We start from the raw sequence: 72,089 nt of genomic DNA, 5'->3' as shown, positions 1-72,089 counted from the left end.
AGATCTGTGCATTTATGGTCTGAAGGAGGCAGCACAGATATATTTAAGACAAAACTCCTCTGTGTTAATGGGGTTCATTGATGCATCTAAGGCATTTGACAGGGTCAACAATTTGAAGCTTTTATATAAATTGAGTCAAAGAGGTGTCCATAAAAGCATTGTAAGAATCTTGGCATATTGGTATTCAAATCAGAAGATGCAGGTTAAATGGGGCAATACCATCTCAGCCTCCTTTGGTGTCAGTAATGGGGTGCGCCAGGGGGGTCTACTATCTCCTGCCCTGTTTAACCTGTACATGGATGAGTTGTCCAATCAACTAAACCACTGTAGAACTGGATGTGTGATTGGTAAGAGTCTGGTGAATCATTTCATGTACGCTGATGATGCGGCCATACTTTCCCCGAGCAGTGCTGGTTTTCAGCAGCTGCTGAATGTTTGTTCTGACTATGGACTAAAGTATGATGTGAAATATAACGCAAAAAAGAGTGTTGTACTAATTTGTCGGACCAAAGGGGACAAAGAACTGTGCTTCCCTGATTTCTACTTGTCTGAACAAAAGTTAAATGTCGGTTCTAAAGTTAAATATCTGGGTCACTTCATCAGAGATCAGCTCTGTGATGATGATGATGATGATGATATATATCGACAGTATGTATGCCAAAGCTAATATTTTGGCTCGGAAATTTCACATGTGTTCAGACAATGTAAAATCCAACTCTTCAGAAATGACTGTCCACCTCTGTACACTGCTCCATTGTGGTGTAAATATGAGAGAGCAGGTCTACAGAAGCTTAAAGTTGCTTACAATGATGCATTAAGGGTTCTACTCAAGAAGCCCAGGTCCAGCAGTGCCAGTTTTTTGTTCTCTCACGCTCGTGTCAGTACCTTTCAGGCACTAATAAGAAATTTGATGTATAGATTTATCCGTCGCTTAAATAACTCTGAAAACAGCCTTGTCCTGATGCTGGTGAATCCTAGTTTTTAATACAGGTCATTACCAGTCTTCTCTGTGGAAACACTGGTATAAGTGTCTTTTATAACTGTTGTTGTTGTTGTTTTTGATGTTTCTTTTTATGGACCTTGAGTCTGACAAATAAAGATGATGATGATGATGATGATTTGAATGAGTTGTTGCTGCTGTAGTGGAAATTTTATTATCAAAGATCACACACTAAGTGAGCATCAAAGTATTTTTATTAAGAGCTGATCAGCAGTGAGATTCACACAGTCAAACACTAATAATAAGGTCAAATTGTCCTGCATTCATGAGGATCCTGGTTCATCATGAAAATGCTTTTTTGTTTTTAGAAAACATAAATTGTTTTGGAGATTTCTTATTAATGCTTTGAACTCCAAAACGATATGGACTTAAACCCAATTTGAATTTCTTTTAATAATGTGTCCATCATCAGCCAAATTTGCTCGAGCAGCTTTTTCTCTTTTATTCTTTTTACAAATCTTTTTTTTCATTTATGTATTTATGGGAGAATCACTGTAGAATATCCATGGATATCACACCAATATGAAATACATTTTATTTTCTTCTGGTATCTCTGTATTAATTTTATAGTGCACATTCCTGTGTTACTGCAGAGATGGTGATGACCTAAAAATATTTTATTTGCATAAACATTTGTCGTTTAGTGTTTCAGGTTTTCTTTATTTTATTTAAACTAATTTGCATATAGTTACATCTGCTAACAGTTAAAACAGGAGCTCCTTTAATTTAATTTTCATTTATTCATCAGCATTTTCTTTAGGTTTTAGGAATTTTTCCTCTAAACAATTTATTTAGTGATTCATCCATTTTCAGATTTCCGTTTGCTTGACTGAAATAAATCAGGTCTTCAGTTTGAACCCTTCAAAGCTGTTTCAGATTCAACTCTTGTTCGATATAAATTGTAGAAACAGTACCAGGATTATTAAAAGTTTAATTTGAGCCAATTGTGAGCAAATTTAAAATAATCAGGACCCAGAGACACATGAACAGTTTCAGTGCAAATCACACACACACACTTAATGTTGTCAGGAAACCAGGAGACGTGCAGCCTGCATCACCACACAGAACCACGGAAAACTGCCGTTCAGTATTTACATGATGCACATAAGGACCAGAGTACGTCGGCATTTAAACCTCTGACAAAAAAGGTTTTACTTTCTCTAACTAAAAATGAGAGAAATACCATCTTATCAGATCCTGGAGCAGCAATTAGACGGGGTGATCAGGAGAAAATATAAGGGCATGTGTCAGTTAGTCACCAGAATAATGTTCTGAGGGGATCAAATAGAATATTATTTCCCATCTTGTCTTGATTTATTTATTCATTTTTCATCAAAGGTGTTTCAATCAGTGTTGAGGAAAGGCTGTTGCACCAGCTCAATAACATATAAAAGCATATTTCTAAACTGTGGAAACAACACAGGGTTAGTAAACACATCATGTGGATCAGTAGCAAGCAGATACTTCATTAAAGTGAGCGTGTGTGTGTGTGTGTGTTCATGTGTGTCTCTTGTTACATTTGTGAACAAGTCTTATGTGTATGAAATGGTCTATAAGCTTTCTTCTGTTTACTCTTTAGCATCTTCTTTCCATAAAAGATGTGGATGTGTTTAACTTCAGTGTATTAACAGAGTTTTGCATGAAATCATTAATTATTTTATATGATATCAGAACAGTCTTACCATCATCTTGTTGACTGGTCACATGACTGCTTCCATCTCCGAGTCAGCTCTGCTGTGGATCAGTCAGATGGCAAACCGCCTTTTTGATCTTATGGTCGATGACCCTCTTTCACCACACGGATGTTCTGCTCTGGTCAGTAGAACTGGATGGTTTTAGAACCTTAGAAGCTTCAGTCTTGTCCTCTGAATAAAACGTAGGATCAGGAGCGTTGTGGAGGATGGTGTTCTTCCATCCAAAGCAGATGTTCACAAGTCCATCAAACATCTGGTTTCTTTTCTTGAATCATATAGAGCATCAGGTGGGGCAGGTAAGAGTGGGTCTCAGTCTCAGTTCGTAGGAGCTGGTGGTGATAGATTTTCATTCTTTTTTTTTATATTATTAGTGGGTCTCTGCTGACTATTCTTACGGAGGAGCTGAGTCGAATCAGAGCTGCAGTCTGTGAGGAGTTTCAGGTGTTTGAGCTCAAACAGAGACAGGAGAGATAGGGGGAGAAAAAAAGAAGTAGGGTTAATAGTTATACCACAAAGTGTGTGTGTCTCTCTGAGGAAAGCTGCATATGTTTTCTCTCATGGAGTTTGATAGTGTAAAATAAATCTTCAGATGTATGTGTATGAGCAAAAAGCATTCTTCATTGCAAGCATTCTGGGGCGCAGCAAACATCACCTCAGACAGATCAGATTATTTGACATTATGGATCTTTAGTATGCATTAATTTAGCATTTCCTTCTAATTTAGTGTTTAGTGTTACAAGTACCTATTTTATTTCCTCACAAGATTTATCATATCCTACTTAAACTGTTCAACAGAGCTTCGTTATTAATAATAATAATGGATTAGATTTATATAGCGCTTTTCAAGGCACCCAAAGCGCTTTACATTGTGATTCCATTATTCATCCACTCCTCACTCATACCTGGTGATGGTAAGCTATGTGTGTAGCCACAGCTGCCCTGGGGCAAGCTGACGGAAACGTGGCTGCCAGTCTGCGCCTACGGCCTCTCCGAACATCACCCACCATTCATCCACACATTCATACACCAGCGATGCCAACACTGGAGGCAAGGAGGGTTAAGTGTCTTGCCCAAGGACACAACGACAGATGACTGCGGGAGCGGGAATCGAACCGCCGACCTTCCGATCATTGGACGACCTGCTCTACCGCCCGAGCCACTGCCGCCCCTACCATTACCAGTGTCCTCGCTGTCCGCTGCTTCTCCAGTCACACACACGCACACACTTACACTATCTGTTTAGTCTTTTTCCTTTTCTTTTTTTTTTATACAGTGCACCTGTTTTACTTATTTATGTATTTATTTTATTACTTATATTTATTTACTTAGTTATTATATTTCTTGGCCTCTTTTTTTTTCTCCTTCTTTTTCATATCTTTTAAAACTGGGGAGCCCCAGGCTTCATCACCCTCCTTTTTCACAGATGTTTCCCATTTTATCAGTGTCTCCTGTTGGTTTTCTTCGGTTTCGAGTTGTCCACACTCACCACAGTGTGGTAATGGACCCTGTTTAGTCTCTCACTGGGTTTTAAGCCAGGTCTTGAGAATCTAAACTACTGAGGGTAATGAAGGAGGGTCTTAAAATGAAAACTTCTCACCGTGTGTGTTTTGGGTGCTGCTCCACACGCAGACTTTGTTTCTGGATGTCTGTGGTGTCTGAGCGGAGACCCTCTGCCCTCCCCTCCTGGGTTAAGGCTGGGTTAAGTGCTAACAGTGGTGTGGTAAGGAAGAGAAGCTAATTGCCTAATTTTTTGCAGAGTACAAGTTGTTCTACTCAGTAAATACTTTTTAATACAGAGTGCAAGATTACATGTCTCATCTAAATATCACACAAGCATATAAGTTATATGTATAAATTTCCATTACACGGCCATACACGCCACCTAGAACCTTGAGGTCAGCTGACCAGTTCCTGCTTGCTGTCCCTAAAACTCGGCTGAAAGCCAGAGGTGAAAGAGCCTTCTCCAGACTGTGGAACAGCAGTTGAAGTTTAGACTGAAATTTTCCAAATGCTAGAAAAATTGGAGTTTACCTTGGCTTGATATTATGACTTTATTTCATTATGTTTATTTATTTGTGTTTTATGTAGTTATTGACTAAGGTTGGTATTGTTAAGTACTTTGGCCAACTGAAGTTGTTTTAATGTGTTATATAAATAAATCTGAATTGAACTGAATAAACAGTCCTCTTCATCATCCTCTTCACAATCAAGATTAATCACCATTCGCATCTATGCCTGAAATATGCCCGTTTTTACTGTATTCTATCAACAGAAATAGCAAACCAATGCTTACTTAGGGTTTTCCTCACTTTTTTTATTAGATCATCACTTTAGTTGTAATAATCAGTTGAATATTACATATTACATAATACATATTCATATTACATCAAATCAAGGCCCTAAAAACGATTTATACCAACCTTTTCCTAGTCAGTGCCCCTGCCTGGCCCCCATCTTAACTTTTCTTGTCCTGCCCCTGAAGTATAAATCCTTTCTACCACCTCTCCCCTGAGTTACATCGGGGAGAAACGGTACTAACGACAGAAAAACCAATCAGCTGATCACTGACAGCTGTCATGATTCACAACAGGAGAGTGTTGTGAGTGAGAGTGAGAGATGAGGAGACGACTGCCACACTGTGCAGAGTGCAAAGTTTTTTTTTTTTAAAATGTGGGTGTTGAGCCCTCTCACCAGTAAAGTTTGGGTGTTAAAACATCCTCATCTCCCATCAGTTTGATGCCCTCAAATCCATGCATTGAGCCAGTCGACTCAGTTTGTCCACATTGCCTCTAGACCACCTCCATGTCTCGCCGTCTTTAATGACGGATGCTGCACATACATTAAAAATCTTAATGTAATTATTTACATAAATTAGTTACAGCCATTAACGGATTAGTTTTGACAGCCTTAAATAAACATATAAATGTAGCATCCATCCCATATAACTGTTAAATAAATGTTATGATAATATGGCTGGGGCCCTTAAAAGGAGCTTATGTTTTATTTTTTTGTGATACCTGTGTGTTTCACCTGTTTAAATCAAAACAAGTCGGTGCCTCCATTTATTAAGGTATAACTAGTAAATGTAAAAACTCTGGCTAAACCAGGCAATTTAGGAATAAAGACACGTTATTAGAATGGAAACATAAATTTTAGTAAAATATAATAAACATCAGGTGCTTTTCACACTCCCAACAAAGGATAAAAGTAAAAAAATTAAATCACAGCTCTTTGTGTTCATATAGTCTGATACAAAGATAAAATAAAATAACCCATAAAATAACACCGGCCTCTTGGCCTGTTTCAAATCAGTCAAATTAACCAAAATAGTTTCAGGTTTAAAGTGAAGCTTGGGAACATTGTGGTCTGAAATCCTTTCGTTTGCAAGCAAGCAAAAAATAACATAGGTGCACACAGTTTTGTTACACACAACCTCTTTTATTGGTCAGTTGATCATATGAGTACTTGTGTTAACAGCCAATCAGCTGAGCTCCGGACATAAAGTGCACACCTGGTTAGCTGGTCATGTGACTTCCAGCTGTAACGGAGATTCCTGTTGCTACCTGAATTGATCTGCACACCTGAGTCGCTGTGGTGTGTGTGCCTCTTTCTGCGTGCTGATCACGTGTGCCTGTGCTGTGTGTTTGTAGTGCTGTGTGGTAGTGTGCATGAGAACATGGAAGTGTGCTTGAGGTGGCCCTTAGCTGGATTCCCTCACCTTGTTTCAGCCCACCCGTCTCCCGGTAAGCTTCAGCTCTATTTTTATTGTTTTTATTAACAATTTGATTATTTTAATTTAAAAGGATCCTTGTCTCATGCCTCATTAGTAAAACGAACCTGAATGCCTTACGTAAAGTTAATGTTGATCTGTGGGTGAATGTCCCAGAGCGGTGTTGTCTGAATTTTATTTTAAATGAAGTTTACATACAGTACTCCCCCTGTCTCACCACAGGTGTGAAAAGGGATGCTGAATGGATGTTACAGATAGACATGTGTTGTCACAGACCTCCATGTGGCGTATGCTGTCAGCCAGAACCCAGACCCTCTATGCTCCACACAAAGTCCAAGGAAAGTCTCCCGAGCGTCTCAATTTGCGAGCATGTAAACACTCTTAGTCAATAAGCTGTCTAAAAGTCTTGTATATTTAATCATATATTTGATCAGAGCTCATTGCAAAGTCAGGGTGGCTTACAGAAAGGCTTAACAAAAAATACAATTACACATTCTGTCATCTGCTAAAATTGCTAACAAGCTAATCAGCTAACCGCTTTTAGCATACACAAAGTTTACCACTTGTTTTGAAACAGTTTAGAGCAAAACCCAAAGAAGCATTTATCTCCTGCCAAAGTTACAATGTCCTACAACAAACGGCAAACTCAGCGTCCACTGTGATCAGGATCGAACGTTGTCAGCCGGTCCTTATTCACATGTCACATGTCTGCTTAACATGTTGTCCACCTACGATGCACACAACAGTGCTATCTACTCCCGCCCCTCTCCCCTTCTGCATTGGTTTGACAGCTCAATGATAATATTTTATCATATCTGGTACATATATGCGAGACAGATTTATGGAGAAATGTGTTCCAGTCGTGACGCTTTTCCAAATGCTGCTGAGCATTAATGCTCTGTGTGAGTTGATGGCAAATCAAATGGACTCTTACTGTACTATGTAGATGATGTCGGCTGCAGCACTAGAGCACATGGAGTCAGCATTTTGATGGTGGAAGGTAAAGAGAGGAGAGAAGAGCAAAAGAGATGACACACTAAAAACTCAGGTACTCTGCAAGACACTGAATATCTGTGCCAGCTAATCGGGGAACATTTAAACCTCTGCTGTCTCCTGCAGTACGATCACAAGGAGCTATCGATCCAGCTGATGTTTTGTGTGTTGTGCCATCCTGTGGTGCCACCTTTATTGTGAGTCCTAATTACCTTGTATCTGTCAACACCTCAGGAGGGGGAGGGCAGGGGGGCGGGGGTCTTCCTTTGCCCTCGTGTCTTGGGACACGCTCGGGGCTGCGAGGGGTGGAGGTTCGGTGCTGGCCTGGAGTCTTGTGCTGCATGCTGCTGGGCGCCATTTGCCATGGGGGCTGCCCTCGGTGCCACATCGGGGGGCTGCTGAGACCTCAGGGAGAATGTATGTGGTTGTATGAGTGTGTGTATGTGGAGAGGGTCGGGTCTGGGGCCCACCTTCCCCAAGCCTCTTTGGGCTGCCCCTGGTGATGGAGGTTGGCGGGGGGTGAATGGGTAAGGGTTGGGGCAAAGAGAGTTTTTTTTGGGAGAGTACGTGGGGTGCCTAGCCTTGGTGTTGGGTTGGTGTGGCCGGTGGTAGTTATGCCTGCGGTGGTCGTTATGCCTGCGGTGGTCGGCCCCGTCAGGTTGTTAGGCGGGGCTCTGCTGGGGGGAATGGTTGGCCCTTGGGCCTGTGGGGTGCCTGCCCATTGTGCAGCCTGCGCCGGGGTGCCTGGCGCCCGCTGGGCCTGCTCACCGTCACCCTGTCCTGCCCGGTGCCCCTGCCCCGTCGTGCCTGGGGGCCCCTCTGCTCTGGTCTGAGTGGGCCGCATGTATATAACATGTCTCCCTTGATATTTTCTTTTTTGCAAACACCAAGTTAAAAAGGGAAAATCCATGTGTATATTTAACAGAGGGACTCACAGGGATTGGGTTCACTGTGACTCTGTTTTCTGCTTGTAAATATGTGTGGTAAACCGCTGGAATCTCCAAAAGTCATGTCATTTAATGTGCGCAGTGACACTCGGCTGTGCTAAGGAGCAAGTATAACAAATTAAGAAACACATGCAGATGAAAATACTGTTGCATATTAATTTGGCAAATGTTTTACTTTTTGTGGCTTCCTGCCTTCTGCAGCTGAAATAGTTTCCATAGGGTTGTTGAGTTCATGTGGTTTCCCCTAATAAAGCAGCAGACTGGTATGCACTGAATGAGACTGACAATTTGAATGTTCAGCGATAGCAGAGAAATTAATACAGTACACTAAATTGTCTAAGAAATATTAAATCTCTTGTATATTTAAATATAACTGTCAGTTGTTTCAACACTGAAATGCAACCCAGATCTGTCAGCTCCAAAGATTAGCATTTATTAAGTTACTCTACATTCCATCCAAAATATTTATAAATAGTTTATTTATTGTTTATAAATAGTACAGTTGAGACTGATCCAATCCAATGTCGCTATTGGGTCTGAAATTGACGATTCATGGATAGGATAGGCTGAGTTTACCAATCCACCTCACCAATCCAAAGAATGATGCTCCTTCCAAAATATTTTAGGAATCAGTCCATAAATGTATGCATTATATATACATATATACATATATATATACATATATATATATATATACATATATATATATATACATATGTGTGTGTGTGTGTGTGTGTAGGACTATAGGATGTTATTATCGTGCTAATACATTAATTAATTAATGCCGTTAATTTTTTTATTGCGCATTGACGCAGTTTTCTTTTTTTTTTTTCTTTTTTGCTTGCTCACTGGCTCTGAAGCCAGACAAACCACATGCAGAGGCTTGCTGTCTAAGCCTCTTCCTCCATGTCTTGTCCTACTGCAGCGCTGCATCTGATGTAAACAGGAGAGAGAGAAAGCGGGTTTATTATAATGAAAAGAAGTTTTCTTTTTGGCAATTAAGAAAGAAGAAAAAGAACAGACATTTCTCTTTTTGTCCGTCACAATGGGCAGAAAATTGTGATGTTTGGATATGAAACTGCTCCCAAAAGACAATGAGAAACAGTTTATTTTTTATTTTTATTTTTTACCTTAATGCAGTTTTATCCAGGTGGTGAAGTGTCTTATTCTCAGCATTTCTTAAGTAGAATGAATTAAAATAGCATAGATGAGGATTATACTTGGGGTGCCTTTGCTATAGCAAACTCAGCAAACTTACTGTAAGTTGGGGGAGCACACAGACCTTTTAGGGTATAGTATTACATGTTGTAGTATTACATGTTCCCTATACTGCTCTCAGGATTGGTTCCAGATGTGTTTAGGAATGTTCTTTGTTCGAAAGGCCTGTATAAGCGCCTCAAATGTATGTTCAGTGGACCTCTCAGAGATGCAGATCTGTTTAAGATGTCACTTTTTGTAATAAAAACATCTTTTTTTTATACATCAAGCTGGCATCCAGAGCTCATTATGTGCCTCAAAGTATTTTGTCACATCACTTGCTTCAAGTAGTTCACCACAAATGGCATCATGAACCAGAAAGCGGGTCGCCACACAATGGAACCACCTCATCACAGAAACAACAAAAATGGCCGACTTCAGTCTCAGCACGCACCAGCAGGTCCAGAAAGGGTGAGAATGTCTCTGTGTGGATCTGTCTGGGAGGCTTTGAGGTGGAAATGCACTTCCGAAAGATTTCTGTGTGTGTGGGATGTTTGAAGCAGTGTGTGAGAGAATACTGGGAAGTAATAGCTCTGTTTAAATTAAGGTTTATGTGTTGGAGACATATAAACAAGGGCGGAATGAGAGTGAATACGTTTTTTGGAGAATTTAGAGAAATAAAGGCAGAGAAAAGAAAAAAGGGAAAACAGCTCAGATAACTTGAAGCAGAGAAAACTTTAAGGTAGGAAAAGAAGACAGCCTAATTAGTAACAGATAGCGGACTAGGTCAACCATGCAGATGTTGATAAGAGAAAGGGCCCATATCATGTGTAATTAGTTACTCGGTGAAAATTAGCTCTTGTTTAGATAATAAGTGGAGAAAGTTTAAAGATGACTGGGGTACCCGCAGTGATTGACATTTACTAACTGGTAGGAAGAGAAAAAGAGAAAAAAGAGAATGAAGAAAGAAGGATAAGAGAAGAGGTATTAGCATGCTATTAGGACTGTATGAATGTTTATTGAAGTGTGTTTTACACTGTGTGAGATGATCATCCTCTGTGTGTCTCTGTCTGTGTGTGCGGCAGTGTATGTGTCTGCAGGCCTGTGTCTGTGTGTGCCTCTATGTGAGTGTGTATGAGGAGTTGAGTGAAAACAGATGTGTGTGTGTGCCTTCAGAGAGAGAGAGCTTTGTGTGTAGAGTATGTGCGTGTCATGTGACAATGTGATTTAGTGAGAATTAAAATGAAAAAAACTGATGCATCTTTATAGTTAAAAGAAACAGGAGCTTTTCTGAAGACTTTGTTAAGACATAGTAGAACTTATAGTAGTTTTCTTAAGTTTAAGTGAGTAGTATTGAGGGAGTATTGAGGAGCTACTGTAGGATTATAAATGAATGAATATAAGTTTTCTTTTAGAGTGCATTTAGGTGTGTTAGAGAAGCAGTTATTGGGGAGATATTTCGTAGAATAAGTGAATAACTGAATGAATATATGAATTAGAAATATATATATATATATATATATATATATATATATATATATATATATATATATATATATATATATATATATATATATGTGTGTGTGTGTGTGTGTGTGTATACATATATATATATATATATATATATATATATATATATATATATGTGTGTGTGTGTGTGTGTGTGTGTATACATATATATATATATATATAGTAAACGTTTTAAGCTGCCACCACCTTTTTTATCCAGTCAATAACGCGCATCGGGAGTGAAGAGAGCGGAGAAGTGGTGTAAAAAGTATGAACAAGGTCTTGTAACAAAGTCGTTTCTCAGCAAAACCGCTGCCTTCCTTTCCTTGTGTTTCACCCCGTTAACAAGGGTAGAGGAGGGAGTTCACCCCGAAGAGAAGGCTGCTTCAGCCCTGGAGAAGAAGGATCCCCCTGTGTCTTCCGACACAGTAATGAATGAATTGCACGTCAGGTGGTGGGCGTGGCCAGGGTGCAGCAGCATTGTTGACTGACAGATTGGCTCACAATAGGCAGAAATGTCGTGTTTTTAATCTCGGACAATCAACGAAATCTCACAAACGTCTCTTCATGTTTTCGTCATCAGGGAGCCATTTTAGCTCGTCACCGTCTCGTTATCATCATGAAAAAAAGGTTTGTCAACGAAATAAATTTGTCATCGTCATCGTTGACGAAAACAACACTGGGTATAACCCGTACTGGCATGCACACTGCTACGATAGGCCATCATCACATATGGTAATAAAGTGTCCCTGTTGGATTGATTTTCCTTTACCAACAGTGACAGCATGCACAGTAGCGTGCAATTAAATCGCTCAACAAGGCCATCTGACTGGGGGTGATATGGGGACATCCTTGTTTTATGAATGTTTACCAGCTGACACAATTCCTTAACCTGTTAAGGCCTGACCCATGAAAAAATGGTAAGAAAAGTCCAATTTTTTAAACATGAGGTTTTTATTTTGGCCCTGTGACAAAATGTAACAAAAAAGAAATTTTTTGGGGGGATATCTACCATTTATTACCATGTGATATATTAAAAATATTGTCATATGGTTTTCTGCTTCTGGGTATCTATTAGGAGACAGAAGACAAGTATCAGATTGTGTTCAACAGGATTTTGAGCAAAGTTTTTACCATAAATTAAAGCAAAATGTCTCAGAAACTGTATGTAACACGTCGGGCTCTTATGGGTTAACCAGGTGGAAACTGTCCTCCCCAAATTCCTCAAATTCAGAAACTTTGACAAGAGACTTTAATATATGGACCAAGTGTACTCTAACATTCCAGGAGCATGCAAGGCTGCAGCAGCTCCTCACCTCGGGATGTCAGATCATATTTCTGTGGAGTTGGTCCCTGCCTACAGACCTTTGATCTGCAGAACCAAACCCACCACCAGAACCATTCAGGTTTGGACTGAGGAGGCTTCCTCAGCCTTACAGGACTGCTTTGAGCACACAGACTGGGAAGTGTTCAAAGAGGATGCTGATCTGGAGCAATACACATCAACTGTACTGTCCTATGTTCACTTCTGCACTGTCCTACCCACAAAGACAATTACGGGATGCAGCCTACAGAGCAGAAGACACACTGGACCCAGTGACCCCACTCTGCCTGACACCTTGAACAACTCCTTTGCACGCTTCGACACTCCAAGAAGCAGAAGTACAGCTCACCCTCCACAGCCAGAGGAGCAGCATCAGCCTTTTACCATTCAGCTGCAATAAATGCCCTGACTGACCTGCATCCTCCCACCACCTATGTTAGGATGCTGTTTGTGGACTTCACCTCAGCCTTTAACATCGTTCTCACAGATGTGCCTGAAGCTCCACAACCTGGGTCTGTAATCTCTCTGCACCTTGATCAGTATCTTCCTCACCAACAGGTCCCAGGCAATGAAACTAGGGAAGTCAACATCTTTACCAGTTGATCCTCAACAATTGAAAAGGCCACAGGGTTGTGTGCTCAGCCCTGCCATCTTCACCCTCTTCACACTCCTCTGCCATCCACCCCACCAACATGGTTGTGAAGTTTGCGGATGATACCACCGTGGTGGGTCTCATAATCAACAACGATGAGACCCACTACAGAGAACAGGTCCAGAATCTCACAAAATGTGTTCCAAGAACAATCTGGATCTCAACATCAACAAGACAAGAGGAGTCATAGTAGATTACCGGAAGTCCGGGAGCACGCTTCTTTCTGCATACATGGAGAGAGACAGTGGAGCATGTGGACAGCAGTAGGTTCCTGTGCATTCACGTGTCCTCTGATCTCTCTTGGAAGGTGAACACTTCACACCTGGTGAAGAAGGTCCAATAACTCAGGAAGTTGAAGCAGATGGGATTCTCAGCTACTCATGAACTTTTACAGAGCCACCATTAAGAGCATCCTGTGTCTCAGTGTGACGGTGTGGTATGGCAAGGACAAGAAGAACTTTGCCTGGATGGTAAGGACAGCTCAGAGGATTCTGGGCCGCTGTCTACCTGATTTGGACTCCATCTACACCTACTGAGTCCAGAAGAGTGCTGGATGCATTGCAGCCAACCCCACCCAGTGGTACAAGAACATTAAGGCTATGTCCACACGGCGCCGAAGCCAGTTCATGTGTGAAAATGGTGACGAAAACTAGGAGAAAGGCTTCACCATCCCTACGAAACCACTGTATTAGATATTACAAGGCTCTGGGGGGGGCGCTATGATGATTAAAAAGTAACACTCCAAAGCTAGAACAAGATGTAGTGCATGCACAGATAATGACATATTACTGTGTTGTAAAAGCAGTGCATTTTTGTGCAACAGCTGTACACAAGCCAGGACTGTTTGGAGCAGCACCACAACACAGTTGGTGACAGTTGCTTTTTTCCCTTTCCTGATCCTCTTCTTCTCTGGTTTGTTTCTTTCATTTCTCCTCCCTAATGTGCGAAAATAGCAACGTCCATTGCAAATGTTGCCATGCATTGCCTACATATCATTCAGCCCCTTCCTCACACTTCTGCATGTCTTGATGTTGCTGTGGTTGTAAAGCCAATTCCTCCACTAGCAGGAAATGCTAAGTTCAGAGTTCACATCAACATCAGTTTCAGACATCGTTTGGCAGTGGTGATACATCGCTATAAAGTTGTTTTTTACAGCTGCTCAACATGCCCTAAACACTTGCATCATTTCTTCACAAGTTTGCACAATTTCTACAGTTTTTGTCCTCCTCTTCATTCTTCTGCTGCTGTTCTTTTTCCTTTCCTGATCCTCTTCTTCTTCTCTGGATTGCTTCTTTTGCTGGTTGCATGTCAGCTACTCTGCTCAGCCCTGCACCTGCCATTTCCAGTGGTGTTGCACCGTCTTCTGCGTCAAGCGATGGAAAGCTAAGCTCCCTAAAAACTGATGAAATTACACACATAACCGACGCAGAAGACGGACAAAATTGTCAGTTAGCATAAATGCATAAATTTTTTTCCTTTCTTTTACATCATTTTCCACAAATATCTACATTCCTTAGCAGAAAGTCTGTCTATCCTCTTTTTTTTTTATAAAGGTTTTATGTTTTTATTTATTTTAAAACCTAAAAACAGAAATAAAAATGTGTTTTTCTTCAAAAATAACAAACTTCCTATGGTGGCTCTTCATTAAAAATATATATTAACTTGCCTTTTTGAAAAGTCTGGTAACATTTGCGTCTCTAAAGTAGTTTTATTTGGCTGGCTGAGGGAAAAATGTCTCTTTGGATTGGAAAGGCTGCAGACCCCTGCACTAAACACACAAACAGGTTTAGCAGCAATTTTCAGATAAAATATTTCTTCATATATAAAATCAAATATTTATGAGAAAGAAGGAGGAAATGCTCAGGATTTACTAACTAAAAGGTAAAAAGTCAGCAGGATGAATTTAAAGCTGTGAAGCTGCTTCCTTCTAAACACAGAAAGAACAATATGTGATGAATATCAGCATCAGGTGAACAGACAGAAAGCAGGATGAGAATCTCACAGCTTCTAGATGGTGAGGAGAGAGAAATATTCACAATATGCACAATAACTTCCATCCATGCACCTTCACTGCTTCATTATCCAGATTTCTGGCCTATAATTTCTCTAAACTTTAATTTTCAGCCTCCGCTACCGGAGTTAAGGGGTTAATCTTGTTTCCGAGTGTAGCACCTCTGTCCTGCCTCTTGGTGGAGATACTCACATCGCTCTAGGTCCTATAGGAGTTACACCTAATATATACTCACAAAGGAGCGGGTGTTGGTTAGAACAGTTAGCACTTTAATGCTTTTAACAGTAACCAAAAAAAATACATAAATGTTTAACAGCTCTGTTAAACTTTAACATAAACAAAATAAGTCGCCACAAAGTAAAAGAAAAATAATTAAATCAGTCCCTTGAAATTGAGCTCAATTTGCTGATGGTTTCAGTCTGTGCATATACCTGTGTACACAACCTTTACCAATGTCCACCATAGTTGCTACCCAGGTAGATAAATAGTGTATGCGTCTTATCTGGACTCAAATGAATGTTGAGACGATCCAAGATCTTCTGGGCAGGTCACACGGCTGGCCACACCGCATCTCCGACTGCCCTCAGAATCGCTGGGCTGGGCTCGCCATCCATATTATCTAATCACTCTGACAGTTCAGACCATCCGAAGCAAATAAAAAAACAACCTGCACAGGAATTGCAGGACTAAGATTATCTGGTTCTGTCACAAATTTTACATGAGACCTCATTAACTTCTCTCTTAGTCTAAGCATGAAATGTATAACCAAATATGATAATACATCCAATGAAATTAATCATTATTTATCATAACAATTTTTAAAGTGCAATGAACTATTCATGAATTACTGTAAACAACAGTATTTCCTTCCAGACACACATTTTATGTATTCCTTTTAACTTGAATGCAGCTATCATTTAACTGTTGATTTATTATTCAGCCAAAATGAATTGCTAATGAAAGTGCAACATCATAAAATACAAAATCAACCATACATTACTGAAATAACATTACGTATATATACAAATTGTTCTGCTGACATTAAATTAAATGCACCCTTAAATGATTTAGCGCAAGCTTGTTCATCTTCAGGGTGACAAAACGTGTCACTTAATCAACCAAAAGTCAGCTAATAACGTTAGCATCTCGCGCTTAGCATTAGCATAATGCTAGCGGACTTTTTAACTCATTAAACATAGATTTTAATGTACAAGTAGAACAGAAAACTATTGAAAACACATCCAAAAACTATATTTGACCTTACTGAGCAGGTTTCATGAAGTCAATGGCAGATAAAATTACTTTTTTACTCCACTATTGCTAGCGAACTGGTTCTCAGTTTAACATTTAACTCACCGGAGTTTCCAACGACAACATAACAAGGGGAATACTTCTCAGCTCACGACCTGACGTTGTCCACCCTGTCTCTTGTCCACCACGGTTAGTCTTTTGTCTGTCTGTAATCCGCCACTGTCCTTTCTCTGTTTTGCCACAGCCAAATTACGTCTGTGACTCCGACCTCGTGACCGTCTCAATTCGTCTTGCAGTTTTTCCGATCTTTTCATGACAGGAAGTGACGTCACGCAGACACGGACCTCTATCAAACTACATAAATGGGTCTAGTAGCCTGATTTTCTATGCAGGTTACACGAGTATAAGGTCAGGTCTGTAGATGTAACTCTAAACATGTGCGGTATCCACAGAAAGTCCAAAATCTCAGCTACCAGCTCAGTAAAACCATTTCTATCACCAACAAACACAGTTAAGACAACAAATAATTTAAAGAGCAGCTACACAAAGTCCAAAGAATATTTAAACACAAATGATGTCTCTCCGTGTCCACCCCACGGCACGAACACGAACAAACGGCTCCTCTACTGAAAGCTCACATCTCACAGATTCCACAGCTGGAAGTTTCATGTCGCTATGACCAAGATTCACCGAACCAGAGGCAGAAGAAGACTTGATTTATGCTGCACGTGTGTAAAAGTCAGAAAACATGTCTTACCTTTGCTGTCTTGCATAAATTAAAACCGCATTTATTTTCAATAATAATAATAAAAAAGTTTCCCGTCCAAAAATTACGATGTTCTGTCCATCTTCATGTATTTTGACAAAGAAAAACGTCGGTTCTTTTTTTCTTCTTCCTGTTCCAGACAGAAAACATCTCTTTATTTTAATAAACCCGCTCTCTCCCAATCACGTCAGACGCACCGCTGCAGCAGGAAGGGAGACATGGACGCCATGTTTCTGTCATCAAAGCCAGCGACCAGAAAAAAACAAACAAAAAAAAAAGTTAACGGGCGATTAAAAAAATTAACGGCGTTAATTAAGCGTTGCGTTAATTAAGCGTTGCGTTAATTAAGCGTTGCGTTAACGCGCGATTAACGTGTTAACGTGCCCAGCACTAATATATATATATATATATATATATATGTATGTATAATTTACTTATTTTTTTCTTGTCACTTGTTAAATGGGTTATCGTTAACTCGTTATAAAACAAAAAAAAATCTGATGATGTTTTGGGTCCCATTCATGCCAAAAATATTTCTAAAGGGCTCACAAACTTTTAGACCCTGCTGTATGAACAGGGACAGTTATGTGTTTATGTTTGTGTTGCAGACTGATTAAAGTGGATGAACTTAAACTTTTCTTTCAGAGGATCAGACATTCAAAGAGCTCAGAAAACTTATAGAGATTTAAAACCCCTCTCTCCCTTCGCTTTACTTTGTTTCTATGTCCCCCCTTCTCACACACAGACACACACACACACCACCTCCCTCCCTCTCTAATCATTGTGTTGTGGTACTAACACTTTCTCCTCCCTCTCTTCCCCTTTCTTGGCTATATATAAGTGTGGTTGTCTAGTTTGTATTTCAGTGTGACAGAGAGAATGCATTCAGGCCTGTCGGACATTTGTCAGAGTTGGTCACCATGACCCCTGCTGTAACCCCCAAAGAAGAAACTCCAACATGTGCAGGTGAGCATTTAAAGTTTGATACCACCTCTTTTTTTTTAACCAGAAGACTGGTAAAGCATGATTTTTTTTCATCAGACTGAAAGATTACGTCTGACTTCTCTGCAGTTCTGGCTTGTTTAGAGAGATAAAGTATATTTTTAAATCCTGAGCAAAGCGGCAACCTTGTTTTACAACATGGTTCGAGTGTTTTGGGTGATGCAAGAAGGGAGCGAAGGGGAGGTTGCCCTGTAATGCAAGGAATGCTAGTTCTCCCGACACAAAACCCACAAAGTGGAGAATAGTGTTGTCATTTAGAATCAAACACACAGCAGCAGTTATTTGAAGTCTCTCAGTGGCATTTGACTTCAGCAGGCAAAAGCTGTAACACAGACACAAAGTTCCATTTAGATGCCGTCTCAGCCATTTAGTGAAAGCTCTGACTCATGAGTTGAAGTAAACCTGACAACATGGAAGGTCTAGTTTTTTCTTTCTTTTCTTTTTTTTTTTTTTAAGAATGGCAGAGGACAGCAAGACTGAAGTTCCTTCAACATGTTGATTTTTCCCGCTGCCATCCACAAACAGACACACGGTCTAAATGTTTGGGGTTAAAGATCAAATGCTTGACTTGGGAGTCTTAATTAGCTAAAAGGATTGTGCATCATGTTCTACAGCAAAATGAGAAAAGGTGAGAGAAGGTCTTCATAGAAGTAGGTGTTGTGTCTGGTGCCAGAGAATAACAAGAAAAAAATCCATTTAAAACCAGCATGTGCTCTTGTAATGATATGAAATATTGACATATTAATCTTTATGTAGACTTGCCTGAGAAAAGTTAATCAGATATTAGGACAGACTGGGACAATGGTTTCAGATTTATTTTGTTAAACCCACAAGTTACAGAAAATCGAGCAAGAAGGTTCCATTTTTAAACCCATATTTTGTTGGGATTCTGTGTAATTTGATTGTAATCTCATAAGCTCATATTTTATTCCCAGTAGGACATAAACAAGATATCAGATGTTGAAAATGAGACATATTATCATTTCATTGAGCTCATTTTAAATTAAATGGTAGCAACTCATCTTTAAAAAGTTGATGCAGGACCAGCTAAAGGCTGGAAAAGTAATTGGTACATTTACAGCCAGTATGTAAGGAGCATTTCATAGAGTGACATCACTTTGTCTTGTTGTACAGTTGAGTGAAAAGTACAAATGAAAGGACAACAGACAAAACTAACTTAACCATCTGGGGACGAGGATATATGTGGCTGTTTTTGACCACTATTAATTTTATGCTTTTATTTCACCTTTAAAAACACTTTTATCTGCCTTGTTTGGTATTATTCTTTTCAGCACAATCTCAGTAGGAATTTACTGTTATTTTGTTAAAAAAATCACAACTTGCTATCACTATCACTTTTTCACATTTTGCAATCACTCCCACAACCTTCCTCTTACCACCCGCAACTAAATTATGTGTATTACCAGATTATTATTTTCTTTTCTTTTTCTTTCTTTGATTGACGTGGAATGTCACCTCTCTGGCGGGGAAGGAACCTGAGCTGGTGTGTGAGGTTGAGCGGTTCTGGCTAGATATAGTTGGACTCACCTCGAAGCATGGCTTGGGCTCTGGAACCACTGTCCTTGAAAGGGGCTGGACCCTCTTCCATTCTGGAGTTGCTCCCGGTGAGAGGCGCCGAGCAGGTGTGGGCATGCTCATTGCCCCCCGACTTGGAGCCTGTACGTTGGGCTTTACCTCGGTGGATGCCGCCTTCAGGTGGGGGGATGGGTCCTGACTGTTATTTGTGCTTATGCACCAAACAGCAGCTCAGAGTACCCACCTTTTTTTGGAGTCCTTGGAGGGGATGTTGGAGAACACTCCTTCGGGGGACTCCTTCGTTCTAACCCCTGAACTCGTTGGTGGACACCAGTAGTAAGGGATGCTGTTAAGCTGAAGAAGGAGTCCTGTCTGGCCATTTTGGCCTGTGGGACTGTGTACAGTGGGGATGGGGGGCTGCTGACCTTAACTCAGGACGTTGTGAGGCGGTGAAGGAAATACTTTGAAGACTTTCTTAATCCCACCAACATGTCTTCCGATGTGGAAGCAAAGTCTGGGGTAGCTGGTGCTGGCTCTCCCATCTCTGGGGCTGAGGTAGCTGAGGTGGTTAAAAAGCTCCTCGGTGGCAAAGCCCCGGAGGTGGATGAGAGTTCCTTAAGGCTCTGGATGCTGTAGGGCTGTCTTGGCTGACATGCCTCTGCAGCATTGCATGGACATCGGGGACAGTTCCCCATGACTGGCAGACTGGGGTGGTGGTCCCCCTCTTCAAAGGAGGGTGTGCTCCAACTACAGGGGGATCACACTCCTCAGCCTACCCGGTAAGGTCTATTCAGGGGTGCTGGTGAGGAGGGTCCATCAGATAGTCGAACCTCGGATTGAGGAGGAGCAGTGTGGTTTTCCTCCCAGTCGTGGAACAGTGGACAGGCAGGGTGCCTGCCCTTCTTCAGGTAGGCGCCTGAAACGTAACACAAACTTTTTAAGGAGCAGCTTCTGGAGTACAGACTACTTATTTATCTGAGATTCAGGAGATTCATTTGCTGGTTTTTCATAAGTTTGGTGCATAAGTACTTACAGTTAGTTCCTATCTTGATCATTAAAATATTTTTTGTCATTTTTTGTTTTGATAATGACAGCATACAAATCTACAGTACATAGTATATTCTTTTAATAAATCCTCTGTTTTGTGGTATGGTATCCATATCAAGTAAATGTAATGTATTTATATAGATTTGTCATTGAAAAAATATTTACCCATATCTGTAGACTATCAAAAAATGGAAATACTTTAAATTTTATTCCTGTTTATGACCCTGAAGCGTTGTGGAAAGACAATAAGATGTCTGCTCTCTGACTTGACAGTTTGACTTGTCCTCATCCAATCATGTGGAAGTGTAAGGCAGGGCCAAAAGTGTTGGCTTGTGCTTGTGGACTTTATACCACAAATACCACCTCATCACTCCCTTTTTCTTTCTCTCTCTGCTGCTTTTACTATTTTATGTATCACAATTTATAGACCACCAAACCCTCCTTCCTGTTTTATTAGAGTTTTCAGACTTTTTATCAGCCATACAAATTAAATACAATAAGATTTTAAAAACTTGTGATTTTACCTTACATATTGATAACATTAGTGATCCCTATACTAGCGAGTTTTTAAACCTTTTAAACAGTATGGATTTTAAGCAACATGTAACACAGCCTGCTCACAACAGAAGACACACCCTGGACCTGGTCATAACCTATGGTCTGTCCACTGGTGCGTCCGAGGCCCCAGTGAGAACTGCGAGGAAACGATATATTGATTCTGAAGTGGCTGCACATTTATTGACATCCATCTATTTTCTTCCGCTTATCTGGAGTCGGATCGTGGGGGCAGCTGCCTAAGCAGGGAAACCCAGACTTCCCTCTCCCCGGCCACATTCACCAGCTCATCTGGGGGGATCCCGAGGCGTTCCCAGGCCAGTCGAGAGATGTAGTTTGTCCGATTCAATTCTAGGCCCGCTCCTTTTTAATCTGTACATGTTGCCTCTTGGGGATGTCATCATGAGCTATGCTGATGATACACAGCTTTACATTGCTGTGTCTCCCGATGACCTGGAGCCAGTTAACACTCTTTTAAACTGTATTTTAGATATTAAGTCATGGACGTCTTACAGCTGGACATAACAGGACATAAAAGAAATTTTAATTATCGGTCCTGAAGACAAGAGAGAGATCATTTTATTAAAATTACAAAACTTTAAATATTCTGTGTGTGTGAGACATCTGGGCGTCCTTTTTGACTCTGAGCTGGATTTTATTCCATACATAAGAAACATCACAAAGACAGGATTTTATCACCTTAAAAACACTGCCAGAGTCTGCCCTTTTCTCTATCTTGACAGCACTGAGGTGCTGATGCATCAATTTATTTCTAGTAGAATATGTTGTTGTAATGTCCTGCTCTCTGGTCTTCCCAAAGAGTCTATTTCTAACCTGCAATTACTCCGGAACACATCACACCAGTTTTAAAATTGCTGCATTGGCTCCCCGTGCATTTCAGGATTCATTTTATGGTTCTTTTAGTAGTTTATAAATGTCTTAATGGTCTTGGACCTTCTTATTTATCAGACCTGCTTTCAGATTATGTACCCTCGTGCACCCTGAGATCCTCTGGTACTGGCCCCTTAGTTGTTCCCAAAGTCAGAATCAAGACTTACGGTGAGGCCTCGTTCCACCACTACAGGCCTCGACTGTGGAACGGCCTACCAGAGAACCTCAGGGCTGCAGAAACTGTTGACGTTCATAAAAACAGGCTCAAGGTCTTTCTTTTTGGTTTAGCTTATAGCTGAATTTTATTTGATATTGTTTAGATTTTCATTTATTTAATCATATGTTTTCTATTATTTTGCTATTTTAATTTTTTATTGTTTTATTTTTACCCAAGTACAGTTTTTATAAATGCCTTTATATATATATGTGTATATATATATATATATATATATATATATATCATGAACTCCTTTATTTTTATTTGTGTTCTTATCACTCTTATCAGTTCTTATTGTTTCTAAGTTTATTTAATCTTGTTTATACTTTTTAACTCCAGTGTTTTCCTCCTGGGGTTCCTCCACACCCGTAGCTCTACCTGCCGGGTTGTTGCCATGGTGACTGCCCTTGTCTGGGTGGCTGGGGGTTCTGTACTGCAGCCCTGTGGTGTGGACCCCAGCCTGCCCTGACCTGGGTGGTTCCTGTGGTGCCGCCCTCTGTGGTCATGGATGGGCTGGTTTCTGGTGTGACTGGATCCCCAAGATATCATTTCCTCACAGCAGCATCAAGCCACATGTTTTCATGATATCATTATTTTTATACTTACATTCAGTTTAGAGACAGTAATTAGTGATGGGAGTTCATGCTCGTACAGTAAAGGGTGTGGGCGGATGGGGGAAGTATACATGCACTTTGTATGTGTGTGTTTGTGTGCGATTGTGTGTGAACTACTATGAGGTGTGCCTTTTTAGTTTTTGTTATATTCTTTAATGTGGGAAGGCTTTTCAATTTTGTTTTTAATATACATAATTTGTTTTTATTATGTAAAGCACTTTCTGTTGCTTTGTGCATGAAAGGTGCTCTATAAACAAAATTTGATTTGATTTTTATGCCATCGTCATGTGACAATTCTATTCTACAGTCATTTGGCAGACGCTTTTCTCCTAAATGACTTACATCTGAGAGTAAAAACAACACAAGCAAGAATTTAAACAAAATCAAAATAACGTGGTAGTCAGACTGCTGTGAATCCAGTTGGACCCAGGTGCTATCGTGTAGTGCCTAAGAGTGCTTGAATATTGGCGTAAATGCATTATATTTTTGAACTATTGAAACAATTTTCCTTCTCTATAAACAGTTTACAATATCATCATTCTTTGCTAAAAACAAGCTAACAGAAACTTAGAAAAAAGCTGGACTTTCCAGACTCAATTGTATTCATTTTAATCTTCATACTTCTGCCCTTGCCATTTAATTTCCCCCTTATCAAATCCACCCCAAACCCTTCACCAGTTACATTTGTCTTGTTCTGTTCTCGAGATGTGGTGATTACCCAGGACTTCGACTGGGTTTGGCTCGGCTAAAATGGAAAATTTTCAGTGTTGGTGGTTCCTGTCCTTCAGCTTTTGTTTTCAGCCACTCATGCAAGCAGCTTGAATCACAACCACATTCAGTCACTGGCGACATTTGGTAAAAATCTTTGCTCTGGTTAACATGGTCCAGCATGTGTGTAAAGAGGGGGTGGAGGCAAGCTAAGCTGTTTTGGAGAATATTCATGGTTAATGACAGAGAAGCTGAATTAGCTTCCTCTATTGAGCCTGTGAGCTCAAATGCAGCTGAGAAGGATAGGGCATGTTATCAGGGAGCCATTTTGTATAGTTCCCAGCAAGGCATTTTGACTGAGTCAAACTGAGAGGAAACCAAGGGGAAAGAGCTTTTGTATAATGACATTTCCCCTTTGGGCTGGGATCATCACAGCATCCCTAGGAGGACCTAGTGGAAGTGGCTCAAACTGCATGCACTTAAAAGTGCTGCATTATATGTGAAAGGGTGAATTAAGTTAGTACTGTAAAACCATAATAGGCAGTCATTAAGACTACAGAAAAGAAACATTATCTAATCATTGACAGTTTGATTTTAGAGAAATGACAGTGGACAATCATGATTTCCAATGTGCTGAGGAAAAAAATTGTAAATCTACCCATCACCCCCTGTTATAGAGGTGTTCTTTTCACAAACTGAAACGTAATGCCCTACAAATTCTGCTTTAAAATTTGCTTGTCAGACTTCAAAATGTTGGTGCAAACATAATTCATATGAACCGGAAGGTGATTTCTGGCAAGTTTATCCTTGATAAAAGCCTATGTATTTTTAAAGACTGTGTCCAATAGGCATCATTTAGGGGTTGTTGATATTTGATAGACTAAATAGTTAGTTGTCAAAAAGTAATTGCATTAATGAACCGTTGAACCCCATCTTCACCGACTAGAATGCGTTGCAGATTGAATGATATCCTTTCAAAACAGAGCAGTGGAGGATGTGTTTTCTGTGTACCATTTCTCGTCTGTGTGTATTTCCTGCTGAGTTTACTCTTGCTAAGTTGGCAGCATGTAAACACATACACATATATGAAAACATGCACACACATGCCCTTTAAGTTCTTGGTTTCTCTTTGTGGCGAGGGCCAGAAAATTGACACCCAGAGGAAAGGGATTTGTACAGCCACCAGACAATGCCACCCTGGGAAATATGTTGTATAACTCACCACCAGGCACCCAGGTTCTTTATGCAGAGACAGCAGTTCCAGTAAACAATGAATTTATTAATACTATCAATTTAAAATACTATAAGTAAAATAATCATAAAACAATAGGGAAGGTAAACCAGGGATGAGACCTACTTTAATGTAGAAATGTGAAAAAAAAAGGGGGGGGAATTAAACAAACCAAACCAACTTCCACCCATCCATCCATTATCAGGTCACTGTGGCAGCTGCCTAAGCAGGGAAACCCAGACTTCCCTCCCCCCCGGCCACATTCACCAGCTCATCCAAACCAACTTAACTTCTTGAACCCGAGGGTTTTTTGGAGGTGTAGTTCGCCTGAACAGACCTACTCAAATTAAATCAACAATAACTCTGTAATTTTCAGGTCAATATACATAACCTTGGTCTCAATGGATAGGTAAGACCCTATGGAATATAAATCCAGTGTCAGAAACATTGTGAATGTTCATATGCCTGTGCAAATTGTGATAAACCATAGGTAAAAATAAAAAAAATATCCTTGCCTAATTGTTTTTTTTTTAACACAGATAAAAACATAATGACAGAAATAATTCTGTGCATAAAGATACCACTGCATGGATTCCGCAACTCCTTGACTACAACTGTACAAAGTTTCATGAGAATAGAACGAAGCTCATAGCTTTTATGCAGGTTTTAGTGTGGATAGGACCAGGCCGACTTTCCATTTGGCCACTTGGATACCCAAACTGTGCCAAATTGTGCTGTGTCTGTATTTCCTCCAGAGCTTCCAACACGGTGTATTTGGTTCTTTGTAATTTCTTGGACATGTTTATGGCTTTTATCCTTCGTTCTAAATGGATAAAAAGTCAAAATGAAGCAAAGAAATGAACGCTGTTCGATATTCGCTCTTTCCGGTGCGCCCACGTGCGTAACTGCAGCAAAATGGCAATGATGCTCCATTGTTTACGCGCAAGTATTTATACCTGATGGATAAAGTGTCGTTCAAGTGTAAGTTATCGTTGGAAAGCTTGTAAGATGTAGAATTTGACCAAACTTTATTTACACTGCCAAGACCCACAACAAGACAACAAAATGGCTGTGAATGGGAGCATATGACATGTTAGCGCATGACGCAGTTTCACCATTATGGATTACTACGCTGTGAGTTTTGGTTTAAGAACAATGTGGACAGACTGAAAATGACCACAAAAAGGTAAGGAAATAAAATGTGTGGCTGTTTGTGAGAATAGCTTTGGGATTTGGTGTATTTGGTGATAAACATGCTGTCTGATAAGGCTGCTGTGATATGCGACGGTTAGCTTTGTGTTTGTTTTGAGACTGACGTGAGGTGCTTGGCGAATATCTTTTTATGCTTGGTATCATATGAAAGTGCAGCTTTTCTAGTTTCATTTGATACCCAATGTTGGGGTGGAGTGAACGGATCACGCGTTGTGTTGTATTTTGTTTCCGGTGTTACTGGTTATGGTGGCGCTGTTGTTTGTGGCATACGTATTTTAAAGTTGTTATTAAACAAATTCTTTGTTGACCAAATGCACTTGAAGAGTTGATTTAGTGGCATTAGGTATTCTTCTTTAAGACACATTATAAATAAAATATCCTTACATCACTAAAGTAACTTTTTTACACACATGAACTTGTGTTTACACCTGTTGGACCCACCGGTGGGTCCGTCGGGTTTAACAGGTTAAGCCCAGAAAACACACGAATGGCCACCACCACCAGGAATAAAAAGGTTTATAAAGTACACTTGAAAATAAAACAAGATCAGTTAATTTTGGAACTCTAATCTAAACATATTTCAAACTGATGGAATGTTCAGGCACACACATATGTTAAAATGGCAGATCACCATTAATGACTGAAGTCACACTGGTGACCAGGCAGGTGACCGTGTCTGTGTCACCAAGAACAGTCAGTAAGTAAAGTAAGACTTTTCCAAAGCAACATGCTCCAAACATCCTCCCAAAGCAAAGCAGCAGTGGTCTTTCTCAGGTTCTGGTGGTCTGGTGCTGCATGGCTAAGCTGTAGCCCAGCTAGGTGATCCGGACCACGCGGCTGTCGCGTTGCGAAGCCGTCAATAACCAGCGCTGGTTTTCTGCAGCAGGTCGTCGGGTGCTGTGTTGTCACACCATCATGTGCAGCACTCAATCCAGACCGCACAGCATGGCATGGAGCAATCAGCAGCAAGTTACAGCAGCGTGCGATCAGCAGCTTATAAAGAGGAGCACATCGCCTGCAGCAACACTCACATGAGTTTTTAAAACAATGCAGGTGCTCGTCATAAAATTAGAAAATCATGAAAACGTTGATTTATTTCAGTAATTCTATTCAAAAACTGAAACTTGTATAATGTAAACATTCATTTCTCACAGATGATGATTATAACTGAAATGTGATGTATTGTTTAAAAAAATGATTGAAATATTAAGATAACACAAATAATCTTTTTTTCCCCAAATTTATTTTTTTTTTTTGTTGTTTTTTTAAACACTTTTGGAAATTCAAGGGAGTTTACTTTACACAGTCATGTAAAACATTAACACATTATATGACTGTTCAGTCAGATATTTAACAAAAAAGAAGTTATGCACTGCCTCCAGCACTACATGACAGCACCTGGTCCACCTGGACTCCAGCAGTCTGACGACCACTTAATGATGACGTCCGTCTTGTTTGAATTCTTCCTCTCAAATGTAAGTCACTTTGGATGAAAGTGTCTGTTAAATGACTGTAGAATAGAACAAATCCAATATTGGAGCAGTGAACACAACTTTTTGTCTTCTGTTGGTTTATCTGTCCTTTAACCTATTAATACTTTAACCTTAACTGTAAACAATAAATAAAAGAAAAAATAGGCATTGCTTCAAGACAATCTCCTAAAACCTGTATGAATATTAGGCATTCATCAACAATTACTAAAACCTAAATAATGGAAAAAATGATTCCCCAGTTTAAAATATTCATCATTACAGAGGGATCATGTGTTTGGGGCGGTATTGGAGGGGCCCACATTACTTGAATGTCTTATATTGTATTGCATTTGCAAAAGACCAAGTTAGACAAGAGTCAGTCGGTCATTTATGAATGATGAATGATGCCACCATGGCTGAAAACTCGCTCCACTGGAGCACTGGAGGCCAGCACTGCTTAGTTGCTTTCAGGTAGACTGGATCTGAAAAGGGGGTAATAACTCCATTTTGTGCTCTGGTCATTTTTACATTGACCAGAAGATTTCTTGGAATCTTCATCAGAGACGCCTGGAGACGTCTGATCAGGCTGTTCAGAAGACGCACTTGAAGCTTCGGCCACTCAAGATGGTGATTTAAGGACAACACAGAGGGAACAACAGAGCTGATCGTGATCACCTTCTCCCCTTGTGTCAAATCTGTTGCCTCCAAATGGTTTCAGGATGTCCACCAGCTCTTTTAACAGACTCCATTCCTGTGCTGTGAATGACAACGCCTTGTGGCCAGCCTTGTCTAGAACACGACAGAGCTTTAGAGGGTCACATTGTAGGACAGCCTTCACTTGTCTTGGTGTTGAGTTCCACCTTGTGCTGACAGCAGCAGGGATGCCTTGTTGTTCCCCAAATTCAGCATCAAATGCATCTTTAAATGTTGTGCTTGTGTAAAGAAGTGAGTTGAGTTTTAATAACTTTGAAAGGGAAGGACCTGTCATTTTTAGACCATCACCAGCTGGAGAGTGAGCGCAAAACACTGCAAGCGCTGTTTTCTCGACATTACAGCATCTACAGCTTGTTGAGCTTCCAGGGTTAGGTCATGTCAGAGCTCTGGGTCATCAAGATGATCCTCATCATGAACTTCATCTCTTTACTCAGTGGGAAAGCACACAGTGAACGCTTTGCGCATGTTGGAGGCATTGTCACTAATAATGTAGTCCAGTTTATCTTTAATGTTGTACTCATCACATATGAAGCGGTCACAGGCCAAGAGGTGGGACTTTAACTGTACCTGCTCTGCATCTTTCTCTAAATAGTGTACAGTGACACCAAGGAATCCCCTCATTTTCGATCTGACCAAATGTCCACAGTGACTGAAAGATGGTCTGTGTTTCTCAACTGAGCTTTTAATTTTGAACTCCTCTCAGCGGCAAGGTTCTCAGCTTTTGATGTTAATGTCCTACGACACACTGGACTGTACTGACTGTCAACTACAGTCAGAAAGTGTCGAAAACTCTTTTTTTCCGTGATGGACAATGGGTGATGGGGCAAGTTGCAATCAATGATCAAATCGGATAGTTTTCATTGGTTATATCTTTCTGCTGAGGATGACTCCTGATTGAAGGCTGTTTTTGTTCATTTGCTATGTCTTAAAACTGTAAGAGCTAAGCAAGATGAATCTTAAAAAAATATTTAATAATTTAACTAAGAGCGTTTAAACGAACATAACATTTTACAAATTAACATTTAAGGAACTGATGTTTTGTTGCCAATTTAATTTGTCAACAATTTATACAAATCATTCTGAAACAAGCTCATAATTTTACAAATAAGCAGTCACAAGATTCATTTTTGATCATGATCACTAGTAACCTTGTTGACTTTGGCTTTGGGGTGAGTTACACTTTGAACATGCACACAAAGCCAAATCATTAGCAATCAGCCTGGAGCTATTTAAATCACAAGCTAACACGCATGTCTTTGGACTGCAGTGTATTAGTAATTCAGTCAGCAGTGAAAGTGTTAACCATCCAAAATGGCTAACAGCTGAATATTTCTGATTAGTTTACAGAAGAAGATCATTACTGCCAAGCCAGCTCTGTATTAATCTTTAATTCTACAACTGTATCTGGTTATCAGTATAAAAAAACATAATTGCAGTTGGAGGGAAACATTCAGAACAGTAAATGACATTAACTTGGGGGTTATCCTGTGTCCCTGTCGTAGCTTTCACAGACTGCATACTTGTCTGCTAAAACCTATGTATGTCTCTGTAAACTGACTTAAACGGAGTCTGTGCTACAGAGAAAAAAACAACATTTACTTTGTGGTGGGCTCAATGGATTGCCATGAACACCATGCTGAAGTTAAGCTAACATTAGCCTGCAACCTTTGATGACTAACTTAACGTTCTTTGTGCAACTTCAAATGCCGAACGCAGTTGGACGTTGTCGAGTCCCCGTCTGTAATTTTTGACCAGCATGTTTTACACGCTGCAATGCGTTTTTTATTGACCACCTCATAATTCTTGTAAGCGTATCGTTTTGTCTCCACTGGTGCTCTGCTACTTCGTGACATTTATTCTTCTTTTCTTCTTGGTTGACTCTGTTTCCTGCTACATGATTGGACAAGAGGATTCTTTGTTTTGTGGGTAGTTAGGAAACGGCACTGATGCTGCAGCTAACGGAGCAGCATCGGTTTCAGGAAATCAAGGGGGCGGTGGAGGGGTGCTTAAGAAACTTTATTGAGTACTTCTAAGTCAACAGGCCAAAGTCAAAGTAAAGTCACATGTCAGTTCACTGAAAGTCAAAGTCGAGTTGCAAGTCTCTTATAAATTTGTCAAGTTGAGTCTAAAGTCATTTTGTGACTTGAGTCCACACCTCTGATGTGTTCCTCATCCTTTGCTCATATTTTGGACATGTGTGTGTTCAGGGTGGAGTTTTACACTTCAGAAAATTCTCAGAAATAAAGCCACAGTTACCAAAGTATAGATGTTGTTGTTTTTGGAGTAACTGATTCCACAGTTAGAACTTTATCTGTGTAAAGCATCACCCTAAGTAGATCAGAAAGTATCTGCTGTTGGTTGGAAACCTTCTAAGTCTAAAACATTCCTTTTAATTTTCTAATTAATGATGAAAACAACCAAACAACAAGCTCACAATGTGTTGTTATATGTTGAATTTATAGATCTGCTGTTTTCTTGTGTGACATGTTTGTATGATGAAGTCGGGCATCAATTCATGAAAAAAGGTGAAATACAGAATAAAAGTTTCTGTCCAGCAGCAGTTAAGTAACACGGCAGCATTTCATCCCTGTTGATGGGAAAGTCTCGGCTAAAGTCATCAGTCTGGTAAAGGATCTGGTTATTATGTAAAAGCATGAAGGTTAACTTCTTTTATCAATTACTTGTTATAACCTGTCAACCTTGGTTCTACTTTTAATACGTATTACTGACCTAAAGTAGTTAAAAGACGAATACTTTTTTTATTGGACTAAAACTAGACTAAAACCTTTTTGATTTTCCGTCGACTAAAACTGGACTAAAACTACCGAACTTAGAGACGACTAAAATGTGACTAAAACTAATGAGCATTTTCACCCTGAAGACTAAAACTAAGATGCCTGCCGAAAACAACACTGCAAGAAGCAACCGAAAGAGAGTTTTGTTTTAATTATTAAATGTGCTCTGGTTAACACTGAACAGTAAAGCAACTTGATGAAATTCATCAGGTTTGGGACAGATTTACGTAACAGATGGTACTTGAGGGAGTCTGTTCATTTGGTTCATGCCTCCAGCCCTCCTTCAGGGTTTCAGATCAATTCCAACAGCCACAGAATACAGGACATGCTTTTTCCTTTTTCACCATCTCTGTATGTGCTAAGAGTCTTCCAGTCCTTTTCAATGCACCTCCCTCAGTCTGTTAACTACATGTCCTTTTGAGTTCAGCATCTTTTCTTTGGAAACAAATTTCATGTACAAGAGTTTCTCTGCAATCCCTTTTTTGTTGCTGAGGGTTGTAACATTATTACATTACAAAGATAAAAAAGACTTTCCTTTTGATTTTGCATGAACAGGAACATAAAATATAACATATTTTAAATATAACTCATCTGCTATGAGTTATGAAGAGGGGAGCTTTAAGGTTTACTAACATTCCTGCAGACAAATCCTCTAAACCTCAGACACCACAGCTCAGACTCACCCCCAATTTTCCAACAAACACAGTGAAAACTAGACAATCTCTTTGTTGAAAGAGTGGAGCCAGTCCGTTCCACAAGAACCACAGAAATCAACAAACTCCTATCTTAGTCATTTACAGATTGGTCCATGGCTCCAAGCTACTTTAGATAAATAATTCTGTTTTACACAAAGGCAAACTGTAAAAATGTCTTGGATTATTCAATCTGCAACTCCTCCTTCAAACGGTAACCGTGATAAGAGCCACTGAGTAGAAAAGGTCCCAGAGGCAAGGCAAGGCAAATTTATTTGTATAGCACATTTCATATACAAGACAATTCAAAGTGCTTTACATAAAACATTTCAGCAGGGTGCAGAAAGCAATAATAAAGAAAAAAAAATTAAACCCAGAGGACCCAGATAGTAGTTTTATGTTTGATCTGAGTATTTTGTAATTAAAAAGTCAGTTTATGTCAGTTCCTTTAAGATGCACTGCAATCTGTCATCAGAAAATGCAGTTTATTATGAGTTATTTAAGAGGACTCTTACAAACAGTACAACACTCAATGAGTCCTAAAACCTTTTCCACAGTTACATCAAGTGCAAAAGTTAATATTCACTCTTTTCGTGATGTTTTGAATCCCTGTTACAATAATTTCCTGCTTAAATAAACCAAGAGGTGAAGGACTGCAGCAAAGGGCCCGATCCAGAGTCGAACCTGAGTAAGGTATACACCACGGAGATGCAGCCTCGGTTCATGGGACAGCTGTTCAACCAGATGAGCTACACACACCCCAGTCAGCTCAAACTGACCTGGAGAAATGATCTGCTATAATGTGTAGCAGTCGAATTATTACCAAACCTTCAAAGAGAACTGGCATGAGAACAAAGAGAGGAAAACGCTTTGATTCCAAAAGAACAAAACTATGAGAGAAATGATCAACGTTTGGACGTTTTCCTCAAGAACACCACTTGTGAATAACAAGCCTCAGTTACACGCACATATGGAACACAGTATGATTATACTGTATTTCAAATGGTGAAAGGGGGAAAAAAAACCTTGTTTTTAAAGTTGTTCAACTTTAAGTATCAGTTGATAATAACTGTGACTTTTCTAGAGATTTTGTAGCTGTTGTGTGGACTGTTTGGGCCTGAAAAATGCTTACACATGCAAAAAGATTGCATGTGTTGTTTATGATTTGCTATGAGCGAATCAACTATAAATGTTAGCGCAAACAGCAGTATTCAGATAAGGATTTATGGTTTGCCATGGAGAGTTTAAAAGCAGAGCAGGTAAGTCACAAACACAAAATGAAATTTGACCCAATGGAGATACAGATATCAGTGGATTAGGCAAATAAAATATTTCTGAGCTCCAGCAAAGAAATCTAAATGTAACCAAAATGACCTCAATATGGAGGAGTACTTGCTAAACAGTAAAGGCAGTTGGCAAAACCACAAGAACACCAGATGAGGTTAAGAGGGGGGTTACAAGATATAAGACAAAGTCCCAAAACAAATAAAACTCATGGACAGATGGAGATGCCTTTGAACAATATTTATCAGCTTTTGCAGCCCACTTACTGTGGGGAGCAGGTGACTGTATTACCAGGTATGATGCACTGAAGCTGATTACAGAGCTAGGTATGTGACAAAACAGTAGTTTTTAATGACAAAATAAAACTTTCAGCCCAAGGCAATCAAATGAATGTGCCTCCTGTAACACCTTTTATTATGCATGCTGTGTGTGTAAATGATGGCACATTGCCGTGTACAAACGGCAGCTGGTCAGTGTTTTATCTGGACTGACGACAGTCATTAATGCCCTGAAGAGAGGGTTGGAAGATGGGCTACAGGAGGTAGTGAAGGCTTTCAATGCCAGCAGTACATAACCATAACTTTCATTTCAGTTCAATTCAATTCAATTGAAGATCTTCATGCAAGCATAACAAAATTTTGATGAGCCTATCTGCTTAGCAAACATAAATACAAAAATAGTGATATAATAAGCACACATAAGTAAAAAATAAAGCTATGAAATGTATAAAAGATATAAGAACACCTTTATATTTACAGAAAATGAGAGAAATTAAGAGCAGACAGTAATGTTTACAGGGTGGATAAAGTGCATCCTAGTGCAATGGTGGAGGTTGTGTGTGTGTGTGTGTGTGTGTCTAAGAAGGTGTGAATCTTCAGTATGTGTGGCTGTGGAGGGCTGGGTGTGTGTGTGTGTGTACCGTGGAGGGGGTTGTAAATGTTGAACTACAGGCCTTCACAGCTCTGGGGAAGAAGCTGTCTGAGTCGTTTGGTGGTCTTAATGTTCTCGTACCGCTTTCCTGATGGAAGCGGTACAAACAGTTCGCGGTTGGCTGCAATGCGTTTGGCCCTCTTCTGGACTCGGGTGGTGTAGATGGAGTCCAGATCTGGGTGACAGCAGTATAAAAAAGTAAGAGGACTCTGAAGCATGTGCATGATCAGGTTTAACAGACGTATGTGTTATGTTATTATTATGTACTGAGGAGTGTTTTTTTGTTATGTACTGAGGAGTGTTTTTTTTTGTATCTCTATAATGGGCCCTTAGGCCCAGGGTGGAGATGCATTTTTTTTTATCCTCTCCAGCTGCATCTTATCCCCCCAATGTTATCTTTTCCTTCTTATCTAATACACAGGCGCGCCGTCAGTGGCTGCGGCCTCAGTATGCCTGATCCTGTTTGTGCCTACATGTTGTTGCTGTCTAGTCTTGGACGGGTTGTACTGGAACAATTTTCGTTGTACCTGTGTTCTGCACTGTGTATAATGACAAATAAATCTCTTGAATCTTGAATGTGTTATAAAGCATGTGTGCTCCTAGAAGAATCCTCCATGCTACTATTTTAGTCTTAAGAAGGAAATTATGACGAAATTATTTAACATGATTATTTTATAATTGATGGACAATGAAAGCTTGTGGCAGATATTGCAGAAATTTTAGACTCCTTACTACGACAGAACCATAAAAACAAACCTGGTATTTTGATATTGGAAACAAATTAATCTCAATTTTCCATTTTAAATGTTAAAACATATGACACATACTGTAGGTATATTTGATAAAGCTAAGACATCTTTAAGGTCATTGTAGTTCAAATGGTACCAGTTAAATAAATACCCTTTCCTTAGTACTGTCAAAACTATCAGCTTAGATACCGTAGGGAGTAATGAACACACTGCTGAACACTGAACTTCACTCAGTAAAGCATGCAAGATGCCAAATTCAGACTGTCTGCTTCCTCAGTGCCTTTGCTTCAAAGAGCTGTATACGGGATGCAGAGACAGAGCAAAAACTAACCCTCTCTGAGATATTTGGCAGAGAAGCCTGTCATTATGGTTTTCCACTGTGGTCAGAGAAAGACTAGATGTGGATGGGAAAGCTGTGGTCTGTCCTGCTCAAGTCTTTGTTCCAGCTCTTGGTAACTTCTCTGTGAAACCTTGGCTAATGACATGGGTATGAGAAATAACTTGGCTGATATCAGGACTGTCATAAATCAGTGAAGTACCACCAGAAAGTTTCCTAGCTGATGTGAATGCAGAAAGGAGCAACCAGGAAAGGCGTTCCCAAAAGGTACAGTCAGAAACTGATACCTAAGGTTCTGGAAACTATCAAACAAAGACTTTAAGCATTGGCTGCATCACTGAGGAGACACAAGCAATAGAGGCGAAGCAAATCAACCAGCTGTTCTCCACTAACCCAGCTTAAAGTGTACTCCCAGTGGCAGGGCAATACCACACGAACTACCCCACCAAAGCTAGAGACTGAACAATACTGGAAAGAAATATGGGAGAAGGAAGCATCACATAACAGTGAAGCACAGTGGTGGGTAAAAGATCGAAGAGTGGACCACAGCACCCTCTCTTAACAAAGTCCAGTAACCATCACTGGAATTAAGATGGCACCAGGGTACTTCACTGACCCATCTGTCGCTCTGCTCTGTGCTGGCTGTGGGCTTCATGATTTACCTGTTCTGTCATGAGGTGTCATCTCTCCTCACATTTGACCATCAGACTCTGCTTGATTGGAGGCCTCTTCGATCATTTCAAACATGATCTGTTGGTGAACTTTACTCCATGCCTTGAGGGATTCCCAGCATGCTTGAGGTGTCCCCCCTTCCATCTAACCTGTCAGAGACGCCGGAGAAGACGGGGTAAACAAGGAGGTCTCCAGGTCAGGATCGAGGCTCTCCTGAGGTACGTTCGTCGGTCTGATTGCTGCCTTAATTTCCCCCCACCCTACACTTGAGGAGGATGTGGGACCGATGGATCCGGCCGGTGCTCCCTGACGGATGCTCCCTGATGCTTGATGCTTAATCCATTTGTGATCCATCTGACACCATCTTTTAATCTCCATTTAGTTTGTTGAATGTGAAATCTGTCACGAATAACTTTTTTACTTAATGACTTTTTTTTTCCTCACACAAAACAGATTTTATGTTTCTGACTGAAACCTGGCTCCATGAAGGTGATCTTGTGAAATGCTCACAAACCTCAGGTCCTTTTAAATGTATTTGATTCACCAGAGACTCCTTATGATGCTGTTTCTGTTAAACCTTCTACTCTGTGTTAGGATGTTTTTGTTTTTTTGAACCTTTTTGTAAATGAGATTTCTTCTCTCAGATCCCTTCTCCTTCAGAACCCCTCAATTCCTACACCAAGCTCAACTGCCTTTCATCAGTTTGAGCCTGTTTCACTTTCTGTTGGGGAAGTCCAAGTCAAGTCGCAAGTCACTTTTTGTTGTAATGACTAATCTGTCATGCAATGCCTGCCGTCTGGTCTGCTTAGAAGATGCATTATAATATCCAGGGACTTTAAAATCTGAACTCGTTCTTTATCTACCAGCATTTATTAACAGCACTGGTCTTTAGCTTAAACTGACAAATGCTCCGTCCCTCTCCTCTGGACAATTTCTTTGCATTACTGAATTCTCAAAACCTGTAGATGAGCATGGAAATTTATTCAAATTACTGAATATATTCTTGACATAATTTTTTTATGACTTTTTAATGTGAACAAAAATCCATTTGGACCCACTGAGATTTTTAAAATACTAATACTACTAATACTGCAATTTATAGTAGTTTTTTCCCCTGAATATAGAGAGGGGGCCCAATATGCTGCACTTAGGCAGGATCACCAACTGTCCTGCAGGTTTTAGACATTGTCCTGCTGCAACACACGTGATCCACAAGACAGCTTGTTGTCAAGCTCTGCACAGGCCTCTTAATGACCCATTAATAATTTGATTCAAGTGCATTGCAGCAGATAAACATGTAAAATATGCAGGGCAGTGGCTCCACAGGTCCACAATTAGTGACCCCTGTACTAGTGCATCTGAAAAATCTTCATATTTTTTAAAAAGCTTAGAATAAGTCTGCAAGATGAGTACAGAAAATAATAATTCTAAACTTTTTAAAATTGAATAAAAGAAAATTCAGCACTTTCAATTATTTTAGCTCCAATATTTGCAGACCCAATAAAATATTTCTTACATTCCTAAATCAACAAAATAAAAAAACTGTACTTTTTTTATTTTTACAGTTTAATGTGTTACAGTTAATGGAAACTGTGTTCAGTAAGTGTCTCGGTCTTCTTCCGAACACATCCAGTGGAGCCAACCTGATGAAGTTAACATTATTTTCAAAAAAAGGTGGTAAAAAACGAATGTTTACGCCGCTGCTGCTCTAAGCTCATTGTTAACATAGATGCTAACATCAGCTTTCATAGCAGAGTGACCGACCTCTCCAGGTGTGTTGTAAGGTGGATGAAGGTGGGTGTGGTGGATCCAGCACCCTGGATTTTTATATCACAGACGTTCCAGTTTGCTGCTCTCACATTAATCCCTTTTTCTTAAGTTTTAATACCCAAAAGTAATCGAGTCTGTGATGCAGACTCGAGTTGCACCTAAGTACATTTCTAGTTATTTGAGACTAGACTACGACCTGTGATCATGAGACTTGGCACTATGGCAACAGCTGCATTCAGCAGTGCTGTTTTGATTGACTAGGCGTGTACTGTGTGGCATTACGTCAGTGTTACGTCTGGGGAAAGGACAGCAGACAGGAGATCAGACACACAGCTCAGCACAGAAAATTAGATTGTTCACAAGTCTCAAATAGCGAGTCCAAGTCGAATGTCAAGTCTCAGGCCCCCTGGAAATGCACAGGATGTGTGCACAAGCACAAAACTTCACAAATAACTAACAAAGACTGAGAAATGATTTATTGTTATTTTTATTGTTTTTTTAATACAGTTCAACAACAAACAGGTTTGCACAGTAACAGTATGTTTACAGCATTAACAATAAAAATGGCAACAATAGCAAGTTACTTGGTGGATGGAAGCATCAAAGAATGCCATCTGTTTTTTAAGGGTGGCAAGTCTTTCTATCACTCTGCCTTTTTCAAATGACATGACAGCAAGACTGTACGTCTTTTCTGACCCATTGTTTGACGCAGCCAGGAATGCAGCCACTCAAGGACCTTTCACATGAGCAGGAACAGTTAGGGCGATTTGGATGGTTGTCTTCTGAGAAGGAAAGATGTCTGAATCAAGGAGGTTTTGCACAGACAATATATTTTTGGGTGAACATCCAGTCTCTGCTTTCCGGGCAAGAAAGTTTCTGGCCACCAGAACTGCCTCTGCTAATGTCAGTGCTGTAGTGTTTTGTAAGTTCATTCAAGTGTGTTTCACTCAAGAAGTTCTCACATTTAGGATGCCCAGATGCCCTTTAGTAGCCCTGCATCTACACTGCAAAATCTTTGCTCAAGCTCGCCAACCATCCTATCCAGTAGCGTGCACAGACATTTTGAGGGGCAGGTGCACTTTTTTTTTTTAAAAAAAGGGCACTTTGCGGAGCATGTGAAATCGCAACCTATGTTTAAATATAGTGTGAAAAAAAAAACATTACAGGTTTTATGTACTTGTAAATTTATTGAAATATGTTACTGTACATGAACCTGGTACTTATCTGACACTGCTGTCCCTATCTTCCTCATCCTCCATGCTGTTAGAAGGTCTACTGTGGGACAGTAGAGAGAATAGAGTGATGCATTTTTGAGTAAGACTGCTTAGTGACAAGAGTCAATGCATTACACCACGAAGACTAACACCGGTCTGCAACCACCATAGTCTGACTTCAATTCCTCACCACTAGCTGTGTTCTGCAGACAAACTCTGTTTATTTATGATGGTCAACATTTCATTATTAGCCTACAATAATTGCAAGATAACTGTGAATTCTCCAAGGCCTAACATGGAAACAACTTATATTTGTGAGGCTACAGAATAATGTACTGGGCCAATATAGCTTGTACCAGATTTGGCTGCCAAACCACATTGTGGACACGTTTACAGGCTTCAATAAAATCTGTGAAAGAGTTTATTTAAAAAAATCTGAGGTCCCTCAATCATTGTAAAGTGCTTCGAGTGTCTAGAAAAGCACTATAGAAATGTAAGAAATTATTATTTATTATTGATTATTAAAAGGCCTTAAACAGTTAACATGACTCTGGTCTTGGCTCTGGCCTTTCTCCTTCATCATCTTCCTCCTCATCCTCCTTGCTGCTTGATGGCTTCATCCAGGCCAGCAGAGATCTGCTTCCCTGAGCTGCTGGTGTAGCTCCTCTAACTTCTGCTTTCTTAATCTCTCTTTTCTAGGCTGCAGTTGATAAAAGCTGAGGCCAACAGTGTTATAGACTGCTATGAATAATCCTGCTTGGAATAAAGAAAAAAACGATTTGTCAAATTATTACAATCTGCGACAAAAGAGATGGACAACCGGAGAACGCTGTGCGATGTGGTTTATGAATATGTCGTGAAAACTTCACGTAAGAAAAAGCCAAACATACCCACGTTTGCAGTGAGCACTTAGCCTAGCATTAGCCTAACCACTGATCATGGCTAGCACCAAGCTCATTAAGCAGGCAGTCGGCTAATTCAGATTTAGCCGTTCAGGCTGTAATGAGACAGACAGGCTACTTTACAACAGGGGTAATTGTTTGGTATCAGGCTTAGCTTAGGAGCAAAAGGTGCCTTGAAATAGTTCAGCGTTACCTGAGTAGTGGCAGGTGAAGCGGTGGGAGGTACACGCACATGAATGTGTGTGTAAGGGGTGTATGATTGCATCAACATAGTGGGGCACATACAGTATATATATATATATATATATATATGAATAAATCTGATAAAAAAAGGACACTTTTTCATCCCCAACGGCAAGGGCAAGTGCTTCAGCACCACCAAGGCTCTGCCTGTGCACACCAGCCTTCCTATCCACACAAGGGAATAATAACTCTCTTTTCAATGAGTCGGTGCGTGAACCTGCAGTTGCCTCCAGCACAAAATCCTCCATTTTCCTTTGTTCAAACCTTGTCTTGGCACCTGGTTCAGGGACACTGTGGGTGTGGCACAGGGCTTTGGTTCTGTCATACAGCTCTGTGGCAAATGTATTTGTGCGTTTGCCCGCAAGTGTGTCACATACTGCTTGTTTACAGATCAAAGCTTCTGCCATGTCTAAAGTCTCTTTCTGAAGGCGCTTGTGGAGTCGTTCAGTTATCGGCATAAGTGAATGAAACATCAATAGTGCACAGACTGCTGAGAACTTAAAGAGCTTTGCTCTAAGACAGACAGCTATGGGTGACCCAATGGCAGAAAGCACTCCAAATTGGTAGACAATGTCTCAAGAACTGCACTGATTGATCGCAGCTGACATGCCCAGTGAGTGTTTAAAAGTTGCACCAACTCAGTTGTTGTCAGTCCAGTATGGCACAACACCAGGTTAAGTTCATGAGCATAACAATGCACATAGACAGTTTCAGGATGGAGCCCTCTAAAATGTGCTTGCACACCTCCAGTGGACCCACTCATGACAGCTGCACCATGTTTGTGCTACACACCAAAGTTCTGCAAGACCAGTGTTGTGGATCTGCTTCTGCAACTCATTTGCAATGAACTGGGCATCAAATGATTTGATCTCTGCAAGTGCTAGGAAACATTCTTTCACTGTCCCTCCTGACACATAGCTGACACAAACAGCCAACTGCTCTGATTTATCATCCCTTTCATCATCTGCCATGATGGTATAGATTTTGGAATTTGTCATTTCAGACCAATAAGACTAGTAACTTCTCGGGCACAGCAGTCAATCATCTCATTCTAGGATGTTGGTGAGATATACTGAGCATTTGATGGGGGATTATGTTTTTGTAGAAAAGGATCAAACTCCTTCAAAAGCTCCATGCACGCAAGAAAATTCCCTCTGTTTGTGCTGTTTGTGCCTTCATCATGACCATGAAAAGGGACTCCCTGCCTCCATAACATAGTGACATTGCCTGAGATAATCTCTTCTCTCTACTATCGCATTCACGTTTGCAGATGCCATCATCTGTACGTTTCCCTGTTTGCTAGTTGTCTGGTAGCTTTTCCATGCAACAACACTTCTTATGTGTTTGTGTCATCGCATGCTTGCTAAAGATGACTAAAGCTGCAGCAGCTTCATCATCTCTTGGTCTGTCTGTGCTCCTTCTCTCTCTGTAATAATTTGATCTTCATCTGTCTCAGGATCCAGCTCTGGATCCCCCGTTCCCTCTGACTGCTGACCTTTTTCTCCTTCAGCATCTCCCTCTGCCTGACCCTTTAAGATGCATATTAAAATTAATTAACATAGAAGCTATTGCGATGATTTTAACTCAAAAAAATATAAATTACTTAATATCTGGGTAAGGCTAATTTGGCTTACACACATACACACAGGCACACTTAACATGGATTTTACTCTTCTCCGTTAGCAGCAGCTGCTGCATAAGCCCCTCTGTCCCCCGTTCAGAAGAACACAGAAGAAGCTTGGTCCTCAAGCAGCATCCAGCTTCAAGCTGCAGTCAGAGCAGGAGATGATCGCCTCTGCTCCATGACCAGACTGAAGTTGCCATTGACTGATCCCACCCTGGTTTACTGCCAGATATTAATTCTTATTAATGAAGAGTGTGGATGACAACATTTAAAAAGTTAAAAATGCTGTAACATGTTGCAGAATCTTAATTATAGAACAGCTGGAGCTGGAGCTGTCTATTATTTTATGTAATCATTGCCTAAAATCGATTTAAATAACAAAAAAAAAAAAAAAATTGCATTTAGGACAAATTTTGTTATGCAAATAAAATGCGATTAATCAAAATTAATTACAAAGTCTGTAATTAATTAGGCCCGAGCACCAAAGACGGCGTAAAGGCCTATTTAAACTGTTTTTTCTGTATTCTTATTATTCTTCTCAAACACATTATTGGGGACCTGACCATGCTTGAAAACACACCAAAATGTTCTTACCCTCCCAAAGGAATGCATAAATTTACCAATTTTGGGGTGCTTGGGACTATTTGGGCAAAATTGAGTGAGAGCACCACCTATTTATGATGCCCCGCCACTGCATGTCATCAATCTTCATGAAATTAAGTACACATATTCTAAAGGCAAACAAAAACCCATATTCTAGACAATTTCCATTGAATATTTCAGCATTCTTTGGAAAATAAAAACAAAAAAAAGAAAAAAATCTTTAAAATGAAACTACACTGAATCACTAAATTATTTAGGAGGGTTTAAGAATTTTATAGGGTGGCCTCAGCCCCCCTAAAATAGGCCTAACAATGCCATTGATTTGGATCCCTTAGTTCTAATTTCAGGCCAATTTCTAAACTCCCTTTTATTTCCAAGGTTTTAGAGAAAGTTGTTTTTAACCAGCTCCAAGAGTTCTTAAAATGGGCCAATGCTGGTGAATTCCTTTCAGTCTGGTTTTAACCCTCTTCACAGCACTGAGACTTTCCTCTTCGGTGGCCACTATGACCTGTGGGTCCCCTGGGGGTCAGTTCTGGACGTCCTTTACAGACGTGGACAAAATTGTTGGTAGCCTTCAGTTCATAAGTTTATTTTTTAAAAATAATTCTGTTGAAGCATGGATGAAAAGCAATGTCTGACTTACATTGATAAAATTTAATAGAATTTTTATTTATTATCACTTTAGTCAGATTCAAGTTATTTCTGTGAGCATTGTGAGTTTTTCTTTTATTAACAGAAGGGTACCAACAACTTTGTCCATGTCTGTATATCAGGGGGGCCCAAAGTTGGTTTTCGAGGGCTGCTGTCCCTCAGAATATCCAATGTATCCTGCTTTAACACACCTGACTCAAATGAAGCAGATCCAACAGCCTATCAATTTGAGTCAGGTGGTTTTGGAGCAGGGACATAAGGAAAACCTGCATGATTGTGGCCCTTGAGGACCGGAGCTGGGCACCCCTGCTTTATATGCTACCCCTGGAGTCGATATTTAGGAAGCATGATATTCCATTTCACTGCTTCGCTGATGATGTGCGGGTTTACTTGCCATTAAAGATCCATTCTAAGGAATCTCTTCATGAGGGATAAAAATGAAACTGAGTTTTTCCTGTTTGGTCACCCTGACTTGGTCCAGGTCCTTGAGAGCTCCCTTGGCCCACTAGCACCTTATATAGAACAGCAGGTTATGAATCTTGGTGTTATTATAGATGGGGCGATTCAATTAGACAAGCAGATCAGCTCAGTGGTCAAGCCTAGCTTCTTTCAGCTTTGGCTTCTAGCTGGCTTCCATTGAAGTGAGGAAAGAACACTGAGATAAAACATAACACTGTTGTAATGTCACACAGATGCACCCACAGTGCACATGCAGTCAATAAAACAATTAGCTATTGCTACTGTGCCATTGTTACATTTTAATATTAAAACTTAATAAAAAAAGGACCAATATAAGAGCAGCAAAATCAATCCTCGAGGGACAGGATTAATTTTACGATTTTAAGATATGAACATGTTGACCACTGGCTTTTAAATGTGCTATATAAATAAAGTTGACATTGACATTGATATCACAGTGGCAGACACCCAACAAAAACTCTCAGGTATGCAGAAGTGGACAGCACCTGGCCCGGATATGATCAATTCCTACTGGTTAAAGAAGCTGACTTTTCTCTACATGAGCGCCTAACAGCACAGATGAACAGACCCTAAATAGCTGCCCAAAGGGTGAACAGAACTGATTCTGAAGGATCCCCAGAAGGGAAAAGTCCTATCCAGCCATTGGCCAATAACCTCTCTTACCACAACATGAAAACTCAGGTGAGGCATCATAGGGCTAAGATAAGTGGGCACATTGACCAATACATGAAAAAGGCTTAGAAAAGTATTTGTAAAAACACCAGAGGGGCAAAGCACCAGCTGCTGGTTGATAAAATTGTTGCTGGAGACTGCAAAACTAGACAGACAAATCTGTGCACTGCCTGGATTAATTGGCAGAAACTCTATGAGTCAATGCAACATTCTTGGATCCTGGAATGGCTGAAGCTATACAAGATCAACAACACGCTAAGAGCCTACATTGCAAACTCAATGAGGCTGTGGCAGACCACCCTTGAGGCCAACTTCGAGCTAGATGCCCAAGTCTTCATTAGATCTGGCATTTACCAAGGAGATGCTCTGTCCGTGCTGCTTTTCTGCATAGGCCTGAATCTCCTCTGCCAATTAATTAACAAGTCTGGCTATGGATACTGACTGATACATCATACCGACTCATCGCCTTCTCTACATGGATGACATCAAGCTGTACTCTAAGAGTGAGCGAGACACTGACTCACCGATCCACACCACAAGGATCTACAGCAGGGACATCGGAATGTCATTTGGACTTGAGAAATCTGGCTTAATGCTAAAAAAAAAGGGGGAAGGTAGGCTATACAGAGGGCATTGTACTCCTAGAGGGCAGGATACTAGATGTTGAGGAGAGCTACAAGTACAGTACCTTGGCAGCAATATCAGCAACAAGAAAGGCAAATCCTGAGAAGTCAGCTCAATGGCAGCTATGCCTGCCAGTGATCAGATACCCTGCTGCGATAAAAAGCTGGTCAAAGGAAGAAGTTCAGACTACAGATGTTAAAACACGGAAGCTGTTTATCATGCATGGAGGGTTCCCCCCAAATGCAGTGTCCAGAGGCGCTAAGTGCAACGTGAGAGGTCGAGGACTAGTGAGCATCAGGGCCACTATCCAAGATTAAACATCCAAGTTCCATGAATACATCATGAAGATGGCCCCACGGGATGAAGCACTGAGTGAATGTCTCAGGCAGTGGAACCTGGAGGGTAATAAAATGGAAGAGCCATCATGGAGGACAAGCCCCTGCATGGGATGATGGATATGAACAAGTCCTACCAATAGCTAGAGACGGCAGGATTGAAGGACAGCACAGGAACAAGCCTTGAGTACCAGGGCAATTGAGACCCAGATGTAGCACACCAGGCAGGCCCCCAGGTGCACATATTTAAAACTGCACTTGTTTAAGTGACAGGCAACATCAAATTAATCTCCACCAACAAAACCAAAATGCATAGCGCATAATGCATTTTTTGACTTAGTAAGAGCAGTGACGTCAAGTGTATATGTTGTCAGGGCAATGCACAAGCAGTGTTCACAAAAATGTTTCAATGTGCGATTGTGTAATTTAATAGCATTCATGTGTGAGAATGATGACTCACGAGTGTGTGTTGAGCCAAACATTGTCAGAAGAAAAAGTGCAAAACCCCTTGAGTGTGGAAATGTCTCTTGGCTGACCACATGGGTCCAGAATTTTTCATAACCTGCCTGATGCAATGACTTTCGCAAGTCGTCTGAAGACTGAATGTCAATGACTTCCAGTTGTAAAACACCCTCATCCAATGATGCTATCAGCTCTTTTCCTTTCAAAGCAAAGTCTGCCTCAACATTCACACAGAAAGGGACCTTAACAAATCACATCATTTCACTGGAGATGCTAAAATCACCAAACCTGGTGGCAAAGTTGTTTTTCAATGAGCCAATAATGCCTGACATCACCTATGTGATTTGCAGGCCAGATTTCCTCAATGTGGAGAGTGGAGCATCTTCCCAGGACAAAGAGACCATTAGAGCGAAAGCCAATTTTTGATTGTCATTTGCCGTCCCCCCAAAATATATATCTAATAGAGGTATACTATAACTGCTTTTGTGCATGAGAAAATGTACAATTAGTCATAGGCATGCGCTATAGGAGACTATCCATATTTAATAATTACAGCACACTCTAAGGGCCGGTATAAAATTGCTCAGGGGCTGGACCAGGCCCGGGGGCCGCCAATTGAATAGCCCCGATCTGTACTATACTTATTCAGGGGCATGTCTACAGCAGTTCTGATAGGTGCCAGACAGAAGCACTGACCATGAAAAAAATTAAAAAAGTGAAGAAAAACTTGTAGCTAATGATGTATTTTATCAGCAGGTAATTACTTTGGGTGATACTGCTGTAAGACTTTCATCATTGCTGCACAAACACACGTCAATGATAAAAGGAAAAACATGTTTTTATCCAGATCATCAGTTTTATCAGAGTTTCTTCATCAATGTCGCTGTTTAACTTCAGTTGTCACATCTGGTGGTTTATTACAGAAATTATCACCATGGAGACGGTTGGTGAGATGATGATATATGAATTCTGCATTATGATCTAGAACATGGTAGAGATTATTTAGAAGAACATATAGAAGTTTACCTGAGAGAAGGTCAGTTAAAAGTAAATATTTGTAGCATTGGATTGTTCTGTGACAATAAAGATTGTAAACAACAGAAATGGGAAAATTTCTGGCATAGTTACTGTAATGGTAAGTTACAACCCAGTACAGTGGTAGGAAGGGCGTACCAAAAAAAATTTGAACTGTGGACAGATGTAAAACCTGGAGTTAACAGATTTTTTTGTATGGTGGTGGTGAATCACATGTTGGGGGTAACGAAGCAGCTTAAATCAAAAACCCAAAATAATAACTATCTTCTAAATTCAACTCAAAACAAGCCCAGTAAAAAGCAAAACCAAGAATATCAAAAAGGGTGAACAAAAAAATTGGCCAACTATTCTACTATATATTAACAAAAGGTGAAGCAGCTCCAATATCTAAAATTTAACCAAAAATACTATATACAACTACAAACCTAAACTAGCCCAACACATTCTACTTTTACCAATAAACTAACAAAATATAACTAAAGGAGAAGCCAAAAGGGCTTTAAATCTTACCAAAAAACAGAAAACAAGACTATCAGTCAGTAAACCAAAATCTAAACACAAAGCCAAATAGTTTTAACACAGTTGGAAGAAAACACTAATCCTACTAATCAAACACCACCAAATCCAACACAGTCAGACTCAAAGTTCACAAGCCAAGGGCAGACTCTCTGTCCAAAGAATCCACAGCTGCAGCCGGTTAATGTTTCTCCAGAGCGTGGCTGCAACGTTGATGATTGGCAAGGGAATTAACCAATCAGCTGGTACGAGGCAAAGGTGTGGTGGATGGAGCCAATCCTCAGCAGACAGGAAGCTAGGTGTTTTGAGCATAGCCAATCTTTCGGCATGTTTCGGCTGTCACCTGCAGCATTCTTCAGAAACTTCCACTGACGTGTTGTCAGCTGTTTTCTGTAGATGGGACTGTACCAGCAAACCTGTCAGGTCCAGTGGGACGCCCACACCTCACACCGCGTGGTGGTCTCTGGAATACGAAATCCCAGGCGTCATGTGTGTCGACATTCCTAGAAAATCCAAAAAATGGGCAAAGAAGTGGAGCTGAGAGGGGGACTGTGAAGGTGGGGTGGATGATTGACGTCCATCAAACTCTTAGCTGCTGGTAGCTAAGAGCTAACCGAGCTAACTCGATCTAACGGTAGCTAACCAGCTAACTAAGGTATCCGGGCTAAAGCTAAGGCGCGCTGTTAGCCGGCTAAAAACCGTGTTTGTGCTGCACTCTCCCTACTTACAGTGGAAATTGGATACATATCAATCAAAAGGACACACCCCTAATTATGCTGAATTTCAAGATTAAATAACATCCAAACGGATGGGTTAGAAAAAAATCACCCCCTCACAGTTGTCATGAAGGTAAACTTGACCTATTAATCCTAAAATGGTTTTTGTACCAGGCTTTAAACATGTTTATTTCTGCTGTGAAGTTGGTCTTTTTAACATGGGAGTCTATGGGGATTTGCTCTGTTTTGGAGCCCCTAGTGGATGAGGGGGGAACTGCAATTTTTTGCACTTCCACATAGGCTTCACATTCACCGTCTGAGGTTGCCATTTGGTATAAACATATGACAGCATTGGCATCATTAACATATTACCCCCTCTCTCAGCAGGTCTTAATATAAAAATTATATTGTGTATTAGTCTTTCCTTGCTGTCCTCTCCATCCCAACCACTTGAGTCAGATGACTGCCTTTCCTGAGCTGTCCAGTGTTGTTTTTGGCAGGCATCTTAGTTTTAGTCGACGAAAACTCAAAAAAGTTTTAGTCTAATTTTAGTATTAGTTTTAACAAACATTAGTTTTTAACAAATTTATTTAGGTCAATAATACATATTAAAAAGTGGAATCGAGGTTGACAGGCTATAACAAGTAATTGATAAAAGAAGTTAACCTTCATGCTTTTACATAATAACCAGATCCTTTACCAGACTGATGACTTTAGCCGAGACTTTCCCATCAACAGGGATGAAATGCTGCTGTGTTACTTAACTGCTGCTGGGCAGAAACTTTTATTCTGTATTTCACCTTTTTTCATGAATTGATGCCCGACTTCATCATACAAACATGTCACACAAGAAAACAGCAGATCTATAAATTCAACATATAACAACACATTGTGAGCTTGTTGTTTGGTTGTTTTCATCAATAATTAGAAAATTAAAAGGAATGTTTTAGACTTAGAAGGTTTCCAACCAACAGCAGATACTTTCTGATCTACTTAGGGTGATGCTTTGTACAAATAAAGTTCTAACTGTGGAATCAATTTCTCCTAAAAAGCAAAGAGCAACAACATCCTTACTTTGGTAACTGTGGCTTTATTTCTGAGAATTTTCTGAAGTGTAAAACTCCACCCTGAACACACACACACGTCCAAAATATGAGCAAAGGATGAAGAACACATGCTCAACGTGACCTGGTCTGCCAGTGGAATTATGATGGATTATAGTTAAAATATGTCCATATATCGTTTCATCACTTCAACCAAACCCCTTCATCCACGCTGCCGCCATGATTCATCTGTGTGTTATGGGATGTGTCTAACTGCTGTGTGTGTGGGTTAGCCAGCTCAGTGCGTGTGTGAGCGTGAATGAACGTGCACGCTGAGGGAAACGCGCATCGGGAGTGAAGAGAGCGGAGAAGTGGTGTAAAAAGTATGAACAAGGTCTTGTAACAAAGTCGTTTCTCAGCAAAACCGCTGCCTTCCTTTCCTTGTGTTTCACCCCTTTAACAAGTGTAGAGGAGGGAGTTCACCCCGAAGAGAAGGCTGCTTCAGCCCTGGAGAAGAAGGATCCCCCTGTGTAAATGGGAAACGTTCACATATGAATGAACTGCATGTCAGGTGATGGGCGTGGCCAAGGTGCAGCAGCATTGTTGATTGACAGATTTGCTCACAACAGGCAGAAATGTTGTTTTTTTTAATGTCGGACAATCAGCCCTTGAACATTTTCGTCTCGTCTCGTCAACGAAATCTCACAAACACTCTTAATGTTTTCGTCATCAGAGAGCCATTTTAGCTCGTCACCGTCTTGTTATCATCATGAAAAAAAAGGTTTGTCAACGAAATAAATTCGTCATCGTCATCGTTGACGAAAACACTGGCTCTGTTCGAGGTTTTCTCTTTCTTTTTAAAACTGAGTTTTTCCTTTGCACCTTCACCTCTTGCATGCGCAGGAAGTCGAGATTTGATGCAGTCTGTTGGTTTTCCGTAACTAGGCTATTATTTATTATGAACTGGCTTGAATTTATTTTTCTTTAAAGTGCCCTGAAATGACATTGTTTGAAGTGTTGTGTACAAATAAAGCTGAACTGAACTTATCTCTCTTCTCAGGATGACTGGCTCGAGCAACTGTTGAACCCCAGAATGCTTGTGATGCCAGTGGGCAGGGCATTCTCCTCCCACAACGTTGCACCTGTCACACTCACCTGCTCCTGGCTGTTCCTGCTCTTCTATGCTGCCTTCGGTCAGAAACCTGCAAAACTGCCCCTAATTAGTCGGAAACCCTTCATTGCCGCCTGGAATGCTCCATTTGACATGTGTACTATCAAGTACAACATCACGACCAATCTTGACCGCCTATTTCACATCCAAGGAAGCCCACGTGCTGATTGGACAGGCCAGAACGTCACCATTTTTTATGCCAACCGGCTAGGCAATTATCCCTACTACGCTCCGCACGGTAGCGCCATACATGGCGGGTTGCCTCAAAACTGTAGCCTGGACCAGCACCTGCTTAAAGCTTATCAGGACATCACTCACTTTATCCCAGCACAGGACTTCCGGGGCCTAGCTGTCATTGACTGGGAGTTCTGGCGGCCTCAGTGGAGTCGTAACTGGCACAAGAAGGACATCTACCGGCGGAAGTCCAAGGAGTTGACCATGAAGGCATATGTTAATGTAACTGCAGCTCAGGTGGAAGAGCTGGCTAGGCGGCGGTTTGAGAAAAGTGCCAAGATGTTCATGCAGCAGACAATCCAGTTAGGTACACGGCTTCGTCCCAATGCCCTTTGGGGTTTCTACCTCTATCCTGACTGTCACAACTACAACTTGCATGAGAAGAACTACACTGGTCTCTGCCCCTTGCATGAGAGGGTGAGAAATGATGAGCTAATATGGCTGTGGAACAGCAGCACAGCACTGTTTCCTTCTGTGGCGATCAGGAAAAGTCACACAGACAGCATCAGCAACCTTCAGTTCTCCCAGCACAGGATCAGAGAGTCGCTCCGTATTGCCTCACTGACCTCAAAGGAGTTTGACCTTCCCACCTACGTGTACCTCAGGCTGGGTTACCGAGAGGATGCCCTGGCCTTCCTGACCACAGTAAGATGACAGTGTTTTCTGTTTAGTATTAAGTACATTATTATGTTATCCTGTTTCTACTGTACAGACAAATTCCCCCACCTTTTTCTTAAACACTTTGTAAGTAATACCTAGGTCCTTGTTCGGGTCATTTACTCAGTTATTCCTTTGGGTAAATAATTTCAAAGGTCTGATGATTCCAGTCCAGGCTGCTGCATCATTTTATGCAGTTCAAGTTTATGCTCTCTGCTGCAGACTCCATGGTGATAATTGAAGGCATGTCCAGTTTAAGATGATTTGACTTACCTTGAAGGTGGGACCATTTTGCCCCTATTTCTCTTGTAGAAATGGGGGTAAAAATAAAATAATAATAAAATAAAATAAAATAAAATAAAAACTCAGGTTTCAAATCTATGCACTGAATTTTAATATTTTGCTCTTATTTTAATTATCCCTGTGATTTAATAATTGAATTTTCCTGATAACAGATCGGAGGATGTTCAATCTTTTCTTTATGTGAGCTCTTTTATTGACTTTGCTTTAAGTTAAAGGTTTTTTTAAAGGTGTTTTTCAGAGCGTTACCAAGTGCTCAATATTGGAAGATCCAGCTCTACATAAAATTCACTTAAATAATCTCTGCAAAACACATGCACCAAAACACATGCACCATACGCCGTGACCCATAGTCCTTAGTTTAAAATCTAAGTCATAAGAGTCGCTTTGACTAAGAAGCAAATACAAGTGTTGGTTTATTGTTAAAGTCCATACACCTGTAGAAGTAGTCGGAATTTTTCTTTGACCCTACATTAAAGGTTAAAGGAACACTTGTGTAATACTCGGTCTCTTTCCTCTCTGTAATGTTCTTTGTTGTTATTTTTACTCAACATCAAAGTAATGACATTTTCATAAATATGTTTATTAAGGACAGTAAAATATATTAATTTTTCCAACAGTCTGTTTACTCAATGTGAAAATGGTCACACTGTGAAATTTTCCACTTCTGCTATCTAGTAGAAATACATGGAAAATCAAATGCAGCAAATGTTCTGTTTTTGTTGTGAGCTGTTTTGGAAATAAACATCATAATTTCACTTTGAACATAACTTTAGTATCAAAATCACAGATTTGGAAAATTAATTGTCATGGTTACAAGTCTTTGTTTTGTGTTACTAATGGATGTGACTTGTTGGCTGTTTTTTTCCCACACAGAAAGACTTGATCCATACTATTGGAGAAAGTGCTGCTCTGGGAGCTGCAGGATTCGTCATCTGGGGGGATCTGAACCTGACCTCTTCTAAGGTGGGTTTTTTTTTTTTGCCCGCTGACTCCCTCTGTCATACCTGAAAACTAGCCACCTGACCAAAGCTGCAAAATATTTTGTGAGGGTGAAGTCCCCCACAGCTCAACATCACCTCATCAGCTACCTGTTCTGATGTAAATTAGTGCTATTAAGGAAAAAAGACATAGGGAGGCATAAAAAGGAAGGTGGGAGAAGGGATGTGTAGTTCCAGGGTAAAAAAAAGACCATGAGCCCCACGAAACGGGATGTCTCCGTCTATTATTTTGTTATAAACTATTCCGTCAGCCAAACACCACAAAGCTCAGTTACATTCTCACTCCACACCACCATCGTGCACATGCACACATGCACATGGTTAGGTTAACAAGCATGTACGCTTCATATATATATATATATATATATATATATATATATATATATGTATATATTTATATTTGTATTTATATATATATGAAGCGTACATGTATATGTGTGTGTGTGTGTGTGTGTATATATATATATATATATATATATACATATATATATATATACATGTATATACATACATGTTGAGTAGTTGTAGAGCTTAGTTGGCAGAGCAGTTGGCACGCTGGAGACCAAAGTTTGAATCCCATAGTATAATATTCACCCCATATTACATATTAACACCTTCTAGTTGGGTCCTTAGGCAAGATCTTACCTGCCTAACAACCTTATCACGAGTGCAATCAAACAGAGAGACTCATTGGCTCAGACATCGCCCAGTCAAACAAGGTCTATATCAGGTACTGAGGACCCAGGATATTATGGTGGGAATTGGGCTACTGAAGTAAAATAAAGATGCCACTAGACATGTGATGTGAACAAGGCACTGTTGGAATGCTGCTACTCCAGTAACCCTAGTGAGCAGGGCTACATGAAGAGAATGTGGAATATATGGATACTTCTAACCCCATATTCTACACTGACAATGAGACAACTCGTAGCTCAGTGTTCCAACAGCTTCAAACAGCAACTACTATCACAGTTAGAGACTGAAGAGATACAACATGCTAATGCTACAGCAAGGGGAACCAGGGCAATAGGTCAGAAGGGGGAGTTAACATCAACTCCCCCTCAGTGAGAATGAGAGAGCAACTGACCTGAAAGATAAGATCATGGCTAAGAAACCTATCAACCCCAACACCAACCAGCAGGAATGAGTGACGTACCACCAGAAAGTCTTCTAGCTGATGTGAATGCAACAATAAGAACAATCCCTACTGCGGCCATCACTGAAACCACTGAGTTGATGTACAGTACAGCAACAGTAGTCCTGGAAATGCCTGGCCAACATAACATCAATATGAAGGGCACGAAAGAGACACCATAGAGCAGGAGGTTGGAAGCTTAAAGCAACTCATAGGGAAGTTAGTCAATCATCAGATCTCCAGAACTGTACAACCACAAAAGGGGTATAGCCAGATGTCCATACCTGAAACTGCCAAACTGCAGCTCTGGAAACTGCCAAACAAAGACTCCAAGCATTGGCTGCATGACTGATGAGATACACAAGAGAAATAGAGACCATAAAACCAGCTGTTCTCCACTAACCCAGCTTAATTGTACTCCCAGTGGCAGGGTAATACCACACACGCTAACCCACCAAGGCTGGAGACTGAACAATACTGGAAAAACATATGGGAGAAGGAGCCATCACATAACTGTGAAGCACAGTGGTTAAAAGAGCCACAAGAACAGCTGCCACAGCCAAATATCTGCAACGAGTAAGACAAGTCCTGAGAAGTCAGCAAGAATGGCAAGAACAAGATCCAGGCAGTTAACAGCTATGCCATGCCAGTGATCAGATCCACCCCAAATCCAGTGTCCAAAGGCTATATACTAAACGCAAAGACAGAGGCCAAGGACTAGTGAGCATCAGGACCGCTATCCAAGATGAAACATCTAGGCTCCATGAATACATCACAAAGATGTCCCCAAGGGATAAAGGAACTCAGTGGTTGCCTCAGGCAATGCAACCTGGAGGAGAATGAAATGGAGCACCATCATGGAGGACACGCCCCTGCATGGGATGTAACACCGACAGAGAGCTGAAGTGGTGAATCTTAACAAGCCCTACCAATGGCTGGAGAGGGCAAGAATGAAGGACAGCACAGAGGCGCTAATCATGGCAGCACAGGAGCAAGCCTTGAGGACCAGGACAATTGAGGCTCAGATGTGCCACATCAGGCAGGACCCCAGGTTCAGGCTGTGCAAAGAGGCCCCTGAAATAATCCAGCACCTCACAGCCAGGCGCAAGATACTGGCAGGCAAAGAATAAATACTGGCTCCCGGTACACTCCAGAGTTTATTTTAAACTTTTAATCTTTGTTTTTAAAGCCATTCATGGACTTGCACCTTTTTATTTATGTGAACTGTTATTTGCACATAAACCCAGCAGAGCCCTGCGTTCTGCAGGCCAACACCTGCTGGAGGTCCCCAGGACCAATTGCAAGCAGTGGGGCGACCGTTCATTCGCTGTAGCCGGTCCCAGACTTTGGAACACTTTGCCACTTGAGTTGCGGACCATCACAGATCTGCCTTTGTTCAAAACTAAGCTAAAGACTTATTTGTTTAGACTTGCATTTGGTACTTAACTACATGGTGACTCTTGTCTTACACTAACTTACTCTGAAAATGTTTTATTTTTGTCTAAACTGTTATTGTTAACCTGTTTTTAGTTGTTTTTATTCTCTTATTATTGCACGTAGCTGTTGTAAATACAAATAAAGTTTGATTGTTCGGTCGGTCGGTCGGTCGGTGAAACCATATTAACTGCTACTCCAAATATAATGAAATAAATAAATATAATAAAATCAAGGAATTTGTTCAGCCTGGCAATAAATAAATTAATATTTTTGAAAATTGTGACAGGAAAGATACTAGTTGTTTTAATCTTTTCAGGAAATATTCCTGTTGAAAATGATCAATTACATAGTAAGATAATCTATTATGTTCTTCACTAGTACGTCTATATCATTACAATCAGCTGATCTTTTACTTTCACAATTTTTCACAATAAGTACATCTGTATAAACATCTGTCTATATTTTCTTTGGTCACCAGGTGGCAGCATTGTATAGTTACACAGCTGTATTGCTCAGTTGGCAGTTCAGCCTAAGACCGGAGTTAAAATCCCACAGGGGACATATATTAAAACCAGATCGTTGGGTCCTTGGGCAACACCTTTAAGGATAGCCTACTCTCAGAAGTAAGTCACTTTAAAGAAAAGCATCTGCTAAATGACTGTAATGTCTTGTTTGTAAGAAGGTGTACACAAAGTTGTCTTTTTTTTTTAAATAAATGCTTTATTCAAAGTTGACAAACAATGAGCAGATAATGAAAAGTGAACATCCATTCCAATTCAGTTGTACAATATGTATACGAAGAAAGGAAGAGAATGAAGAGGAAAAATAAAATAAATTGAAATATATACACAAAAAAGAACACATGGTGTGACAGACTTTATAATAATATTCTATGTAATGTAATGTAATAATAATATTTTATGAAAACAGTATTTGTGACGGTTTATTGGTTGAAAACCTCTGAATGAATATCAATCATTGACATTTCTTATTTGGTTTTAGAGATTTAAAGTAATAATCCACTTCAATCAAACCCAGGTTAAATAGGGGAGCTGAGTTTTGAAATTCACTTTTATGGATGTGGAATTTTCCTAATAAAATGTAAATTTTATTATCTTAATTTTCTTTGGATTTAAAATAAGTAACAATGTTTATTCCCTTCTATGTTGATTATGTATTTGGTTTTCACAATACATAGTTCTCAATTTTTTTCCTAAATGTACTGCAACCATAAAACAAATGAGTTACACTTCTGGTTTGAGTCTTTTTTTCAAGAAAGTCCTTATAACTGAGTAGCTGGCCATTGGACTTAAATAAATCTTTTTAATAAATTATGTTTTTTATTAATCAAATACTGTAAATAGAGTGATTTGTTTGAGATTATAGATTTATGTAAATAGAATAGAATAGAATAGAATAGAATAGAACTTTATTTGTCATTGCAACAAAAAGTGCAACCAAATCACTAAGTTTTCCAGTCAATGCAAAATATAATAATAAATAGAATAAAATGGAAATATTTGCAACAACATAAATAAGACAAAATACAATGGAACGGAAGGAGTGCTCTCCTGGACGCCTCCCTGGTGAGGTGTTCTGGGCACATCCCACCAGAAATCCAGGTGAGGTGTTTACTCCAAGAAGCTTGGTTAGAGCCAGCAACACAACGTAAAGTGGATTCCTGCTCCTGATTAAGGCGTTCCGTCTGCCCTTTAGTTTGTGGATGAAAACCAGAGAAAAGACTTACTGTGGCCCCCAGGGCCCTACTAAAAGCATGTCATACCTGAGTGGTAAACTGGGGGCCCCAGTCACTGACAATGTTTGAAGGGATTCCATGAAGTCTCAAAACCTGGCCCACAAGCAGCTGAGCAGTCTCCTGAGCAGAAGGGAGCTTAGTAGTGTTAATTTCGTTAATGAAAACTAAACGAAAATATTTTCGTCAATGCACATTTTTCACCAGACAAAAAGTAGACTAGATGAGTCTAAAACCCCCGTTAATAAACAATAACTGGGACTAAATCAGAATGCATGTTCGTGGACTAATAAAGACAAGACAAAAATGTAGTTCAATAAATAAAAACTGGGCTAAAATCTATGGACATTTTAGTTCAGGAATAAAGACGAGATTAAAATTATATTATTATAATTACGATTTTGTCAAATTCTTTCTCCTTCTCCTCGGCTCTTTTGTGACTCACACACACACACCCTTTCAAACCTGCAGCGGGCAGGTGAACAAACACACGGGACAGACAGGAGGTGGATTCACGGTGGATATGGACCAATTTTTGCTACAATGAAGTAGAGAAAAAAAAAACAAAACTTATGCTTAATTTTAGTGAAGGGAAGGAATGTGGTCTGGAAATGTAGCTGGAAAAAACACAACAAACATGAAGACACAGTTCTCCACAAAGACATCGTGGTATGTTAACAAAAAGTTTGGTGGTGGTTGTTTATAACGTTACATTTAACCAGCGGCTGTAATTTTCCAACAACAACGTTAAACCGACCGCAAGCTAATGTTGGCTAACTTACTAGCTTCGTAGCATGTAGCCATAGTGGCCACTTGTTGTCAGAATTGTGTGTGAAGTTTAATTTATGCGAACTTAGATACGTTATACTGATCGGGCAACTATGTTTTCAGTTGGATTGCAAGTTTAATGAAAGCAGACAGAAGTACGAGCTAATCTAGGAGCTGCAAGCAAACTATAGTTCACACAAAACACCTGGGCAGCTACACATGGATGCAAACTAAAAACTAAGACTCATCTAGATAAAATTAAATAATCTAGATAAAATAAAACAACTTTGACCTACATTTTCATACATTAAAACACCAAAATGTGGTGTAAAAGTAAGTGAAATTGTGTTTTGAATGTCTGGGGTCACCAGAGTTTTGTGATATCTAAATGGGGTTCCAAGTTAAAAACAGGTTGGGAACCACAGCTCCAGAAGTTTGTATCCCAATGTTGTTATTTGGTGACATAAAATGCTGGTCTGTTACCATCACAAGGACATTTGATCTGAATTGGCATCAATATTAATATAAATACATCCATGTAAACATAAAAACGCCTGTAATTCTGCATAAAATAGGATAGTTATGTTTTAAGTATGAGTTTTAAATGGATTGTTAAATGTAGGTTAACAATGTTAAACTTTATTTAACAATGTTCTACATACTACTGACAATGTAATATACTACTAACAATGTTCAATATTATCTGCTGACAAAAACAGTAAAAGGGTAAAATGATTGTCTTGACTAAAACTAGACTAAAATGTTGACAGTTTTTGTTGACTAAAACTGGACAAATAAAATTGTTGTCTTGGACTAAAATAAAGACTAAAATGCTCGACTAAAACTTGACTAAAGAAAACTAAATGTGATAAAAACAAATAAGCGCGATTAAAATTAGACCAAAACTGAGATTAAATTTAAAAACGGCTGATAAAATTAACACTCGAGCTTTGGAAGTGCTATAAAGTAGGAAGCCTTGGAAAAGCAGTCCACGATTGTTACAATAACTGACTCACCTTTTAAACGGGATAAACCCATCACAAAGTCCAAGGCGATGTGTGACCACGGTCAATGAGGTACGGGTGGAGGTTGTAATTTCCCAGCTGGAAGTTGGTGGGAGAATTTAGTTCTGTTGCACTCTGTACATGCCAGCATGAAAAACCGGATATCTGCCATCATAGTGAGCCACCAAAAAGTCCTCTGAAGGAAAGAGAGAATCCTGTTAACACCAGGATGGCAAGCAAGATGGGATGAGTGTCCCCATTGTAGCACCTGAGTTCTTACAGCCATCGGAACAAACGTGATCAGGAGGTCCCGTACCAGGGTCTGGTCCCAATGCCTGAGACTGCCATACCTTCTCTTCTATATCCCATGGAAGAGTTGCTATGACACAGTAGAGTCAGTCTCAGATGAATCTGTGACAGAAAACGGATGGGACAGAGGATCAGGCTTAATGTTGGGAGACCCAGTTCTTTAGGCAACTGTGAAGTCAAAACAACCAAATAACATAAACCATCGGGCCTGACAGGAATTCAGTCTTTTAGCACTTTGAATGTATGATCAGTTCTTGCTGTCGGTCCACACAGTAAATGGATACCTGGTTCCCTGCAGCCAATGACTCCATTCTCCCAGGGTGAGCTTAACTGCCAGCAGTTCACAGATGCCCACATCATAGTTGCGTTCTGCCTGTGATAACTGTCTGGAGAAAAAGACACATGGATGAAGTTTCTGGTCATATTCAAAACGTTGGGACAGCATGGCCTCAACCCCAATCTCAGATGCATCCTCCTCTACAATGAACTGAAGAGAGGCCTCCGGTTGGGTGAAGATGAGAGCAAAAACAAAATGAGACTTATTTTGTTTAAAGTTTATTAAAAGCCAAGAGCTTTGATAATACGAGAACTGGATAATTCAACAACAGGAATTTTAGACTTAGTCACAAAATCATGATAAATAAAGTTGGCCTCAGCCCCGGAATCAACCCGGGTCGCACCCGTCCCCAGGGGTGAGACGGTGCGACCCAGCTGCATGGGGGACTCCCCTAAGTCCGCAGACGGATCCTACAATGGGTTGGACCTCCTGACGGTACCAGGAGAGGGGCACATCAAAGGCAACCAGGATGGGGGAAATGAGAGAGACCTCCTTTCAGGTCTTCTCTCTCGCATCTGATTGTCGAGTCTGATGGGAAGAGAAATCAGGTCATTGAGATCGGCTGGAGCATCACCCAAAGCAAGTTAGTCCTTCACCGGGTCAGACCGTGCTCTTAAAAAACTCCTCATTCCAGCCAGAGTCTTCCTCTGATAGATTATCATAAATGTCTTTAATTCATTTATAATACTGATTTGTTTATTGTAATTTTTTAAAATTTCTCTTACTTTGAATTAAAAAATTCCCATTTCTGTGTGTGATTCATTTTGGTATCCCAACACAACTGTTCTGCTATTTTTTCACTATTTTACAAAACATACCATCATTTAATAAATCATTATTTATTTTCCAGGTAAAACAACGTAAATTTCTTCATTTTGTTTATTGCTTACTAAATGAATTGTAATCAATTTGTGGGCAAAATCATGAGAGGACTCTGAAACAATTGTAAACATGAAGATGATTTCAACCACAAGTCAATCCTGGATTGCAAGGATCTGTTTGCATTACTGCAGATGAACTGAAGTAAAAATATTTACATCGCCATACACCTATACTTAAAAGTTGTTCACAGAAAAATGTAGAGCTTTTAAATCTCGAATGTTGGATTGTTCTTATCGGTACTCTATAAGATCATCATATTGCTCCCTTGTATTTTAATTTAAGAGAATGGCTACACCTGCTGACTGTTGAGAGGCATGACAAAAACAACACTGATCACTCCACTGTGTTTTCCAAAATTTCACATCATTATTCCTCGAATGACTTCCTTGTAAAAGAATCAAGTCAGCATTTTTTCATCTAAAGAAAATAAAAATAAATTTTCTTTAGGTGTTGTCACGTATACCTCTAACATTATGGGATATTTTTAAAGAACTAAGCTGTAAGTGTGCCATGTAAGAAAAGGAAGGAAACAAAAAGGAAAAAATAAAGTGAACTGGATGTCTATTAACATAACTAGAAACTTGTAAAGTTCTAGGATATCAACACTTGAGGTAGATACTCTCAAAAGGGGAAACTAAATGTTGAGCACCATTAGTAAAATTCTTTAGACTCATTTTTCCTTTTTTTTTTTTTAAATAAATTAAGTGAGCCAGTTGCCCACACAAGCCAGTGGTTGTACCACTGTGGAAAGTTGGTTATTTGACTATTTGACTAACGTAAATTGCCCTAAATTACACATGAAGGAGTAATTATGTTATCACAATCTTTTTACACATGAACAGTAAGTGACGTATACCTTCTTAAGGTAAGAAAGGTTATTATTGGTTATAAACATGTTACCCGGTGAACCTGTATGTATTTCAAACATTATATTCAAAATAAACGAGTGTCACAGTGAACTTAAATTAGTTATGACTAATTTTAAATAGTAACACCATAAACCTGATATAGTATAAAGACCTTGTTAATATGAGGTTTCTTTCATAGTAAACCTGGGGTATTTAGATTACCTTACTGATCTGTTAGAGACCTTTTATGCGGTGTGTCTTAAGCCGTTAATGTTGGCTACCGGACCTGTCCATCTGCTCTTCTTTTCCTTCGTCACAGGCTTGTTTGACAGTTTGTTTCTGCATTGTTTCTCCGTGTAGGTGAGATGTTCTGCCAGCCTGAGTTTATTTTTCTTCATCACATCGGAGCTGAGAGAAGCCCTCCATACTTTGTGCCGGAAAGTGAGCATAGTGAATTGTATGATAATGGGCGTGAGCTGTTTTCATTTCTCGCTCGTCCAGCTCTGTGCACAGTATCTATAACAAATTAAAATCTTTTCTTTTCCTTTGTGATAATCGGGGTGATTATATTCATCACTTTTTGTTACTGTGCTCTGGAAGATTAAGCAGACGAATGTTCCACCGCCGGCTGTATCGCTCCATTTCCTCCTGTTTCTCCTCACGTGCATCATTTTGGTCATTCAGCTTCTTCTTGGTGTCATCTGTCACTTTATTCTGTATCTCAAGGCTTTTCATGTGTTCCTGCACTGCAATAATTTCCACTGTGGAAATGTTGTTCAAATTAGGAGAATCTGTCATTCAGCCCATAAAAGGCTTATAAGATGTTGGCATTAGAAAGCTTCCTCTTCCACCTCGTGAGTTCTGGTGCAGATCTTCTTTGGGTTGGGGCTGTTGAAAGAGGTTTGGGGAAGAGGTTTGCATAAGCTTGGAAGACAGTTATTTGTAGTTCATTTTAAAAAGCTTCTAAATAAGTAATTTTTCCTCTTACATCATTTACATAAACCTCATTCCAACTTTGTTGTTCCAGGTCTTTCTTTAATGCCTGCAAGGCCTTTTGTGATTGATCTCTCACAAGTCTTTCTTTTTTCACTCATGTTTTCACTCATTCTAGAATGCGCCGCTAGGTGGCAGCAGCAATTGTAGTAGCTCAACGCCGTGACGAAACAACAGAGTGTGTTCAGTGGGAGGCTTGTTCAAGTCCGATGCAAGACAGAGAGATACAGAAGATCCTTCCTTCCAGCAGCTATCAGGCTGAAGAACAAAGCCCTTAATTAATTAATGTGATTGTTTTACTAAAAAATTACTACTACTACAATATTGAATTTCCCTTTGGGATTAATAAAGTATTTTTCATTCATTCATTCATTTTATTGTAGTGATAACATTTCAAGACTATGAACACTGTTGAATGATCAAAATTTCGCAAAACCTAAATACTGCAATAAAAAAAAGGTAATGGAAACATCTACATTTGGAAAAACCTCTCACATATCGCTAAAAAGTTATCATTCACACATTATAGTAACACCTCTCACACACTATACTGAAATTTCCTCTCATATACTATACTGAAATGCTCTTATACACTATACATGATTTCAGTAGGATATATGAGAGGTTTCACCATAGTGTGTGAATGGTTTCAGTATAATTTCACGTGTCTGTGAGCAGGTAATTCTGAATAATGCCTCAAACAGCCCCTCATAGAAAACGTTTTACAAATAATTAAAGAACATAATTTAACTGCCATTGAGGCAACCACTACAATCAAACGATTCCTGTAACTGTCAATGAGACTTCTGCACCTCTCAGCAGGTATTTTGATCCACTCCTCATAAGCAAACCAGTTGTCTCAGGTTTGAAGGAGCCTTTTCCAGACGCCATGTTTCAGCTCCTTCCAAAGATGCTCAATAGGATTTATGTCAGGACTCATAGAAGCCACTTTAGAATAGTCCATGTTTTCCTCTTAGCCATTCTTGGTGTTTTTAGCTGTGTTTTGGGTCTTTGTCATGTTGTAAGACCCATGACCTGTGACTGAGACCAAGCTTTCTGACACTGGCCAGCACACACACACACACACACACACAGACAGACAGACAGACAGACAGACAGACAGACAGACAGACAGACAGATAGATAGACAGATAGATAGATGACCTGGCTTCATAAGTTTCTGTTTTTTTACAGCTTGCTATTTTAGCAAGTTAAAATATTTCTATATATGTTAAATGAAGCTATTAAAATATACATCATGTCATAACGATTGTTGGGTTGTTTCTACAGCATAACTGTTCTATGGTGAAGTCTTTCCTGAACCACCGCCTGGGTCAGTACATCATCAATGTGACACGGGCTGCTGAAATCTGCAGTGACTTCCTGTGCCAGGGCAATGGCCGCTGCATTCGCCGTGACCCCCGTGCCCGCCATTACCTCCACCTGAGCGCTGACAGCTACCAAATTAATCCTTCTGGAGATGGAGACTTTGTTGTTACTGGATGGCCCTTGCAGTACGAACTACAACTGCTGACTCAGAGGTTTCGCTGCCATTGCTATGAAGGTCATGAGGGAGACAGTTGTGACAGCATCAACAAAGTGAGAGAGGACGACAAACTGTGGAGGACAAATGAGGAAGATGAACGGGAAAGAAGAAGGACAGAGTGGGAAGATGAGCAGAGTGGACAATATGAAAGTAGGGAGAGTGCTGCAATGTCAACCAGCTGCAGTCACCATATGATCCTATTTATGATCATGTTGGACTTTTTATTTGTAAAGGTGGTTGTATAACGACAAGAAAGGCCAAATTAAATGTGGTTGTGTACAGATGTTACTTTCCAATTAATTTTCACTATAATATTTTATCCGAGGCTCTGTGTTGCCATTAGTGTGACTTTATGCTAAGAGTTAATCATAAGCATGCTCATCAGGATGTGTGAAAAATAACCATTCAGTTATCAAAAAAGATCATTTACTGTTCAAGAGGTTAGATAAGATGCTCAAAGTCAAGACAAATTATTTAAACTCATAAATAATCAAACCCCAATTTTAAAGAAACCCCACGGAGATTTATTTAGGATCAGAAGTAGGCAAATTTATTCTATTTAAGAGAAGAAAGAAAGAAAATGTCTCTTTGTATCTGGTATGGTCTGACCTCGCCCTGAACTCAGGACAAATATTTCCTCAAAATGATTTCTTCTCAGAAATTTGAACAAATTTATTTTACCTCTGATCTCAATTCTGTGGAGAAGCTGAAACCAACCAGCTCTTAAAAAACACAATCTATCGTCATAGGACGGGGCGAATTCAAACTGCACAATGTTAAATGATAAATCTTAAGCAATAACAAAACTGTTTAGCACCAAACATGGCCTCAGAATGACGTATCATTGATTTAAAAATTTTATAAAGCAGTAACTGAACTAGCAAGTGTTGATTAGTTAATCACCCAGATGTTTCCCTGCTAGACTTTGTGCTAAGCTAAGCGAACTGAAGTAATGCAAAAAATGTCCTTTGTTCAATTTCTGATCAAGAACACAAATGAGTCCCCAAACTGTTAATTCAGTATTCACCGCTGAATAAAGGAGAAACCTTTAACATGAACTCTGGCCAGTATGAAATGTTTCACACGCCACTACTACACACTATTTTTTCCCTTTTCCCTACTGTGTTAAACATAACACAGTAGTGAAAGGAAAAACATTTAAGTACTTAAGTAATCCACATAACAACATAAATATAGTATATTTAAATTGACTGTGATGCATTTCAAGCAGGTGAACTTCGTTCGGCACAGTCTGCAATGCCTTATTGCAGCTCTTCCAGGTATGTTAAACTTGTCCCCAGTAGCCTGGTCAGAATGTCCTTGAATGAGAAAAAATTAAATTGAAAGTGCAGTCCTTGAAGTGCACGAGTAAATAATAATAATAAATAAATAAATAAAACTTCCATGTAAAACATTATATTCACACCATTCAATAAACCCATTAAACACAAATTATTTCTATGTTCTGAGTTCAGTACACAGGTGTATAGAAACTGTTCCTGAGTCTGTTTTTATATTTTTAATGCTCTGTAATGTCTGCCTGTTGTCCAGGATGGAAAGGATCTCCGATGATGGAAGAAACTGTTCAATACATTTTAAGAGCGTCACAATTAATAATGACGGAGTTTGATACAACAGTTATCCATCATCGCTGCAGAAAAGTGGATCCAAAGAACTACATTAAGGCTTAAATATGACAGATTTGAGAAAAATAAGGTGCATGTTCCAGTTTAGTGTAATGCTGTTCACTGAAAACAAGCACATTTTACCACATGAAGGTAAAAAATCTAAAACATTTTATGATTTTTGGTTGTGCTTTTAAAGACATACTTATAGATGTTATTATACTTTTAATGCCATGGAACATAAATGTTTAAATGAGGCGCAGTTCTTTTTACTGGACATTTTATATGAATTATTTTTTGTTGATTACATGATATACTTGAAGTAAGTTTGCCAGGAAACATTTTATTTGTGCCTTTTGTGATGAAAGTATGAATGTATGCATGTTAGTTCAACCAATTTCTACATATCTCACATTTGAATGTTTTAAAGGTCCCATATTATACACTTTATTCCCAATCTGAGACCATTCATTAATATCTAAATGAAATATTTCCGCCATGGTATGGACAAATCGACCCTCAGTTTGAGTGCAGCGGCTTCTCTTCACCTCCCTCTTTTTAGCAGCTTCAGAAATGTGCCGTTTATGGTGGGCGGAACCCTGGTGGAGCAGCTCAGCTGTTGGCTCCGCCCATCGCATCGCCCGTCATGAGGTGATTGACAGGTTAGGCCTTAGCGGTTACTAGACGCTGATTACAGCGTAGTGAAGGATAAACAAACGCCGGAACACCGGAACCCATTCCTGAAGCCCTCATTCCCGACCCAAACCGAAACGCACGGACAACACAGCCAGCTACGCTCACCAATCTGATGCACAATGGCACCGGATACAAACAGTAGAAACAGTGACTTGGCTACATTTACAACAGTGCTAATATATTTTCAAGCTATCAGACTAATAAGGCCGAAACGATAAAATAACTGCCAGCTCTTACCTGCCAGCTGTGTCACGGACAGTTGGTATTGAACCTGGCTTCAGCTTCAAACGGTTGGCGAAGCCTGCTTTCCATGCCCCCATGTTGTGGAAACAGTCCTCTTTGAAATGCTGGCCACAGACATGCAAAACCTTTGGAAGTTTTCCGGGTACATTTCCTCCAAAAATAAAATTAATCCACTCAGTCCTCGTGGGTTCAGTGGATGGAAGTAAAAAAACGTTTTCGTGTTCATTTATGCAGCCACAAACAGAACAGTGCTTCTGTCGCTTAGCCATGTCCGCTAACGAGGGTTGCCGAAAAGGATAAACACTGGGCGCTAGGTGATTTTTAGAGGGCGGGCTTTGAGAGCCGGTAAGCGGGTCCATCGCTCTGTGGGGAGTGGTTATTGTCCCTTATGACGTCTTAACGTACACGCTTTCAAACTCGCTCACTTCAGCGTTTACTTCCCTAGAGGTGGAGCAGGGGGGAGAGAGAGCGCCTGAAAGAGTTTCACACTTACGGGTCTCCTACACATGCGGGGGGACCAGTATGACTGTTCCAAAACCATTAAAAAGTGAATTTTGCATAATATGGGACCTTTAATGTTTATTACCCAGAAAATATCTTAGTATGAAATAAATATTCAGGTTATTTATTTGTTTATTTATTTAGTTATTTGTTTATTTTGGTCTGAGCACGGAAGGCAGTGTGAGGGATGTTGAAACCCTAGTGTTTATTCTTCTTCTCACAAATTAATTGCTCTTTGTGTAATTTTGCCTGAACAGGCCTCCAATCAGCAGCTCCTATTTTTGAAGCCACTGCATCTCATCAGTCTTAATGAAATTTGAATATTCTACATACTGCGGTGAACCAAAAAGCATCTAGCAAAAGCTTAAACCCAACAGGAACAGGAGATTGGGATTTCGGGTCAAATCATTTTGGTGTTTTACTCAAATTGAAACGAACGGCTCATCGAGATTTTATTGTACTGCCACTAAAATTGCTCAGTATGTTCAGAAGGTATGAGTGATTAAAAGTAATTGAAAACTTTCTCAAAGGAGTTAGTGTATAGCCGGGCGGGGCCTCAAAGTTTGATGTCTCGCCATGGAAAATGAAATTTTCACACTCACTCATAAAACAAGATACCTGCACCGAATTTCACAGGTACGATGTCAGTCCCATCCTGGACACATCTACATGTCAACAATTGGATTACAAAATGGTTTTTCATACTCCAGGCTCATGCTTCTAAATGAGTAACCCCATAAACTTGATAGTGCTTCACAATATGTCAAACCCTTTTGTGATACCAAAATAAAAAAAAAACTCAAGTTCCTTGGCCAAATGTAACCATGGTGAATACTTGTCCGATGCCAGGAAACAGGAAGTCCTTGTAACTGACCCATTGTACCGTTGATCCTCACCAAACCCGGCAGGGGGGATAGCAGTCAGGCCTGGAACTGAATCAAATTTACATAAGCTGGAAAAGTTGTAATATGGCTCCACAGTGTCCCCTACAAACATTTAATTGATCATCCCCACCCATTACATTGACCGACATGGATGAAACTCAGCACATAGATGGAACATCCCAGGATATACAAAAAAGCCTCTTCAACCTATAGGTAAATTAAACAGAAAATCAGCCATCTAGAAAAAAAGTATAATTTTCAGGGTCATTTTTGCCCTGTTCTTTGCATTGCACTTTAACAAACTCCTCCTACAGATGACAGTTAGATCAAGTATTTATAAAAGTCAAGAAACAAATTAACGCTGCGATGTCATAGAGATTAAAGACATTATAAATGTCAAGAAACAACATAAACCCACCATGAATTAGAGACCAAAAGATTAACTGACTACAAGAAATAACATAAAGCCACCATGACAAAAGGATCAATTGCTTCATAAATGTCAAGGAACCACATAAAGCCACCATGACAAAGGGATGTACTAAAGCACTATCTCTTCCTTCTTGGAAATTATGAACGGGCAGAAGCTTCAGAAATGTTCCTAGACAGACATCTTTCAAACTGAAGAGTTGTTGACTTCCAATTAATTTTATCTCAAAATAAATACCCATTGGGCCCAATGTTTTGTTAATTCAATTTTCCTCCTACAAGCCATACATGTGAACAAGGACAGCCACCTTGCTTGTTGTTAAACTGTTCATTGAATATTTTCACAGGTGTACACCTGTTTCTAATATTTCCTTCATATCTTATCAAATTAAAGAGAAATCAATGGGAAGTTCACAACAATATCTGTGTTCATCTGAGGTTTTCTCACTTTACAACTTGGTGAGGACCAGATGATGTTTCCACACATAAAACTTTGGAATTGTTTATTTTTTCATTTGACTGCATGCTCTTAAGCATTAGCTTGCTTGTTTTTAGTTTTTTTCTCTGCCTTCTTCCCCAGTGATGTCACCTTGAACCATCAAAGGTAGTTTAGTTGATCAGCTTAATCTTTCTTTTTAATTGCATTTATAAAATATTTCCACAACCACATTTTTTCTATAGTTTTTTTGGATTCTTTTTTTTTTTTCTCTCTCAAAGGGTTCATGGGAAAGCCCGGTGTTTGGAGTGCATCTAAGCCTCACTAGTGGTGCTTCAAGGTGGCAGGGAGTGAAATTTTATGTAAAAAATAAATCACATAGATGCACTGAAACGAAGACTAAAAAAGGCAAGCACTGACCTTTACTGTGAAATGGAATAGGCCATTTGTTTGTGACATAAATATTGCTGTTCTGGATGGGATTTTTAAAGTAAAATGTTTTTAAATCTTGTTAAGTCTACAGTTAAGTTGTGTATACAAGTACATTTACAGACTGTTTACATTTATTCGTGTATACATACTATTTTATTTTCTTATATCTGCATTTGTTTATGTATGCAGATGAGCATGTAGATTTGTATCCATATGTTTCCACAACATTCAAATGCTGGAATTTGTGCACTTTATGCAATAAAATGGTTCACATACAAGGAAATCATACAGGTGGTGTTGTTCCTGCACCTCCTACGGTGCCCATTCAGTCAGCTAAATGTGTCATGGGGTGGTTGGCTGAGCTGGGAATTTTTGAAATGGAATCTTTCAGATTGATTGCTTTCAGCTGCAGGTTGAGTATGGACAGGATTCCCCAAGTTTGGATCTTTTCTCATACACCTGACTTGCATGTGGTAATCAGGAGGCGGTGTTTATCAAGCTGCAGGCTGCAGCATTTTGTTGCCACATCGCCTTTTCTCCTGCTCTGCCTGAAACTGCTCCTGGACATCTGCTGTCGGCCAGACTTTGTTGCCTTGGCACTCTCTGTCCTGCCTGCCATTTCTGCCCACACCAGTCTACGCCTGCTTCTGCCTGTCTTCACCTGTCTTCACCTGCCCTGACTGCCACCACTTCCAGGACAGATTCTATTTGCTTTGTTCTGTTCTGACTGTTGTGGCTCTTTTCTTTGGCTTTATTAACTTTGACACTCCTTCTCAACAGAATCAAACACGCAGTGAAGACGTTCACCCTGCCAGCTGGGTTAATTAAAATTTTCCTTTTTTGCATTAACAGTGGTTAGTGTCTGCTCCTTGGGTCAGCCATTCACAGACGTTTCCCCCTGTACCCAGTACATCTCCTGGCAGGGGGCAGCGGCTGAAAAGGGAACTTCCCTCTGGAGTGAGCCTCTGGTGGCATTAGGCACCCCCGCTCACTGGGAGGTCCCCCAAGGCAAGACAGGCCAGGATCAGCCGTTCCCCACGACCGGGTCATACAGCAACCGCAGCCAATGAGCAGCCACCGACCCCAGAAGGCACCCACCACCCACATGCCTGCCCAGGTCCCCCCACATGCGCACGTGTTCCCTACCCACCCCACATACACACCTATGTCCTTGCACACACACACCCCCAAAACACACACAGTATAAACATACACACAACCTTCCAATCCCACTCCCCAGCTCCCCCCACCATGCCTGGTGGGACACGTCCCTGGCTGACCAGAGGATGGCGAGCCCCAAATCGCCAAAGCCCCCTCATCAGCGCAGCCATCATGGGTCCCAAACCCCGGGGCAACCACCTCCCTCTGCCCACGCCCAGTGGCGCCCCAGGGAACAGGGGTGTGAGAGGTCCACCCAGCCCACCCCAGAATAACCTGGCCACCCGGCCCAGGGCCGACACCCACAGAAACCAGGTACCACCAGTGGCCTCAACCCCTGTCACAAGGCAACCCCAACTGCTGGCCCCCAGAAGACTGGACCCAGAGCTGCCCCCACCGCAGAGCCGCCCGGCCCCGCACCACGGGAAACTACCAAGAACTGGCAACCACCAGTCACTCCTGGCCATTTTCCAACCCCCAAAATGACGAGGTCACAGTCCTCCACCTACACTAAGTGATGGAATTAAGCACAGGGGACCAGAGGGAATGAGACTTAGCTAACTGGTCGTTTGAGGAGGCGACATTGTCTCACTACTGATGTGGTCTAGTAAGAGGTTCCTAAACTTCTCAATACACAGATTATTTTTGGTTTTTCCAGTTCACAAGGATAGTTTTCTTTGCGATGCATAATGCTGTGCGTATCATGTGTGCAGAGTTAATTGCCATATTAATGTCACCCAAGTGACATAGTAGACATAGTGCGGGGATTGTAGGAATATTACATTTAAACCATGTTGACATGTCCACACATACCTGAAGCCAGAACCTGCGGACAGGTGTGCAGGACCACAAGGCATGGAGATAGTTGTCAGGTGTGTTTTCATTGCAGTGTGTGCAGATGTTTGATTGTGACAGACCCATCCTGAACATCCTTTGTCCTGTATAATGAGTTCTATGCAGAATTTTGAATTGTATTAGTTGCATATTTGAATTCTTAGTCATTTTAAAGGTGTTTAAACATATTTGTGACCATTTATCTTTATTAAAGTTACTGGATAAGTCACCCTCCCATTTTGAAGTTGGAAGACAGATTGAGTCTTCTAGTTTAGATAATAGTCTATATGTTTTTGATAATAGCTTTGGGGCATTGAGATTCATGAATTCTGCCACCCTAATAGGTAGCTCTAAGTTTAATTGATTAATGGTATATTTTTTACATATTTAAGCTGGTGGTACTCTAAAAATTTTGTGCTGTTGATTCTATATTGTAAAGTGAGAATACTAAATGACAAGAAGTTTCCATTTTTCTGTTACATTAATTACATTATATTTTAAACAAAAAATCAGATGTCATGCACTCTTCCAGACTCCTTGACTTATAAAGAAAACTCCCATTGTTCACATTAAACATCCTATATAAATCTTCCATAAAAATGAACTCAGCTGTGAGCCTTGTGGTAGTTGGTGATTAAACAAAATGAACATGTCCCCAACAGGATGGACAAACCTGACAGAATAGGATCAGTTTTTTTATTTAGGTTGATATTTGGTGTCCCAGGGTCATTAAACATTTTTACAAGCTAAAATCAGGCCATTGGTTAGAAATGTGTGTCCCCATTTATAATCTCCTGTTCACTGGTTAAATTACATCCTCATGTTGCTCAAAACAAAAAAGGTGTGTGTGTGTGTGTGTGTGTGTGAGTGTGTGTGTGTGTGTGTGTGTGTGTGTATGTGTGTGATGAAAACTTCTGCTTTTACTATCAATCTCTTGAGACCAGGCGTTACTCGAACACCAATCAGATAAGGATACATCAGAGTGAAGAAATGTTTCGGTCAAAAGATGAAACAGCAAAAGAAAAAGAAAAAAATAACAGGTTGTTGCGAAGTTTAGACACAGTGAGCGGATCTTCACTGCTAACTGAAGAGAACAGCAACGAGCAGGTACAACTTGCTATCATGTTTTTTTGTTTTGCTTTTTTTAAAGATGCAATATGACACATGTTATAATGTAGAATGATAGTAGTATAGGTCTATGAAATACTCATAAAAGAAGAAGAAGAAAAAAAAAATAACCAAAATTTCTGGTGTTGTTGGATGACAGTGGTGACCATGCTAAACATGGTCTCTTAGAAAAATAAGAGAATATGTTCAGATTTCTTAAATCCATTAAATTATATGTTTGTAAAAAAGAAGAAAAAATAACTACAGCAAAACAATATATTTAATCCCAAACTATACCTTTTCAATAACCAGGAAGAGAGCATGTAAACATAGCAGTTAATTTCATGTGAAAAAAGTAGGGCTGTCAAATCATTTAAATTTTTAATCAACCACAGCTTTCAGTTCATTTATCATGATTAATCACAGTATGCAACTATGCCTTAAGTTTGCCTGTTTTTACTGTGTTGTATCACCAGAACGAGCCGATGCTACAAATATTTACTGTTAACTGACCTTCCCTTGGGTAAACGTCACAGGTCCAAGGGTCAGTAAATGCAGCATGTAATGTACTTGTTGTTGTTCTCTACTATGTTCTAGATCATGATTCAGAATTCATATATCATCATCATTTACCAACTATCTCCATGGTGAAAATTTAAATGCTGAAGTGTCCTTGGGAAAGACACTGAACGTCATGTCTGATGTGTCTATCGGGGTATGAATGTGTGTATGAATGTGTGTGTGAAT

At 40.1% G+C, this 72,089-nt stretch overlaps 2 protein-coding genes across 2 annotated transcripts in view; both read left to right on the top strand.

Annotated features, from left to right (window-relative positions):
* Nucleotides 1–17,945: 17,945 nt before the first annotated feature.
* LOC121647042 (hyaluronidase-4) lies at nucleotides 17,946–63,278 on the top strand. The gene is made up of 4 exons (XM_041996180.1): nucleotides 17,946–18,040; nucleotides 49,683–50,672; nucleotides 51,861–51,950; nucleotides 62,742–63,278. Exons 2-4 carry the CDS (start codon nucleotides 49,716–49,718, stop codon nucleotides 63,240–63,242), a joined length of 1,548 nt encoding a protein of 515 aa, XP_041852114.1. The 5' UTR covers nucleotides 17,946–18,040; nucleotides 49,683–49,715; the 3' UTR covers nucleotides 63,243–63,278.
* An 8,005-nt stretch (nucleotides 63,279–71,283) lies between these two features.
* Nucleotides 71,284–72,089, top strand: part of spam1 (sperm adhesion molecule 1) — a 7,111-nt gene continuing 6,305 nt past the window's right edge. The window contains exon 1 of the mRNA XM_041996262.1: nucleotides 71,284–71,342. The gene's annotated coding sequence lies outside the window, so the exon portion shown is untranslated. The remainder of the gene's footprint in view (nucleotides 71,343–72,089) is intronic.

Source organism: Melanotaenia boesemani, chromosome 10 (genome assembly GCF_017639745.1).
Source record: "Melanotaenia boesemani isolate fMelBoe1 chromosome 10, fMelBoe1.pri, whole genome shotgun sequence".
NCBI lineage: Eukaryota > Metazoa > Chordata > Actinopteri > Atheriniformes > Melanotaeniidae > Melanotaenia > Melanotaenia boesemani.
This window is presented reverse-complemented; position numbering and strand designations above follow the sequence as displayed.

Coding starts and splice junctions, on each gene's coding strand:
- LOC121647042 (XM_041996180.1), top strand. CDS start 49,716: ATGCTTGTGATGCCAGTGGGCAGGGCATTCTCCTCCCACAACGTTGCA. Junction 50,673..51,860: donor CCCTGGCCTTCCTGACCACA/GTAAGATGACAG, acceptor TTTCCCACACAG/AAAGACTTGATCCATACTAT. Junction 51,951..62,741: donor TGAACCTGACCTCTTCTAAG/GTGGGTTTTTTT, acceptor TTGTTTCTACAG/CATAACTGTTCTATGGTGAA.